The 72089-nt window shown below is 44.1% G+C and overlaps 2 protein-coding genes, 3 long non-coding RNA genes and 1 pseudogene across 15 annotated transcripts; 3 read left to right on the top strand and 3 right to left on the bottom strand.

Moving 5' to 3' along the window:
- Nucleotides 1-17754: 17754 nt before the first annotated feature.
- On the bottom strand, nucleotides 17755-26830 carry klf15 (Kruppel like factor 15). 6 transcript variants are annotated; one of them, XM_030359685.1, is made up of 4 exons: nucleotides 26589-26805; nucleotides 25821-25937; nucleotides 24242-25708; nucleotides 17755-19521 (listed from the first exon to the last, which is right to left on the bottom strand). In XM_030359685.1, the coding sequence occupies exons 3-4, from the start codon at nucleotides 25483-25485 to the stop codon at nucleotides 19353-19355; spliced, it is 1413 nt and encodes a 470-aa protein (XP_030215545.1). In that variant the 5' UTR covers nucleotides 25486-25708; nucleotides 25821-25937; nucleotides 26589-26805; the 3' UTR covers nucleotides 17755-19352. The 6 variants fall into 6 exon arrangements, with proteins under 6 accessions (XP_030215545.1, XP_030215760.1, XP_030215456.1 ...); XM_030359900.1 differs by having other exon boundaries at nucleotides 24242-25580; XM_030359596.1 differs by having other exon boundaries at nucleotides 25821-25904.
- A 2472-nt stretch (nucleotides 26831-29302) lies between these two features.
- LOC115547163 (uncharacterized) lies at nucleotides 29303-30240 on the bottom strand. The gene is made up of 2 exons (XR_003977333.1): nucleotides 30148-30240; nucleotides 29303-29677 (listed from the first exon to the last, which is right to left on the bottom strand). It is a non-coding gene; the product is annotated as an uncharacterized LOC115547163 (long non-coding RNA).
- Nucleotides 30241-31544: 1304 nt separating this feature from the next.
- On the bottom strand, nucleotides 31545-59402 carry LOC115547254 (kinesin-like protein KIF25; annotated as a pseudogene).
- On the top strand, nucleotides 36107-36557 carry LOC115542632 (uncharacterized). The gene is made up of 2 exons (XR_003976585.1): nucleotides 36107-36232; nucleotides 36309-36557. It is a non-coding gene; the product is annotated as an uncharacterized LOC115542632 (long non-coding RNA).
- LOC115542624 (uncharacterized) lies at nucleotides 42115-42752 on the top strand. The gene is made up of 2 exons (XR_003976582.1): nucleotides 42115-42249; nucleotides 42326-42752. It is a non-coding gene; the product is annotated as an uncharacterized LOC115542624 (long non-coding RNA).
- Nucleotides 59403-62027: 2625 nt separating the features above from the next.
- LOC115542575 (DNA damage-regulated autophagy modulator protein 2) lies at nucleotides 62028-70923 on the top strand. 6 transcript variants are annotated; one of them, XM_030354879.1, is made up of 9 exons: nucleotides 62031-62265; nucleotides 62382-62417; nucleotides 62859-63061; nucleotides 63191-63258; nucleotides 63381-63523; nucleotides 69569-69746; nucleotides 70084-70166; nucleotides 70266-70358; nucleotides 70576-70923. In XM_030354879.1, the coding sequence occupies exons 3-9, from the start codon at nucleotides 62931-62933 to the stop codon at nucleotides 70690-70692; spliced, it is 813 nt and encodes a 270-aa protein (XP_030210739.1). In that variant the 5' UTR covers nucleotides 62031-62265; nucleotides 62382-62417; nucleotides 62859-62930; the 3' UTR covers nucleotides 70693-70923. The 6 variants fall into 6 exon arrangements, with proteins under 6 accessions (XP_030210748.1, XP_030210739.1, XP_030210766.1 ...); XM_030354906.1 differs by having other exon boundaries at nucleotides 62031-62183; nucleotides 62892-63061; nucleotides 70576-70770; XM_030354869.1 differs by having other exon boundaries at nucleotides 62031-62183; nucleotides 70576-70770.
- The last annotated feature ends 1166 nt before the right edge of the window (nucleotides 70924-72089 follow it).

The raw sequence follows: 72089 nt of genomic DNA, 5'->3' as shown, positions 1-72089 counted from the left end.
TTTTTTTAAGATAAATGAAGCCACAAGACAAAAGGTGATGCCATTTAAAATGCATCATGCTCTGAATCATTCACTAAGATCCTTTCTACAATATCCAAGAGAATGGTCAGAGTAACAAACAATTAAAAGAACAACAAGAACATTATTTCACAACTATTTGCATGGGCTGTAAGCCTAACATTGTTTGAGGTAAATGTGGATGTTAATGGATGTTTCAGAATGTTGGTCATGGTGTTTAAGATTAAGCCTATTAAGATTGAGGGACTTAATTTATAGATCAGGTCAATCCTCCTCGCGGGCTCCGCAGCTTGGCCGCGGGCAGCCCGGCTCCGCAGCCCGGCTGCGGGCTATGGAAACGCCAATGTAACCGAACACACTTTACCGCAACGAACAGTAGCGCACCGCTCGGTGGAAACGAGGCACGACTGAGTGGGTTTGTTGGTTCTCGTAGCCTAGACTTGAGGGGATAACCCCTCCCTCCAGGCTGCTCCACAGCCAGAGCTCCTGCTTGTTAATTCATTGCGCAGCCATAGGCTATGAACAGACGTAGGCGGGATCCAGAACCAGAGCCCTTAGCTAGTCACATCCACTCAGAGGAGGACTTTCCTCCTCTCTCCCATTGCACCCCATGTTATTCACCGGCCACCAACACCTTCGGGAAAATTAATGGGAGGCTGAGGGAGGAACGTCCTCCCTCAAGTAATTTTCAATAGGCGATGGGGGGGGGGCTAATATCACTTTACCGAGGGAAACGAACATTACATATACAAAGGCATTAATGTAGTCATATTTAAGGGCATTAATTCATTAGTAGTCTGGACAATGTACATTTTTTATTCTCAACAATGTTAAGGAGGATCTTCCTCCCTCTCCTCACTGGAGAAGCCTCCACTGCCACAGGATGGTTTCAACCTCCCAGAGGATTTCACCCTGCCCACCAGCGTAGCGGCCAGAGGACACATCGACGTTTGACTCTCCACTTTCATTTCATGACGTATAGACCTACGCTATATGTTTAATATAAAGAGCTGTGCTTCAGTTGGGATAATATAAGGCCAAGAGACATTATAATGCTGTTTAAAGCAGCCAGGCTTTGCTGCATCGTTCGGGAACACACTCGGACACACACACACGTTTAATGGTGTACAGATGTGTTTGGGCCCCTTGGCATTGCAAAAAGAACACACTGATGAGTGTGTGTGTGGGCACCTGACGTATAGCTCAGAAAGAAATAATGCAGACACAAAATGGAAGTGAATTCATCATGTTCTTTGACTGTTTTAACATTCCACAGACAAATTAGAGGGGGTGGAGATCTGATTTCAGGTAATAACAGAGGACTATTTAGGAAGGAGAACTTCATCAGAGACTCAACTGAGAAGCCCTGAAGGCTGGGTATGTTTGAAGTGTGTGATGGAAAATCTACATGTTGTTACGTTTTTCTTTATGAACTTAGGTTTTGTTTACTATTCCATGTATGTTCTTGCCATCCTGCTCTCCTTCAGGGTTGTAAACCTTTTTGGTTGGTGATGTCATTTGTTCTCACTATCTGTTCCCGTGTCATCTTCTGTTGGTTTTGGCCTGTTCCTTGACCCCCCTGGGGACGACGGGAAACAAAGGGTTACTTGGCACAGCCGCGACCCCATATTTATGTCATCCTGAGGAACTTCAATCAATAGATCACCATCTGGTTAACAAAGGCTTTTGGTTTATTGGGGGGCAACTGCCCTCAAGAACTCAATCTAAGTGCATAAGAACTCCTGACTTTAGCCACTCAGTGGACTTCGCCTTGCGAACCTTTAGAGAATAAAGTGAGACGCAGGGTGAATTCCCATCTGAAGCCTCTGATTATTGTATTGTATGCCTGTTTTGTTGTTCATGCATGTTGCGATGTATCTATGTTTGTACTTTTATTCCAAATATATATGAGACGCAATTGCCTGCAAGTATTGTGTGCTTTTTGCATCTAAATATCTCATCTGTCTTAGACGCAAAATCTGATAGAGAATTTGCTCCTACAAGTGTTTTAACTGGTGGATCTGGTGTGAGGTGCTGAATGTCTGGGGAACACTTAGAAGAAGAGATAGAAGTGGGGATGACAGATTTGTTCTTTTTTATAATCTTTTGCTGTCTTTAAAAACTAGAGCTTTGGATACCTGAAGACAGTCAGCAGTTGGCACAGACCGACCAACTCACGCTCCATTACTACAAACAAACCTGTTGCTTCATATCTCTGTTATTAGGAGATCTCCTCTGAATATGTTGGAGACGGTCGATGTTTCCCTCTCTGTGCAGAAATGTGGCAAATAATGCATCTTTTAAATGAATAAATATCCCGTTGTGTGCCACCAATCCTCTTCCCAGTGGACTCTAGACACCTGAGCAACAGGAAGCCCTGGTCCTCAGGGAGAACTTCCTCCAGAACCAGAACTCAAACACCAGGAGGTCCAAGAGGAGATCCCATTGCCCACTCCCAGAGGAAGAAGGTCTGGACGGATCTGTCAGCAGCCAGCGCCAAGCATAGCAAAAATAAGGGTTTGAGAAAACCCATAACATTTGCTTAGCAGCCTCAGTTTGATACATTCTTTGTTTTGTTTTGTACTTTTGTTTCGTACAAACAGTTCATCTCCCTGTACACGTGTTTCAATCACACACACACACACACACACACACACACACACACACACACACACACACACACACACACACACACACACACACACACACACACACACACACACACACACACACACAGAGACACAACTCCCTACAGTGAAGGGTGATGGACTGGGTTAACAGGTGCCCTATTTTCTCCCGATTCCCATAGACGGATCAGAATCACTCTGCTCCGACGGTAACCTTGGGGTTCCTCCTAACAGGCATGACTGCATGACCGCACCGTGATCTAACTAACTTTGTCATGGTTACTTACAAACCTACCTGGGAGCCACCAAACCAGCCCAATAGACTCCAGAAACAGATGAAACATGCACACATCATGTAACAGAAAGGGACCCAGTATACGTTGGTTTCTTCTGCTTCAAACAAACTGATAAACCATATGCACGGCTCTGTGGATGGCCAGACTGACATATAGTAAACTTCATTTACAGTTCAGCCAAATACTGTACACCATTCTTTAACCCTTATGTCTATTCCTGCGGTTCTTATACATTGTTGTTTGTAGTTTTATATAGTTGAACCATTTCTATTTGTGCTGCATGTTGTGGTTATGTTGCTTGTTATGTTTATTCTATTCTTTCTGGCTTGAGCTGCGCAACTGTAAAAAAATATTTCCTCCTAGATCCATAAAGTAAGTTCAGAAAGATAACATGCAGGCAACTCATGACAAGCGGATTATATCCACGTTTATCTCATGTGGTTTGAACAAGGCCGCTCACATAAGCATTACCCCCCAGGGTTCACACATAGGCACACACAAAGACCTACTCTACTCACTAGGGTACATCATGGTGCTGTACCCCAGTCCAGAATCCTGATCATGTAGTGTGTGTGTGTATATGTGTTCCAGTGAGGGACATTTCGTGTGTGATATATTTCTATTTTGCACATGTCCTTACTTGTTGAGTAATGTTTGATGTTTTTATATGTGTTGTATCAACTTGTACCTAGGGACTGCAGATGTAAATTAGCCTAGGCTCTGGTGCGATGCCTGAAATTGTTACATTTAAGTTGTTGTTTTTTTAATAAAATTGAAATATAATTGAATTGAAAAGACCAGCTCCAGACAAAAGCCTTCACCTTATCACCCACCATGTGTACACCCAGGTCCTGTGTTGCGTGGTGCCTAGCTGAAGAGTCACACAGAAGGTGAGACTCTTCAGTCTCACCTTCTCTGTGGTTCAAAGTAAAGACTTTGAACCACGGTTCAAAGACTGTCAATGTGAAATAGCCTCCATGTGTTTACCCACGGACGTTCTGAGTGCCGGAATGTGTGGCCTCTTTCTGGGATCTCTGGCCGGGAGCTCTGGTCCCAGTTAGCTCAGCTGGGGAGGAGGAGGGCCGTGGTGGATAAGCAGCCCCCTTGAATCAGTGTTACATGGGTTGTGCTCAGTGAGGAGCCAGACAACGCCTGGAGAGAAAATACAGTTCAGCACAAGAAATTAGCCATCAGGGGGAATACTCATAATGAATGCAAACACAAGGATTTACAATTTTATTTTGGGATTTAATTATAAATTACTAATATATATATATGACCGAGGAAGTGAATGTTAACATTGATGGCTGTGCCATTACTGAACGTCCAACCATTAAAAATCTTGGGGTTATTTTTGAACCTCAACTAACAATCGATTCACACATCAAAGCTACCACCAAGATTGCATTTTACCATTTCAGCAACATAGAAAAAATTAGATCATTCTTGTTATTGCGTGATGCCGAGACACTTATTCACTCATTTTGATTACTGCAATGCCTTTTTTTCTGTCTTCCGAAATGCTTTATCAGAGGCCTTCAGCTTTTGCAGAATGCTGCAGCCAGGATTCTGACAAAAAGTAAAAGAAATTATCATATAACGCCTGTACCGATATCCTTACATTGGCTTCAAATAGTGGCCAGGGCTGACTTTAAGGGTGCACTCACACAAGGCCATCTGGCCGTGGCCGTTTTCACACCTAACCGTGCTCAAATCTGCCAGTGTGAGTGTGGCCAGTCTGGCCAGGCCAGGCCAACTTGGCCACTTGGGAGAGGTGTGCTGCTACGGGCCGCCACGGTACAGATGCTAATGAGCCGACACGCGCACTTGCACGGCTACGCAACCTGAGCTGGATGACGTATAGTCCATGCGACGACCACGGACATAATAAAGGCGACGGGCCTTCTTTCCCATTAAACGGTAAACATGGCGTCAAGCGGTTCAACTGTTGGTTCACGTTGGTCCCATTGAGAAGTCGAGTGTCTGTTAGCCATTTGTTGTCCATTGTTGTTAAAACTCTGACTGGCGGCAGACTTTATTATGGTCCATTTAATTGCAGTCGTTTTGGGAGTGGAAGTTAGGTTTAGGATTATCGCGTGATCTCGTGATCTCGCGTGAATACGGCTGGCTCGCAACGCACGTTGCGCTGCCGTAACGCCCCGGTGGAAATGCAAGCAGGGCAGAGTCGCAGCAGTTCCGTGCCGCAGCTGTAACGTTGCCGTAACGCGTCCGGTGGAATCCCCGGGTAAGACTCTCATCTTAACTTATAAGTCACTTAATGGATTGGTACTTTTGTACCTGTCTGAGCCTCTCCACTTATATTCACCTGCACGCCCCCTTCGCTCTCCTGACACTGGTCTTTTGGTCATCCCATCCACCAAAAAATCAGTTGGTAAGAGAGCATTAGCCTCCCGTGCCCCATATTTATGGATTATACCATGGTCTGGGGGAATGCTCGATTCTGATTGGCTGCAGGGTGTGCATTATCTCCTGATGTACGGACACCTGCTAAGTAGTTCCAGTCAAATTGTCTGTTCACCGTGCTCCATTAATGCGCTAGCTGGCGTATCGTATCAGCCTGTCTCAAAAATTAGTAACCATAGCAACGGGAACGCAGTCAAAGCCGACGGACTAGAATACCTCCCGTATCCAAGTCGTAGCTAAGGTCCGTCCTAATTACTGGAGTAGTGAACAACGATCTGTTGCATAAGAATCTTTCGGGAGGGTAATGGTTGCTCCAGGAATTAGTCAAACCCTCAGGCATTACCAGGGAAACAAAGTTATGGCTTGTGAAAAACTTTATATTTGGATTGTAAATCCAAATATAAAGTGGACGACGCCTCCGCGTCGTCCATTAACACCGGGATTCCACCGGACGCGTACGCGCCGCGGAACGGCTGCGTCCTTTGACCTGCGTCCATTCCTACCGGGCGCGTAACGGCATTGTAGCGCTGCCTTGCGAGCCAGCCGTATTCACGCGAGATCACGAGATCACGCGATAATCCTAAACCTAATGTACTCACCTTCCGCTCCCAAAACTATTGCAATTAAATGCCACGCTTTGTCCTTTCTGACATTTTCCTTATAAAAAGGATGATTTGGTACATAAATGACTTCATGTTGCTGAATTTCGACAATGAGTCTCTCGTCGTCCATGTTGCCGACCCTCTGAGACCCTTTGATTGATTGACTGCTGACCTGGTGCCACCGGTCATGACGTCATAATGTTGATGTGAAGTTACATGAGCTGAGTTTTGTGTTTTATTTTGAAAATTGACCGGATGCTCTATGGCTTTTACTTTTCACTTCCTGCCCGGCTCGACCTGCTCTTTCGAAATTGACGCGGTTTAGCAGCGGCTCGCGGCAAAAATAGAATTGGACGGAAAGACAGCGCCGCGCCGCGGCACGCCGCTCCTGGGACGCTGCTGAAACGTACCGCGGCGCAACCGGTGGAAATGGTCTCATTGATCATAGTGGAAGCGATCAGCAGCTGTGACCGCGGCGCAGCCGTCCCGCGGCGCGTACGCCTCCGGTGGAATCGAGCCTTAATGGTGCGGCCACACCAACCGCGTTACTGGCGTTGGACAACGCGAGTAACGCGCCTAACCTGACGCTTGACCAGTGTGTGGTGGTTCAACGCTTCCAACGCGTCAACGCGCCAACGCAGCTAATTGAGTCCATGTCCATGCAAGTGAACGGAGCGTTCCCTCTTCGTCATAACTATCAAACCAAACATCCTTCACATTCACTGAGCGAACATTATGAAAGTGAAATGCACATTTCTCGCTAAAAATGTTTCCATAAACGCATTTAATGGCATAACTATGTAACTATTTCCACCCAGAATAAAGAAAAATGTCGGCCGTGGCTGCGCTGGAGTCCGAGGTAGGAAACCCAAACGCCGCCGTGTTTGGGTGATAGAGTTTAGATCAGGTTAGATTAAATAATCTCGGATATAAATAACAATAATCGGGTTAAATAACTTCACATGGTGTGTCTGGTGTGTTTCCAGCATTCGCAGTGTTGATCAGCAGAGAAGCAGTCCGCCAAGACGTTGAGGTTGCTTAGCAACCAGAGACTCTGTCCATGCAAGTGAACGGAGCGTTCCCTCTTCGTCATAACTATCAAACCAAACATCCTTCACATTCACCGAGCGAACATTATGAAAGTAAAATGCACATTTCTCGCTAGAAATGTTTCCATAAACGCATTTAATGGCGTAACTATGTTACTATTTCCACCCAGAAAAAAGAAAGATGTCGGCCGTATGCTTCTGTGCAAGCTCACTACTCTCTGCCAGTGACGTCGGGTCAAGCTCCACGCTGATTGGCTACCGCGGCTAAGCGTCACGCGTTGGAGCGTTGAAAGTTCAATTTTCTGAACTCCGGGCGTTGGTGCGTTGGGCGCGTTACTGCGTTTACGTGCGTAATTACGTGCAACTGCCGCGCCTAACGCCCCCAACGCAACGCTTCAACGCTTCAACGCGTGTACCGCGCCTAAACCAATGGTTCCCTATGCAAAAATGCCGATTTTCAACGCCCCTAACGCGAGCAACGCGGTTGGTGTGGCCGTACCGTAATGGTGCGGCCACACCAACCGCGTTACTCGCGTTGGACAACGCGAGTAACGCGCCTAACCTGACGCTTGACCAGTGTGTGGTGGTTCAACGCTTCCAACGCGTCAACGCGCCAACGCAGCTAGATGAGTCCATGTCCATGCAAGTGAACGGAGCGTTCCCTCTTCGTCATAACTATCAAACCAAACATCCTTCACATTCACTGAGCGAACATTATGAAAGTAAAATGCACATTTCTCACTAAAAATGTTTCCATAAACGCATTTAATGGCGTAACTATGTTACTATTTCCACCCAGAATAAAGAAAAATGTCGGCCGTGGCTGCGCTGGAGTCCGATGTAGGAAACCCAAACGCCGCCGTGTTTGGGTGATAGAGTTTAGATCGGGTTAGATTAAATAATCTCGGATATAAATAACAATAATCGGGTTAAATAACTTCACATGGTGTGTCTGGTGTGTTTCCAGCATTCGCAGTGTTGATCAGCAGAGAAGCAGTCCGCCAAGACGTTGAGGTTGCTTAGCAACCAGAGACTCTGTCCATGCAAGTGAACGGAGCGTTCCCTCTTCGTCATAGCTATCAAACCAAACATCCTTCACATTCACCGAGCGAACATTATGAAAGTAAAATGCACATTTCTCGCTAGAAATGTTTCCATAAACGCATTTAATGGCGTAACTATGTTACTATTTCCACCCAGAAAAAAGAAAGATGTCGGCCGTATGCTTCTGTGCAAGCTCACTACTCTCTGCCAGTGACGTCGGGTCAAGCTCCACGCTGATTGGCTACCGCGGCTTAGCGTCACGCGTTGGAGCGTTGAAAGTTCAATTTTCTGAACTCCGGGCGTTGGTGCGTTGGGCGCGTTACTGCGTTTACGTGCGTAATTACGTGCAACTGCCGCGCCTAACGCCCCCAACGCAACGCTTCAACGCTTCAACGCGTGTACCGCGCCTAAACCAATGGTTCCCTATGCAAAAATGCCGATTTTCAACGCCCCTAACGCGAGCAACGCGGTTGGTGTGGCCGTACCATAAGTAATGGAGAACAGAGGTGTCAAAAGTATTCACATTCATTACTCAAGTACAAGTATAGATACTAGCGTTTAAAAATGCTTCTGTAGAAGTTGAAGCATCAACTCAAGCTTTTTACTTGAGTAAAAGTATAAAAGTACTGGTTTCAAAACTACTTAAAGTATTAAAGTAAAAGTAATGCAAGGGGGAAAAATGCCATTAAGGACAAGAGCTTAGGCCGTGCCACAGGGGCCTATAGAATTACAATCAGCTTTTTTGCCAAGTATGCTCACACATACAAGGAATTTGGTCTCTGCATTTATCCCATCCGTGAATTAGTGACACACACACAGCACACCTCTATAGCACACTGCCCCACTTCCCCCCAAAAAACATTTTTCTAAAGGCCATCGAATGACTATAATGCTAATGTTGAAAAGATTGGGATGCACCTGTTTCAGACACATTTATGCCCATTGAAAATGAACGCATATTAGTACAATGCAAATACATTAAAGAATCATATATGTGTACTACTGAGCATTAGCATGTTTTTAAAGGAGCGGAAGATATGATGACTAGTTCCCTGTAAGTATTGGAATGGTGCAAAAAGTCAAACTTCAGAGGCATGTTATCAAAAGCCTTTATTGGAAATGTAAATGTATGTAGGCTATCCAAGCTTAGCTGCAGGAATTTAAGATGTAACGAGTAAGAACTGAGTTGTTTTTGCATCCAACCATTTCAAAAAATTCTTCCAGGTACGGCCAGGGATGTACGGGTGCACTCACACTAGGCCATCTGGCCGTGGCCGTTTTCACACCTAACCGTGCTCAAATCTACCAGTGTGAGTGTGGCCAGTCTGGCCAGGCCAGGCCAATTTGGCCACTTGGGAGAGGTGTGCTGCTACGGTACAGGCTAGGGATGGGCACGAGTGGTAAATTCCAAACTCGAGTGATCGAAGGAATTCCTCGAGGATCAATCGAGTACTCTTTAAATCAAATCTATTTTTAGAATGCAACGCATCTGCAGCAGGAATAGGCCTGATGATGAACGTCAATATTACCAACCAAACATGTAATGCTTATTCTCCATCAAAACAGTCAGAGTTATCAGAGTATTCATTATTTATTTTTGTTATTTACCGTTCAAAACACATTTTCCTTACAAAAATAAATATGCGTCTCACAATTTAAATCACGTCGAACAAGGCCTGTAACAGTTTAAAAAAAACGAAACAAGTAGCCTAACCATTGCAAATAATTTAAAGCTGCAAATAAAACGGCATCAAATGGACTATGGAAATACTCAGCGTTGTGATCTTCTCTACACGCCCGGGATTACAGCTGCGTCTTGCGGAGGTGAAAATAGCCGACACACTTTCACTTTCACCGTTGCTGCGGGTCTGCTTTCCCGAACTCACCGTTGTTTCAGGAGCATATGTTGCCGCATAGTACTTTCTGGTAGCTCGATTTCGCTTGGCATATTTTACACTTCACCTTATGATCTCCTATTTCTTTAGAGTATTTCAATTCTTCGCTGCGGTTTGCTTTAACCGCCATCTCTTAACTTTTTTAATTCTGGCGTGCCTGCGCACGGAACGCGCCATGGAAATGGATGCATTTCATTTTCTTTGTGCCCACGTCATGCGTTAGTGGCGCCGACAGAAAATTGATACATTTGCTTCAGAAAACTTTGTTTATGTGTGTATATGCAAACTCGAGTTTGCCTGTCCACCAACCGAGTTCATTTGTAACGAGGAGTACTCGAGTAATCGATTCCTCACGCCCATCCCTAGTACAGGCCACTACGTAGATGCTAATGAGCCGACACGCATGACGTATAGTCCATGCGACGACCACGGACATAATAAAGGCGACGAGCCTTCATTCCCATTAAACGGTAAACATCTCGTCAAGCGGTTCAACTGTTGGTGTGTTCTCTGTGTTGTTGTCCATTGTTGTTAAAACTCTGACTGGCGGCAGATTTTATTATGGTACATGCAGCGGACGCTTGGTGATGACTCGTTATGACGTGATGACGTATGTACAAGAGCCTACCGTGGCCAGGCCACAGTTGCGACGGCCAACGGCCACGGCCAGATTGCCATTTGCCTAGTGTGAGTGCAGGCCAGAGAACAATGGTTTTTGTTTTTTTTATTGGTCCTTAAGGTGCAAAGTAAACAATGTACAAAGTAATTATGGTGCGAAGTCAAACCGGAGAAGTGATGCAGGAACTGATTTTATTAGAGGAACAATCACACCCCTTGCCGTCTCCGTTGTGTCGACCAACAGGTCCATGGCGTCGACGGATAGTTAAAAAATATTAGACGCGCAAGTAAGCTACGGAGAGGGTCTCCGAAAGGCTCTCCGGCTATGGAGAGGGCTCTCCGTGTCTACGTACAGCACTTTAACATGCACACGCATTTCAAAAGGCACCATCCAGGTGCTACTATCATCGTTACTATCAGAACGAGCTGTGCAAACCCAGCTCACAACACTATTTCAACAACCCCTGCCTGGGAATTCAGAAATGCAAATGCCATAACAAAGTTTATTGGTGTTTTCATTGCTGCTTATCTATGGGTGGAGAAACAAGCATTTTTTTTACATTACCCCCTTAACTATTAACCGTCACGTACCGTGACTTAAAAACCGAGGTACGTACCGAACCGTGACTTTTGTGTACCGTTACACCCCTAATATATATATATATACACACAACAAGTCTCACAAATGACGTTCTGATGCATACACACATATTTATTAATTGACAAAATCAACAAATAGACTTTTGTTTGTGAATGGGTTTGTTTACAGTGCAAGAGTGGGCAAGTCACGCCCCTTCCTGTAGAGCCCATGGAGAGAAAGTAATTATCTTCTGGTCCCAGTCTTTATATGCCCCGGATTACACATATGTTGTTTGTGGATTTAAATGATAATTTTTCATGTCAAGAGTTTGACCGTTTATTATGCAATTGTTCAGTTAAAGGCTGTAGAGAAAACACAATTCTTCGTTTGCAACCACGTGATCAAAATGTGGCGGCCATCTTGGTAGGAAAACACAAGCGATCAATATTGGTTTAAGCAGCGGGCTGGACGGATCACTGCATCCAAGCTTAAGGCGGCTTGTCGAACCAAACTTCACAAGCCGTCTTCATCTCTTATTAATTTGATTTGCTACCCGGAAGCAAATAAATGTTCCAATGCAGCAACATCTTGGGGTCTGAATAATGAAGCACAAGCCAGGGCTTGTTCTGCCGAAGAAATTAATAAAACGCATGAAGAATTCTCGGTCTCTGAATGCGGTTTGTTCGTCTACCCTCAAAAGCCCTTTCTTGGAGCCTCCCCAGATGGCATAGTCTACTGTTAGTGCTGCGGTTCAGGGGTCTGCGAAATCAAGTCCCCTTATAGTTTTCGAGACATTGACCCTGAAGCCGCAGCAGGAGTCAAAGATTTCTGCCTGTTGAAAAACTGAACTATCATCAGACTTGACCGGAATCATGCCTACTATTTCCTAGTCCAAGCCCAGATATTAATATGCAGAGGTGTCAAGTAACAAAGTACAAATACTTCGTTACCTTACTTAAGTAGAAATTTTGGGTATCTATAATTTACTGGAGTAATTATTTTTCAGCCTACTTTTTACTTCTACTTCTTACATTTCCACGCACTTATCTGTACTTTCTACTCCTCACTTTTTAAAAATGGCCTCGTTACTCCTATTTAATTTCGGCTTGTTTTTATTCTGCCGGCGTTCAAAAAAATACAAACAAAAAAACCTATCCAGATTATTCGCGCCATCGGATAGAGTGAATTTGATTGGTTGGATGAGAATAGAAACATATACCATTCTGACACCCTATTGGTTTATACGCGATCCATGGCACCTGCGCATGACCAGAGCCCGTACATTCTCTGACATGACATAAATCGCGGCACATTCCAGCTACGAAATAGCAGACGTAGATGAGCGAAATGTCCCAACCAAGCACCAGTGAGGAGATTGGTATCCAAGAAGACCAGCCAACCCTTCTACATCACTGGCCGTACCTGTAAGAATTTTTTGAAATGGTTTTATAGTCATTAGATGGCTTTTAGAAAAATGTTTTTTTGGGGGAAGTGGGGCAATGTGCTATAGAGGTGTGCTGTGTGTGTGTGTCACTAATTCACGGATGGGATAAATGCAGAGACCAAATTCCTTGTATGTGTGGGCATACTTGGCAAAAAAGCTGATTGTAATTCTATAGGCCCCTGTGGCACGGCCTAAGCTTTTGTCCTTAATGGCATTTCTTCCCCCTTGCATTACTTTTACTTTAATACTTTAAGTAGTTTTGAAACCAGTACTTTTATACTTTTACTTAAGTAAAAAGCTTGAGTTGATACTTCAACTTCTACAGAAGTATCTTTAAACGCTAGTATCTATACTTCTACTTGAGTAATGAATGTGAATACTTTTGACACCTCTGTTAATATGTGGCCTGGATTACTGCGACTTTGTGGTCTGGACCACAAAGGGAATATACATTGAAAGGATCCTGCCTGACGCTCAGTTTTGGGCATCGACAATTCAGAGTGCTGAGGCATTTTTTAAAGTGGGAGTATTCCCAGAACTTGCTGCACATTGGTATTCCCGACCTACAGTTGCTGAAGTGATTACCACAACTACGAGTGTTGGCGAGATTTATTTGTGCCTTGTCGCCCCGGAAGATGTTCGAAATCCAAGTGCGGCGTCGCTCCTCGGTCAACTCATGCGTCCGCTCACCTTGAGTTGTGATCACTTTTGGAATCCTAAAAAATTCCCATTCTCCCGTGTGAAATTATTAACACAACCGTGCACAGCACAACTGGTAGGCATTATTAGCCAAACTAAAGAATATAATAGCGAAACAATTGAGGTAAGATACCCGCTTTGCGATTTAATGACCTCCACTCTAATGTGACTGAAACGAGTGGGCCGCAATGTTGTGATTGCTTTCCTACCAAGATGGCCGACTTCCGGTTTGGTTACGAGTTTTAATTAGCTGCGATTGCAGCTAATTAAAATTCAGTTGCAAACGGAGAATGAGAAATACTTCATGTCTCATATTTGCCGTCACGCTCCCTGCGACTAGCGTGGACAAGACCGACAATCTCCCCATCGGCATTACTGAAACTCTCCACATGCCCCAACTTATAATGGTTTTCACCTCTTTTGATGCTTTTATCCTCCCCTTGGAAAAAAACTTACATTATCCAACTTCTTCACGAACAGGTTTATTTTCTTTGCATGAAAAATTATCATTTAAATCCACAAACAACATATGTGTAATCCGGGGCAGAAAGACTGGGACCAGAAAAGAATTACTTTCTCTTCATTGAAACCCATTCATATTTTTCGATCTCATAGGTCCCATGGGCTCTACCGGAAAGGGCGTGACTTTGCCACTATGCAGCAAGACCGTGAATTGCATTATTTGATGACCAGAATAAGTAGCAATGCAATCAATTGTGTAAGAGCCTTTAAAATCGATTTAGCGTTGAAAATGACCAACGTGGTACAAATACAAGAAAATAAATCTCTTTACGAGCGCAGCCATTTTTGTTATCGAGTCGTACGGACAGCCTCACTGAACTCGCTATACTCTAACAATTCCAAGTGGGACCGACCAAAAGGGGGCGTTCTATGCCGGCAGGGATGCATTTCTCAAATTACACTGGGACCCACCGCGTGCCAACAATGGAGCTATAAAGATCGCAGCATACTCTTTGCACGGGATGTGTTTCTTTCTGGAGAAGTGAAGAGGGCGTCCTACTGAACGGAGGTGGGTATCCTACATTAGGTTAAATGAAATGACTTAGTTAAATTAAATTCCCCCCAAAGTATTGCATTAACATTTCTGAATTTATGTTATGGCGACCATTAAAGTACATTGAAGGACATTTGCGGCATGAAATACTTTGGGGGGAATTCACTTGAACTAAGTTGGCACTAGTGTTGGCTCATTCGTTCGCGAACTGGTTCGAATGACCGAGTCTTTAGGACGAATGAACTGAACCGGTTCGTCTATCTCGTTCATTCGGTCGTCTCGTTCACCATTCGATTCACCGGAAACTCGACTGAACGAACTAACGAGTTTCCGGTAGCACTAACTCCACTGAGTCTGACTGACTCAACTGAGAACTGTGCAATGGCGTGCATTCCATGATAGGATTCCCCGTTACCGGAAACTAGGCTGAATTGCGAACGACTCCTCCACGTTCAGTCGAGTTTCCGGTGAATCGATTCACCGGAAACTCGACTTAACTGGGAGGAGTCGTTCACGAATCGTATGTTCGTTCAGCCTGGTTTCCGGTAGCGGTAAATCGCATCATGGAATGGATCCCATTGCACGGTTCTCAGCTAGGGTGACCAGGCGTCCGGCTTTAGGCCGGACCGTCCGGATTTTCAATGCCCTGTCCGGCGTCCGGCGCAGCATCAAGCCGGATGCGTATTTGTCCTCCTTTTTGAGGCATAGGCTTGAAGAGCGGAGTTTTTTTCATCTTTGCTGGGCTGCAGCACAATATCCAATCATAGACTGTAAAAAATGCATCCAACGCAGTAACATATCTGGTCTAACAAATGACGGCTAAGAGCGGTGTCAGGTGACCTGCTTATCATTGGTTAAAAAAGTAAACAAGGGTCCATGTGCTGCTACGTCATATGACATTGACAGAAAGTTAGCATCTTGCCAAAACGCAAGACCTCGGCTGAATCCGAATACTCATACTTGACTGCTATAGTATGCATTTTGTAGTACGCCACAAATATAGCGCGTCCGAATACTCAGTACGCATTGTGTAGCACGGAAAACGTTTCCGAATGCGTACTACCGCCACAGTAAACAACGGAGTTCACTACGCTATCCCACAATGCAACCGGAGTCTGGTAACGAACGAAGAAGAGATGGATGACCCGACACCACCAGAAAGACGTCGTAGAAAGTGGCGAAAAAAAGAGTCATTAAAAAGAGTAAAAAAGTAAAGTAAGTAATTAAGTAAAAAGAGACATTTTTAATTTAATAGCAACGATGACAAGACGGAAAACAGGTATCTTATCAAGGTAATTTTGCCGGCATCTGAGGGGAGATACGTCATCTCCAAACATCCGGTGGAGTTTCGGCGGTGTTCGGAAGCGTTCGGAGGTGTTCTACGCATAGCTGTAGACCGTACTACACAGTCAAGTGTGGTACGGTCAAGTAGTAGACACTGAACAGAAATAGTATGTACTAAGTATTCGGATTTGTTTAATTCTGAATGGACAAAAGAGCATGAATTTATATCGAAAAGTTTTAAAAAGCTTTATTTTTTATTATGTTGTTACCTGTTAATTGTTTTTCACATTTAAGTCCCCACATGTTATGCTTTGTGGCACTCTTCACTTTAAAAGATTAATCTCAGTGGTCACTTTTTGAACACCACAATGTATTGAATAACTACAAATACTGTGAACAAACACTTTTTGACTTTTCATTAATATTTTTTCCTATTCAGCTACAAAAAGATCATCTTTAAACCACTCAAAATTGTACTATAAATGAGAGTATACCAGAGTCCTATGTACAACATAGTGATTTATTAATATGCCGCATAATGTCCTCCTTTTTGGTGTTATTGAAATGGTCACCCTATTCTCAGCCGAGTCAGTCAGACTCAGTGAAGTTAGTGCTACCGGAAACTCGACTGAACGAACGAACGAACGAACGATTCGCGAACGACTCCTCGTGGGGAACTGAATCCCGGGAACTGGGTCACGGAAACGTATCATTGAATCCACCATTAGTTGGCACGCGGTGGGGACCCAGTGTAATTTGAGAAATGCATCCCTGCCGGCGATTTTCATTGGATTAGGAAATTATGGGCGGAACTATTTTGTCCCGCCCACGGACGCTCTGGCATCTACGGATATGAATACTTTTGCTACACATTTACCACCTAGACGCGTTGCAAAACTACCTGCAAAAAAACCCACAGCTGAGACTTGCAGGAGCAGATTCGAGCAGTTGTAAAATGGATTTGTGTTCGCTCATTAAAATGCTGAATTAACATAGCGTTCTTTATTATTTTATTTGGAGGAAATTTTTCACAGATGTGCAACTTCTGATGCATTGGTTCAAATTTGGGTTACGAATGCACGCCTTTTGGGCATGTTCTCAGATTATGAAACACGGGTGTGTGAATGTGTTTTGCACCAACTGCGCTGCAATAATTGTAGCAAAAGGATTTGTACACCTGTAACACAGATATGCGTACTCGTAGACCCTATTTTGTGTTTACAATGGTATAAAAAATATTTACGACTGCATATGTACTGTTACACATTTGTGACTTTGAGTACACTGAGTACACATGCAAAATAAACATATCCAACTTCAAATTTACTGTGACTTTAGTGTACGCATTCAAATTCTGCAGTTACAGGTGCTAAAGACTTTTGCTACAATAATACCTTCGTTGCGTTCCTCCGTGAAATGCTGCAAGCAAGCTGGGAGATTTCCAACCTTGCAACTCGTGCAGGCGGTGTACGAGGCATCAGGAACCATTATTGCTGTGTTACCTGGTAAGACAGAGCTGTGAATGACGTCACATAGATGACCTCGTCCGGTATGTGAACACCAAGATCCCATTAGCAGCACCAGCTCCAGCTCCAACACCCAATTTCACAGATAGAAATAGGGCATTACTGTGTGTAACTGATTTAATGAGACTCAAATAAGACAGATGCTTAAACGGTATATTACTACAACCTTGAATAATGTTGATCCGTGGGACACAGCCATCTTGGATCTTCAGCCGTCTTGGGACTTGCGAGATTCTTCCGACTTAACGAGTCGGAAATCCGACCTCAGGGGTGTTCCAGTTTAATTGTCAGACTAAATGTCAGACTGGTGTCAGACCCTGATGTATCAGATGGACAGATCAGCCTACCATTCTACCCAGTTGACTGTACCAACTGGTATGATTACCCATCCATCATCTCTATGGACCCTCCCATGTGTGATGTCACTACGTCTGGGGGCAGGGCAGAATTTGAGATGGCTTGGATGGCTCATTACACTAACATCTGCTAAAATAGGGTCCCTTTGATATTGAGATGGCTGACTCCATAGCACACATAACACAAGTGCAATGGGATTCACCTGAAGGCAATGATGTTACATTATGCAACTACATTCAGAAATATTCCACTATTGACAAACTTTTCTTTATACAATTTAATTCAAAACATTTTCAGCATGTTCACTTTATTCTCAACTTTTATTTGTAAATATAGCTTGAGTAGAACAAAGAAAAAATATATAATATATTCTTATGCAGTGAAATATGTAAATGTGCACATTTAGGGATTTACACAAGCAATGTTCACAACACTGATGAATATCAGAACAGTCTTCTGTGTTTGCCATGAATGTGGCTACTGAAGAGCGCATATATATGCTGTACATTCATAGGATGCGATAAAACACCTGTGTTCAACAGGCATTGAAAATACAAAAATTGAATGAGAAGGAATGACGTACAATATCATCTGGTTCATTCATGAATAATGCATGGGCGGCATTTTCACACACTTATAGTTCACTACATGCCATTGTTACATAAGCATACATTTCAAGAGCAAAGGATCAAAAACAACTCTGTTATGGCCAAGTTGTGTATTTTGCAACTCCATTTCCCAGCAGGCCATTCTTCGTGTTGTTCAGCACCATGGCGTGTCATATCTGAGCACCTCAACCCAAGAGGTGATGGCAAAGGTGGGTCTGACTATTGTTGTATCAAATTAGCATAGTTGAGGCAGAATCTGTATCAATTCACAAAGGCAGTGATTAAATGCATAATTAATTACAAACACACACACTACATTTTCTTGAAATGCATTGTTTGTTTGACATTGGCTGTATTATAAAACCTTAATTATTAAAAAATCGATATTACAGTCATCTTGATCAAAAATATAGAACTGAAGAAACAGATTTTTTTCAACTGTTGAGCTCTTCACTGAGGGCTTTGTATTACAGTAAGGCCACAGATGCGATAAGAAGAAAGATTAACAAGTACATATCTCATATCTCAATAAACACTAGAATATAAAAACATTTTACAGTTAGCACTGATCAACAGATGGTCTGCTCGACCATCATTGACATGTGCTTATCTAACTGTAGTTTTACATAGTTTTGCATTTGCTTACGTTGCTCAATATTACAGTTCAGTCACATATCGAGCAATGAAATGCACCTTTAACACGTGGTGACTTTGACTTGGGAACCCCCCCTTATAGCGCCCTTTCCTTGCTATGTGTTCAGTAGTGTACATTGGTAACCTGATGTGGCCATCACTGGAACCGAGCCAGAGAACCATCAGAGATCTACCAGAGATCCTTCACAGATCCATCAGAGGTCGGTCAGAGGGCATCACACACCCAACCTGTGACATTGCATAAACTGGAGGAATGTCGGAGAGACATTGGCAGCTTCCCAAATGGTAGAAAAGGCATTTTCGTTTTTTATTTTTGTTTCTTTTCTGTCCAGCTAAAAACAAGGAAACACTGACACACTAGGTACATTAGCAAAGCATAACATACTTCAAACAACGTTAAATTGAGCTTATCTTATGGGCTTGTGTCGATAATGGGAGACTTGGACAACAAACAAATGTTAAAGCACTAGGTGTGACAACCGCCCCCTGGGGAGCTCTGCTGAGGAGCAGAGAGGAACTCTTGGTTGCTTTGTCTTTGTACAATAAATTAGAATGTTGCAAGCTCTCGCTCTTCCTCAGAAAACAACAAGATATAACTAGCAAAACAAAAGCTCAGCTAGCCGTGCGCTGAGTCCTGCTGCGCCGCGGAAAGCTGTGTACTTTGATGTGTTTGGACAGGTGGTCGCTGCGGGCAAACTTCTTCTCGCACACGGTGCACTGGTAGGGCTTGACCCCCGAATGTGAACGGCGGTGCCGCGACAGCTCGTCCGACCGGGAGAACCTGCGACGAGGACAGAAGGGAGCAGAGGTCAGTCCCCAGTGAGTGGAGGGAGATGTGTACAGGAAGAGTCACACTATCATAGGAGGCAACTGACTCATACGAGGTGTGGTTGTGAACATTGTGGTCTGCTATATCCACAGGAAAAACTGGACCATTGACATGGACTTGGGATTCTCTGATTCGGAAGAAGTAAGCCAATGGTGACACATTTTCTCGGGCCGAGTTGAAGTTGCAGAACACTTATTTTTCAAAGACAGGTCTGAAGCAGTACTTTCCTTAGCTGAGTGTGACAGACCCCCTTTAGAGGAATAATACTCAGAACACATTGTAAAAAGCAAGTAGCCCATTGGGTGACGTCATCTTATGTATTGGTGTGTGGTATTTTCCACTGCTGCAAGATTTGTGTAGAAAATGGATGTAGAAAAGTGTAGAAAAAGTGGATATGTATCAACATTTAGAAAGACACAGCCAAGTCCAGACATGCTGTCAGCTTCAAACATCCAGAATGCTTTGAAGCTGACAGCACTTTGGCCTAGCAGCTGAAAAGAGAAAGGGGGTAGCAAAATCACACAATAACACACTGAATGAGATTGGGTAAAAGCCTGGACAGCAAGAGACAGAAGTGCTGAAACTCTGAACCAAGAATGCACCCTGGACTGATGTAAACACCGGTGTGAACTGTTTAGCATGATACAGAGGTGTTTCAGTCTCAATTGTTCCTTTTAGAGCTAGTTGCACAATGGATATTTCATAACTCAAGGCTTTCATGAAGCGATGGTTTCCTGCTCATGAGGAAACCATATGAGTTGTGGTCTATTTCTTGATGAATGAAGGCAACGTTTTTGTCAAGGAGGGTTTTAGACCAGCAAGAGACACAGAGCACCTTCTTATGCACAAATCCTTCTGATATTTGGTATAGATTACTGCTGGCTCCCCCTCACAACACAAACCATTTAAAATGTCCCACCTAGGTCAAGAGAGTGTGTCAGATGTAATAGGGTCTGGTCCTCCCAGGATGTATAGATATCTTGATGCAAAAACATGACTACCTCCAGCTGATGAGGATAACATGAAAGCCAGAACAACCCTTAGAGTGTTGAAACTCCAGGGCTCCTTCCCGGTAAACAGATTCTGTGAAGGGCCGGTTCTGAGTCAGCTCTGCAGCCCAGATGTGTCTGGCTGACTGCAGCATGACGCATGATTCCTCAAAGAGGTTTTTAACCCGTCACTTTTCAAGGGCACGCAGCTATCTGTTACAGAGGATACAACCTGAGAGCCACCCTAAACTGCTGCCGAGGAAGATGGATGTTCAACTTTTAAAATAAAGATGACTTGCCAAATACTTATATCTGGTAAATAATGATTTCAAGGCATGCTCCAACCGCAATAACCAGTGGAATCAGAGCAAAACCTCAACGATAATTTCAATATGGAGTACAGATTTATTGATGCTGTCGTTGTATTCATTTAGTTAATGAATAAAGTTGGGCTGAAACTAAATGTCTATAATTGACGTCATTTATTGAGTTTATGAAAATGTATGGTTAATTAGAATGCCCTTCTAAAGTCACCAGAGTTATAAAAACATTCTGAAGTTATAGGCAGCAAACCTCTGGTGTTAGTTCTTGATAAATGACCTAAACAATTAATAAACAATTTACTACAATCGATTCATTCACTTTGTGAATCCTAAGCTCCACCTGTACTACAAGGTAAACACAAAGTAATGCTCATGTAGAGGTCGACTCGTCTGTGTAGTATCAGGCCAGCATGCCCCCAGCTGTGGGCTTGTTACTTTTTTCAATGAGAGTGAAGTGTTTTCCTCATGCCTCTTGCGGCGCGCCTCGCATTATGCAAGAAGCAAAACTGATCTCGGCCTTAGCCTGCAATGTTCCGGAAGATTTCCTGTACAGGGATCTATATTCTATAAATTCTACACCGGCCATTTGCCTGCTCAAGACGCAGTAACATTTCCGGATCAATGCGGGTATGCTGTGTTGAAATGAGAGCCGTCACATTTCTAGTAGAGGCACTTAACACTTTCACGTAGTCAACCAATCACAAGACTCCCCTGAGGATATAGAGTAAATCGGCGACTACTGTTACTGTTATGCACCAATACTTTTAGGGTGATTCATTAGTAGTATCCATACAGCGCAATTTGTTTGTAAGCAAATTCCTTTTCGCAATATTTGGAAACGGGTCAGGTTCCAAAATACTTATCTCCTCTCAGTGTGCATTAGCGCCGACTGCTGGACGGTCTCTAGGCCTGTAGTCCAGCATCGCTGTGCCAGGTGTGAAGGGGCGCACGACATACATGTTCCTGAATGTAGTGTGAAACCAATTGCTCTCCCTTGGGTCTCCGGATGTTAACACTGAATTTTCAGACATTGAATTTGGCAGCTGAATTTGGCATGTTGAATTTGGGGACGTTTACATTATATTTACGTTTAATTTATAACGTTGAACATTTGATTTTGATTTTTTAACATTTAATTTTTTAACAGTTAAATTCAGAGGCAAAAAATCCAGACACGTTATGTCAATGCAAAATCCGATGGCACAGATTTACTCTCATAGAAATCGTGATGAACGGGGTATTTCTGATTAAAAACTCAACTTCACTATCGCACCAACGTGAACCGCTTGCCGTCATGTTTATTGTTTAAAGGGAAAAAAGGGTCGCATCTATACCGTCGTCTGAGCACACCTCTCTGAAGTGTGCTCAGGCCACGGAATTGAACTGTACTTGAGTACGATTGGCGTGCTCACACTAGCCAAACGATCTAGACTTTAGCGGCGCAGAGGTGTCAAACGGAATTAGGCTAGGTACAGATGGCCTAGTGTGAGTGCGCCCTTAGACACAGGGAAGAGATTATGGGGAGACGGGATGGAATGTGTGGGCTCACATGGATGATAATCAAGGTTGAGGTGGAGGTGGTGCCACTTGGTTGGGGGCTGCTTGATACGCCTCAGATGATGGCCTCGCTCTTTATTGGGTCTGGCCCATCTAGAAATGTTTTTCCATCCCAACTCTTCTTTATTGTTGTAAAAAATCTCTCTCTCTCCCCCCTCTCTCTCTCCGTCTGACGTTCTTGCCCACAGTCATGGTTACTATTCAACCCATTTCTTCTTTTGTTGCAGCGCCTTCCCTCACCAGAGGCTCTGAGCCGCAAACAATCCACAGGCAACAGCTTCTGCACTCCAGTAAGAAGGAGAAACTCACTCACACACATACTTCTTTCCTTTCACAACCTCCTACATCGGTTAAACCCCTGCCTTGTCTTCCAAAATTAACATTGTAATCTGGCGCAGGCAGGAACTTTCTGGTTGGAGGAAGCCATACGCACCACGTGTTGAATACTATTCGGACAAACACTATTATTAAAAAGTATTCAATACCTACTCACTGATGCTGCTGTCGTATGTAAGTGAGGTTTGTCTGTCTGTCTGTCTGTCTGTTTGTGTGTGCACACACACACAAACCCTAATGCGTCAACACACACGACACGTCGAAGGTACCTGTGTCTTTCTCCTAATGTTTTAGCCAAAGAGCCAGTTCTACCACAAACACACAGACTTTCAAATACGGTTGAGCGTGTATTTGATTGTGATTTATTTAATTGCGAGCACCCAACACACACGTCTCCATACGTGCATGTTTTGATTTACATATATATACGTATGTTATATTACATTTTGCAATGCACACACACACACACACACACACACACACACACACACACACACACACACACACACACACACACACACACACACACACACACACACACACACACACACACACACACACACAGCTGTCAGGTCCCAACTGCAGGTGTCCCGTGCTGTGGACATATGTCTGCCAGGTTTACTTTACAATAGGAAGGGGAATGTCACCCTATTGCTATTTCTGCCAATCACTGCATCTCCTGACGCATAGTGTGAAAGCGCAAGCCCAACACTTTTATTTCCATGCCAAGCCTGGCAGTCAGGGAACAAGGCTCCATGACGGCACAGCAGGGAGAAGACACAGAGAGAAGGACGTCGTCAGGTTCACCTGCCTCTTCCCTCAGAGACTTTGCTCTGGCTTTATTTAACATCAAAGGTTGTTCCTCTTCAGCTCCTGCTTTCTCAGTGATTAACTCTCTCTGGCCCACGATAATAAAAAGATCTGTCAGTGTTACTTCCTTCCCCTGAAGGTGTGTTTACAGGGAGAGTTTCTGTCAGTAACCCTGTGACAGAACCTATTCACAGGCTCAGATGTGAGGGCTCCGGATTCCCGCTAAGAACCCTCTACTCCCCCAAAGCCGGTGCTAATGAATGACTGCAGATGAATGACTGCAATGGTCAGTTCAGATATGGGTGTTCATGGATGCATTGAGCTGTAGGAGACAATGGGCCGCATGTGGAGCGTCTCATCCACATGTAATTACTGAGATGGAGGTTAGGCCCCGTTACAATAATAGAGCAGCAATTAAGCAGATGCAATGCTTAACCTCGCTAATGAGTAGACCTTTAACGGCCGTTATATAACCGGCTATTATTATCCCTCTGATGAAGGGTTTAACCTACGAAGATAAAAAAGCCAGGAGCACAACATGCAGTGGTATGTGCCCTCACGTAATGCTATTTACAGAGATTGATGTAGGAGCTGACATCAATATCATTGCATTTGTTGGTTCACAAGCACCATCACCATCACCATCACGGGACTCACCTCCATCCGCAGCCCGGCCAGCTACAGGCGAAGGGCTTCTCCCCCGTGTGTCGCCTCAGGTGGGCCTTGAGGTGGCTGCTCTTGGTGTACATCTTGGTGCATCCAGGAAAATGACATTTGTGCATTTTAATGAGGTCTGCCACCGGGTTCTTCTGGAACTTCTGAGCCCCGATCAGGAGTCCTGCCCCCAGGTCGGCCGCCCCGTCGCCGGCGCACAGGGGCTTGGCCGCTATGGGAACCGGGGCGATGCGCACAAACTTTGAGGAGGCGTTGAGGCTGGGCGAGGGGAAGAGCTGGGGCACCAGGGCGAACGTCTGGCCCTGGATGTGGACCAGGAGCTGAGCGATGCTGACGTCTGAGGCTGGAGAGGGCTGAGGGAGCTTGCTGGCTGGGGCAAGGGGGGCGGTCCCTGGCTCCTGTTTGATTCGGAGGGGCTGGATCCTGAGGACGACCGGTGCCCCATCACCAGCACTGCTCTTTGTGAACACAGCCTCGTCGGGAAGCATGGTCTTGGGCCCCGTGTCGGGTCCTACACTTGATTCCTGTTTGAGGTTGGCGACTGCTGCGGTTTTGGTTTCCATTTTAGGGATGGAGGCGTTGGCTATGGATGCAGAGGTGGTGACAGCTGGAACCATTTGGTCCAAAGTATGGACCTCTGATTTCAGTGTGGGCCCCGGCAGGGAGGCCTTCTTGCAAAGGTCCCGACCAACACTGACACAAAGCACCTCATCCAGCCCGAACACCACAGTGCCCTCCTCCTGGTTCTCCATGTTCACCACCTCCATGTTCTCCTCCAGGAATTCCTCGATCTCCTCCAGCGTAGGCTGGAAAGACCCCCCCAGCGGCTCCTCCATCTCCACACTGGACCAAATGGGGAAGTCCAAACTCTCCTCCTTCAAAAGCTCTCGCTTGGAGGACACTCCCTTGCGAGAGTTCCAGAGAAGAGGAGACATGGGCAGGGGGACCGCGGCCCCGCTGGAGCCCCCCAGAGAGGCCTGGGACAGCAGGTAATCCAGAATGCTGTCCTGGCTCTCGGTGCTTGAGTTGCTGCCATAGCTAGAGCTCAGCACCTGGGAGTCCGGGCTGGAGCACGATCGCGGGCTGGACGAATCGCTGCGGTCGTCTTCAGAGAAGGGCGAGGGCATCACCTGGTAGGAGCCTGAGTCAGTCACCATGTCGGACAGGCCATAGGCAACTGGAGAGCCACCGTGAGGCTCCACCTTTCCAGGGAAGTTATCTACCATCCCTGGCAACTGAGGGGGAAATAAAGATATTCCTTCTCTTCTTTTGATGTCCGTGTTTCTTCAATAGTTTGAGAGAGTGATCCAAATATAAGTTCCTGGACGAAAGAAAGAAACAAGGGGGCTGGTCACTTCAGTGGTTTAGTGAAACCAGTCCTGCTACTCCAACACCTCCCCTCCACCACAGAGAAGGATCGCCAAGGCTGCTCCAATACCTCTAGCAAGTCTAAATAAGCATTAACACAAATACGGTCGTTTTAGAATACAGTAATGGCTGATGCCAGTGGATAGATATGCATTAAGATTATGATCTAAACATTCACAAAGACAACTCTTACCCAGGCCAGCGTTTAATTTCCTTGGCGGAGCTTGGTTCCAGTGATTGGAGGAGCGGCGCCCCTTGCATGGGCCCCTCGGCCAACCTGACCGATAGTAACCGAGTGAGACTGTCAACACTGTGAGAGGGGTGCAATGCGTGGGCCACGATGCTCAGAGGCGACACACAGGCATCCATCACCTGCTACCGTTAACCCCAAACTTTAACACACACTGGATCTCATCATGGACTTCCGTTTTGCACAAGAAGACCCACAAAGAGAGCCACAGCCATGGCTCAGGCAGCATACGTTTATTTTCTATCGTCTAAATACGATCGGCTATGGCAGGCCTCACGTTATTATTCTTCCTCAGTGCTCCGGCTGCTTGCAATGCAGCTGGTTATTATTATTGTAATAAACCAGCCTCGGCACGCGCTGAACACATGTAATAGACAATAACATGGACCGCAGAGTGAGGCAAATAGTGAAATCGAAATAACGCCACGAATTAAAATCGTAAACCCCTTTTTAGACGGATTACTATTAATGTGTATCACATGTTCTATCAGCAGCTCCGTATGTTGAATGTATTTCAAGTGTGGATTCTGCATAATTGGGGGAAGATTATCCACGGCCACGAGGGCGCGCGTGAGCGGCTGCGGGTCTCAGGACGTCAACATGTTTTCGTCCTGCAGCGCTGCTGCAGCATATGGTAAGAGGCGCACGGCTCGCAGCAATTCCGCTACAACAAAACAGCGTCAAACAAGAAAGATAGTAAAAAAATCTCACCTTGCACAATTTCAAGAAGAATGTAATCCGCAATGCAACGCCCCGTGAACCGGGTATTCCTTCGCGTCCGGACGCGGAGGTAGCCTACAGAACAGGCGCGGTTCGCCCTTGAGTTTACAGCTCGTGCAACAGCCGTCCTACTGACTACATTCGGGGCGGTGGAGTTGTACTATAGTCAGCGTCACATGACATCCAGTGCGTACAGGGTCAGCGGAGTGGAAGTAAATGGCTGGCGCTGAAGGCTCGTCCCTGCTCTGAAGCGCTATTGGGCGGCGCACCTCAGAGGGCGGGTCATGTGTACGTCATTCAGGATTGCCTGGGTCAACATGTGGCGCCGGGCTGTTCGCTGCAGCCAGGGAGCAGAGAGCCAACTGTTCCCCTCTCATCCTCACTCATCCCCTCTGTCAAACTTCTGGAGGAGGCTGGCCCAATCCCTGCTTGGCCAACTCATGGTGTTGACGAGTTTAGCTATAAAGTGAACTATTACACCTTTCCTGTTCGGCTCTCAGACCGTAGTCGGGGAGCACAGGGGAGACGTTCCCTCCAGGGCCGATGTCCTTTCGGGGGTAACACCCTTCACTATAACCGGCAGTGGGTCTGTTTATAGGTCGGAAGACACGGGCACGGATTCTTGGCGTTTGGTATTTAACAGTACACGTATACCAGTGACGGCTGGTGGTGATTTTGGGTGGGTGGGCTAACGAATGCATTACATTTATCAATAATTCTACTTCACAGGGCTCCAGACGCCATGAGGTCACCTTTATATCTCTGTTCATAACTTTCATATAATGAACAAGAATAACAACAAGAATAAACAAGAATAAGGTGTAGCCTAGAGAAATGCGTGTCTTTATTTGAAGCACAATTATAAATAAAAATATGGTGTTTAAAGTGCTTCACTGAGCTGAAATTGAACATTTCGAACTAAAACATTAGCAAAATAAAACTTTTTTGTGCTTAAAGTATTAAACAATTAAAATGTTGACCGGTCTCCCTTTGCGCAAAATGCGGCTGTAGACGATCACACACTCTTTGGTAGACACGTCTGTGTCGCCGTCGATCATGAAGGACATCTATGTGGTGTTTCCGACGTCCGCAGCTGTCTTTTGCTTTAAGGTGTCGCCTATTATCGCAATGAATTGTGCACATGCCATCTCATTGCTATACGTCAGGTTGACGTTAAATCAATTTTTCTTCATGAGAATAATTTCGGATTTAAATTTGGTGAATGGCAACTCCTCTTTGGCAATGTTGTATGCAACATTAAATTTGATCATTTCCGATTCCTTAGAGAACCTTATTGTTACTGCCTGTCGCGGAAATGCAGCTGGGAGAGGGGCCACTTTCTCTACACACTTGTCACGTCATGTTCGGTTATTTAGACATATGCTTTTTTAATGTTTCGACCCGCTTACAAATGCACTATTACCGGCCATATTCTGATCGCACTCAGTAAAAGCAGTGCGTTCCGTAATGCACTGCGTAATAATAAAATGTTAGGCCTATATAAATGAGTCGGCATTTAATTAATTAGTGTGATGTAGGCCTATATCGTTTGGATGATGTGTCCCCAATCTCTTCACTTCCATTTTTTCCTCCAAAGTCATTAAAGAAAACCGATTACAAATTAAATGATCCATTTCGTTCATTTTCATGCTAACGCCCACCATACTGCACTTGCGCTACTGTGCTCTGATTGGTCGAAGGTCACTGTACTGTAGCTACTGTGCTAGCTGGTCCAAGGTCAGCCTTTGGGCTAAACAAATTTAGCCCAAATGGGAAGCATATGAAGGGGGCGTGTCAGGGCACCTGTCAATCAAACGTCAATGGAAGCTTATGCTACTGTGCTTGGGCTAAATGAAATTAGCCAAATGGGGGCGTGTCACGACTCGAGTCCGGTCTCAAGAGAGTCTAGCTGCAGACATCCACCCACACGCTCCAGACATCCAACCACACGCACTTCCGCTGCAGACAGAAACATCCACCCACACGCCGGAAATCGGATAATAAAAAATAAAAATCGGAAAATAAAATAAAAATCGGGCGTTACGTAATGTGTTTACATAAATGAACGGGCGTTAAGTAATGTGTTTACATAAATTAACGAAATAAATTAAGTTATGAAATCGGATAAACGCTTCCGGTTTTGGACAGAAGACCTGACACTCGCTGTTGACTTTAAGCTGGAGTTTATGGCTCTTCTCTTTCTGTAAATACACACACCTTATTCAGAATTCCCTCTGTGTTATACTGCAATCATCTCAATTTAATATTTGATAGGACACAAACTGATACTCGTATTGTAAAGCTGAAGGGCATCAGAGATTGAGGCTAATAATTATTTTAAATAGGCCACTATGTATGAGTGGACAGGAATAGTAAGAACAATTCCCCTTTAGCTTCACCTTTTCTGACATATTTATATTAGGTCTAGCTATGTTACATTCTGTTGTCTTAATATCATAAGGTTCGACTGCATTCCAACATAATTTATCATATGTTATTAGCACTTTTGCATTCCTAAATTCTTACTCTGAACCATCATTAATTTAATGTCTGGCTCTAATTGTCTATAATATTGTCTTACCTTGTGCTGCTGGACCACCTTATTTGCCCATATTTAAATACGACAAACTCAAGTCTGTGTTTTAACTTAGCTCTGTGTGTTACCAAAGTGAATAAGTAAAGTCATACAAAAAATCAATACATTGTAAACGTTATAACACTTTATTAAGAATACTCAACAGATAACTGAACTCAGAACCTCAACACACACACACACACACACACACACACACACAGCAATGTCACTGGCTGTCCACCCAGCGACCAAGAAACATGGCGTTGACCCGAAAATCCTCCTCAGCTGCCATGTTAAGGAAGACCTCCATGTCTTCCTGAAAATCAAATGTGAAGAGCAGGGGACACTTTTCTTCTTCATCAGTTGAAGAACGTATCCTTTCCAGGAGCTCCTTTTTTTCTTTTGCGTCCATATTCGGAAATGCGGGCTCGACCACCTTCCCCCTGAGCAAACCTGCATTCTGACGCAGCCAGGAAACTCCAGCCACAATGTTGTCAAGTGGCCCCTGTTTAATGGAAAATGAAATGCCACCAAGTTGGAATCATTTTATATTCAATTATATTATTTTTGCAACCAGTTAGTTACTTAAACTAAGACTTGGAACTGTAAGGTTCTACACCCCGGACTGCAGACAAGCCCATCCAGATAATAACACATCAAATTAGACAACAACGGCACTGTGGTGGGAAACATAACTGGAGGGGGTAAGTCTGTCTACAGAGAGGAGGTCCTGAAACTGTTGAACACTGAGTGAGTTGAACACCAGAATAATTTTGTCCTCTTTAAATACTTAAAATAATGAAAGACCATCACACCTAGGAGGATGGCACATTCTTTACAAAAGATTATTGTCATGACTGAATGGTGGAAGATTCAGGGAAATTAAAGATTGTTGTAGGAGTAAATGAACAAAAAAAGAACAAACAAATGCAACTTAACATTAACAGCATTAAAAATATATAAATAAAAACGTACCTCATGAATGTCATCTCGCCTTCTCTTCTTCAGTTTAAAAACTGGTGGCACCTCACCCCGAAGAAGAGCCTTAGGTGTGTCAGTCCAGTGGGCAAAGAGTTTGCCATGGCTCAAATATTAAGAATTAAAGGAAGAAAGAGAAATTAATACACTTCAAATACAATAGAGACACTCATGTGTAATCATTTCTTAGTCAAACAAAGGTGAACATAATTTGGCCTTACCTTCCAAGGTCAAGATTTTCAATCAGCATGATACAATCAGCATGGTGGCTGTCTTGACTGTGATGGGGTTTTGGTTGGATGTATGGACGGCAGCTGAGGTGGAGGGACTGTCTTGCGTGTTTGTGCAGGACTTCAGGTGTAGATCCATAACCTACTTCCTAATGATCGTTTTGCCACAAAGGGGGCAATGATAATGTCCCCCATCCCTGCAGCTGAGGTTGCACCTGCATATCTTTTTGTCTAAGATCAATGCAGGCAAAAGATAGAGGTAAATAAGTCAGTGACTTATAAAAGTAAGCAGACAAACATTCATAAATATTGTCTACAGACATATACATATACATTCTTATATTCTTTCTACACACATACATATATCAACTTTAATTGTAATGGAATGTTTTATGTGGGATTCCAGGTGGCATTGAAGCTTCGTGTTTACGGTTGGTTTAAAAGTTGGGCATAGGGGGCAGTGGAAAAGTGTGCAGCAAGTTGTGCAGCGTTTGACTTCTGGCTTTGAATCCCTAAAAAACGAGTGATGCATCTACAAAAGACATTGATTGAAAAAATTAAGATCACAGACGATAAATTCTCACAGCACAGCAAACTATTTAAAGGCTGGTAATTCAGTAGTGGTTGTAGTCTAGACGTAAAAGGCTGAAATAGAAAAACTTAACATTTATTAGGGGTGTGCAGCAATTATTGTCCCTTCAGAGCATCAACTTTAACTATTATTGGCATATAAGTAATGATGAGATATATATCTACCTCATACTGTACTTTACATCTGTTTCTCTCTGTCATTATATGTTTTATGAACTGTCTGAGCCCCAGCACCCTATTGACTGGAAGACATTGAACATTTAGAATCTGAGACAGGATAGTAGGCTATTACATTTTATTATATTACACAACATTAATTCATTAACTTGTATCCGTTTTATTACATTTTTCATCTCTGTTGGTGACAGGTATAGGCAGACTGACAGGTCACGTGGTGTTGGGGCTACGTCAGTCAGGACCGAATATCATATATTTGATAAGTTCTCTTAGCCGAAATTTACATGACGACTCTGAAATTGTAGAAGAAACACTAATCCATGTGGGAATTAGGCCTATTTTTTCCCCATAGACTGAGCCATTTGAAGTTTGAAATTCATGTGGTCCTGCATCTGTCTAAGCGGTTGCGTTTCGGTTTGCGAAATGCGAACAGATTTTGCGACATCGGTTTGCAACATCTCTCTGAAAAGTATTTTGTGGGGCCAATAAGAAAGCAGCAGGGGGCGACGTCACAGACATCTCCTCACCGACACACTCGCTGCCGGCGAGGTCCACCAGCTGGAGGCGGGTCCGAAAGAGGCCCTGGGCTCTGCCCGGCCGGGGGGAGGGGCATTGGGAGTGGCCGGGGGAGGAGAAGGAGGATGAAGGGGAGGCGGTGGCAGCAGAGTGGTCGGCAGAGGCGTGGCGGGGGGCTACATTGGCCCGGCGACAGCGCGGGCTCCAGAAGTCAGTCCTCGGGCAGCGCTGCAGCTCTTGCTTGGCGCTCTTCAGACGGCGGGCTGCAGAGAGGAGACAACACAACAAAAACAACAACAACAATAAGGATCCATTTAGCTAATTTCTTCAGACGGTGGGCTGCGGAGTGGAGAGACAACACAACAACAACAATAATGATCCGTTGAACTAATCCCAGGGGGAGGAGCTTATTAGACATGTTTAAATGAATCCACATTACATTTGAATTAACTAGTTATGTAAAGATATAAGTACATTTCATAAATATCAGAAATATTTTTTCTTATTTTTTGGAACATACAGTATATTCATGAATGAAAAATGGACTGATATGCAGTCAAGTCATTCACGGAGCATTATTAGGAACCTCACTCAGGAATCGACTCGTCACGTCTTAGCGTGTCAATGAACAGACAATCACTTGTTATTAATATCTGTCCCATATCTGTTAACTTTCTAACTTGACTTCGGACAGATCATGGGAGGATAATACAAGCATCCCGATCCTGAGGCGGTGAGTGTGAACAGTCAGTGAGTGTGCGGCCCCCACCCACCCAAGGCCAGGGCGTGGGGGCTGTTGGAGGAGGCGGTGAGCGTGACCACCAGGTGGGAGCGGGAGGAGTTGGCGTGCACCAGGGTGGGGCAGCGAGCCCTCAGCTTCACCACTGCCCAGACCAGCTGCATGACCTCGGGGGCGCTCTTCACACACCAGCACACACACGCACACACATGCAAAATACTTTTGGCATTAAAGGTTCCTAGAATTTCTGCATTTGCTAGCAAGTCAAACCCAGTTTAGTTTATAAGATTAACAACCAGCTTTTGTGGAAATAAAATCGAAAAATAAGAAAAATCTGGTTACCCTTTCAACATCAATAAAAAATGATTTCTTCACTATAGTCTAATCTTAGAACTGTAGGATATAAGAAAAGTTGCATAAGATCGGACCAGAAGCCCCGCAGGATTCAGCCCGTCGATGACATTAAACTCACAAAGTTCCATGTAGTGTAAACTAAAGGACCTAAAGAAGCCCTGCGGCCAGTTGATCTCCACACTGAACTACCCCTCCCTTGCTCTACCCACTCAAAAGTGAGGGAGGGGACCTCGCTGGGGCCCGACGCGGTGGTGATGACGTCCCGGCGCTGGCCCGGGGCTCCGCCCTCCCCGTCGCGGGACAGGAGGTCAAACACCTTGTTGTTGTAGACCTCCACCACGGTCACCTCCACCAAGTGGCTCTCGGACGGCTTCCCTGAGATCAGCCTGAAGCAACAGAGACACACACACATTAATCCTGAACAATAGATATAAAAAAAGTTTAACCCAAATGTACAATATACCGTATTTTCCGCACTATAAGGCGCGCCGGAGTATAAGCCGCAGCAGCTAAATTGAATGATATGTACATAGATAAGCCGCACTGGACTATAAGCCACACTTTTTTAAGTGTTTTAATATTTAATTACCATATGCAAGGTTTCGTGCACAGAGGGGATTGTCGGGAAAGAGATGGCTGCTTGAGGAAGCTCCCATTTATCAACATTTCAACAAACAAGTTGCATATTTGCAAAACGTATTCAAGTGTTACCATTTAGTTACCAAATAGTAGCTACAGAACATATACTGTGCTGTGTAAACGGTACTGTATCACATAGCGTATCAGACACACAAACTTTTCAACTTTCAAACTTAAACGGTGCGCTCCCAGCGCACATACCGGCAGTGATCTACACAGCAGTGGTTTTCAATCAGTGGTCCTTGAGGGAGTGCATAGGGGTTCCCCAGCAAAATTAGTTACCGTAATAGCGTCACAAACATTTAACCACTTAACATTGGCTATTTTGGAAAAATCTTGAAAAAGTGTGAACATCTTTGAACATTTATCTACATTATAGCCTGCATTAGTACCATAACAAAAAACAAAGCTTACAGCGCTTGACGAGGCAATATCAATGGCTAAATTAAATGTGTTTTTTTTAAAAGTGCAAAACAAATTGCCTGTAACACGACAAGCCTAAAGTTGCAGCAACGAGGTTGCTTAAAATATACGGTAATCAGCCTACCAGAAAAGTCATTAATCCTCGTCTTCATCTTTTAGGCTAAGGTGCAGTACACGGCTGTAACCAGAAAATTCAAGTCATTAATCCTCATCTCCGTCTTCTTCCTGCGTACTAAAACCACCAAAGTCCTCATCTTCAGTGTTGGAAACGAACAGGCTAAGGGTGGCTTCGTCAGCCACTCTCCTCTCACCTTCGTTTTCGCTGTCAAAACCAACAAACTCCTCTTCGTCACTGTCGGAATCCAACAGCCTCTGAGTGGCCTCAGCTGTGGCGGCGTCCTCCTCTTCATCACGCAGTAGTCCAGCCTTTCGGAACCCGTTAATGATCGTGGATGTTTTGACACTCCTCCACGCCATCAGGACCCACTCGCAAACTTGAGTGAAAGTTGCTTTTCGCATGCGACCAGTTTTGGTGAATGATTTATCGCCGCTAGTCATCCACGCCTCCCACTGAACGCATAGTGCCACTTTGAACGCACGATTGACGCTGATGTCGAGTGGCTGCAGATCCTTCGTTGTGCCCCCAGGAATCACAGCTGGAATCGAGTTTGTGCTCTTGATGGCTGCTTTCACATTATCCGTTATATGGGCCCTCATGCTGTCCAAAACGAGCAAAGCTTTTTCCTCCAGGGCGCTTGACGTAGCACTCATTCAGCCACTCCTTCATCACGCTTTCCATCATCCACCCTTTCTTGTTGACTTTAAAGGAGATGCCGTTCAGGATCTTTTCTTTGGCTTTGTAATCCGCTTAAAAATCACCAGTGGCGGAAGCTTTAATCCAGATGCTGTGCAGCCAAGAACACAAGTGAAATTCGTTCTCTCGTGGCCAGTGGTTCTCAAAGTGATGGACGATTCACCTTTCTTGTTAACAGTCCTGGTGAGAGGCAGGTCAAACGTCAAAGGCACTTCATCCATATTTATGATCTGGTCCGGTCCGATGTAATATTCCTCTATCTTTCTTTGTGTGAATTCGCCGAAGTTTGTTATTTTTTCCTTGTAGTCGGGAGGGAGTTGCTGACACACAGTCGTCCGCGCCCTGATGGACAGTCCCTTTCGTCTCATAAATCTGAAACACCAGGATGGTCCACCTCTGAAATTTTCAATTTTCATTTCGGTGGCGACTGTTTTAGCTTTCAGTCGGATCTGCACGGTGGAAACACCTCGGCCGTCTGCTCTCTGTGTGTTCACCCAATCTTCATGAAAGTCTTCAAGTTCGGGCCATCTGCTTTTATTACCTCTGAAAGCTTTTTTTGACTTCTTGCATTGAGACAGTTCTTCCCGCTGGCGTTTCCAACGTCTCACCATTGACTCATTGATGCCAAGGCCACGTGCAGCAGCTCTATTTCCTTCTTTTACAGCCAGATTGACTGCCTTTAACTTAAAAGCTGCATCATATGCATTTCTACGTTTGTTTTCCATAATGAGGGTTTGTGAATGAAAACTTCCGTTGCACAAACTGTTTCGCTTTCGTAATATTTGTCTTGCTCTCGTTCTCGTTCTGTCTTTCGTAGCCTACCACCTCGGTTCCACTTTTACTTTTGCGCGCTACCTGAGGCTTTTCCGGCCTCCAGCGTTTCCTGCTGGAGCCCGCCATAGATTTAGGAGGTCCCCTAGTGGCCGTTAGCTGTAAAAATCCATAGATTAGCCGCACCGTTATATAAACCGCAGACTCAAAAAATGGGGGAAAAGGCAGTAGGGCCGAGCTCTCTGAGTGGCCAACGACGTGAATCGCGACGTAAGTCGCATTGGTCGCGACGTAGGTCGCATTGGTCGCTGTGTTGGTCGCTCATCTGGCTGCTTTCAGTCGCTGTGGTCACTGGCTGGCTCCCTCAACCCGGTATCACGCGATTGCGTGCTCATGCGCACGAACGTTAATCTATTGAAGCGTGTTCCAGAGTACGATAGTCCGACTTTTTGCGTGCTACACAGAACGAAATGTAAACCAATGCTTTCTGAATGGGAGTGTTGTCAGACAATGAACGTGCTCCACAAAACGGCACGAGAGAGAGAGAAAGAGAGAGAGGGAGGGACAGAGAGAGAGAGAGAGAGCGAGAGAGAGGCTTCAGAAAGGGTGTGCGCAGATAGTACAGTGCACCCTAGTTATGTTTATGCCAAAACAACAAATGCTATATGTATATATATATATATTGCCTAATTATATACATTGCCTATGTGGTGAACCTCAGTAGGGGTTGTGAATGCAACCCCATCTAAGCTCCTCCTCCTGCACCCAGGTGCAGATAAAAGGGCCAAGATGGCTAAAGTCAGCCTCTGTTGGTTGCCTCCTAGGGTGGTGAGTAGGGTCCCCGCTTTCTAATAGTTGTGAGTTCCCATTTGAACTTTTATTAATTAGTGTCTCTTGTTTTTAGGATCCCCTGCTGCTGTTTTGTATGGTTTTAGTTGTTCCGGTTAGCTGTTTTGTTTTGTTTTGGTTCCGTTTGCTATTTTGTTTTGGTTGCTTTGGTTAAGTTTGCTTTTGTGTTATTTTCCCTTTTCTGTTTCATTGTTTGACCTTTGGTTTGCTGGGTTACTTAACCCCTGTTTTGCAGTTTGGTTTGGTGAGGTTTTGCTCTTGTTTTCTTTATTTAGTTATTGTAATAAAAGAAACGGTTAATATAGTTATTGTCTCTGCCTCTTTAGTTCTTGAACCTGTGTCCTTATTATTTCTGTAATATCATAGTTTAACTTTCTTTGTTCTATATTTCCTGGGGTGTAATTCCCCAGGTGGCGTTGTCGGTCCCTCTTTAGTTATTTCCCCCTCCCCTCGTTAATATTGACTGTTGCACTGAGCCCCGCCACATATGGCGTTGTCGGCAGGATTACTTTCAGGCAGAGACTTGTAGTTTTCATTATTTTTCCACAACCCAATTGATTTGTACGTAGTTTGTTAAGGTTTATTATTTCTACAAAACAGCAGCAGGTACCGGGCAGTTCCTGGCACGGACAGTTTCCTCATGGAGGAGGAGGTCGCCCAATTAAGGGACTTGGTCACTCAGCTGCAAGCGGAGAATCAACACATGCGTCAAGAGCGAGAGGCTCACCTGCCTTGGCCCAACACCTCCTCAGCAATTCCCTCAGCTCCTGGACTCTCTTCAGCTCCTACAGTAACTGAGAGACTGATTCATTTCCCCAGAGACCGGAAATGCCCACTCTTTCGGGGCAGGACAGGACTAATCATTGGGGAGTGGATTGAAGAGGTCCACGCCTGCGTACGAGCTCGTCACCTGTCTCCAGCGGACCAAGCGCTCTTCATCTATGATCACCTGGAGGGAGAAGCAAGAGAAGAAATTAAATATCGGTCCCCAGAAGAAAGGGCAGATCCAGATAAGGTTCTACTTGTATTAAAAGAACTCTTTGGGTGTACAAAATCATATGTGTCCCTGCAGGAAGACTTCTTTTCCAAGAAGCAACAAGATGATGAAACGTTACAAGAGTTCTCGCATGCATTAATGTGTTTGATGGAGAAGGTGGTACAAAAATCCCCTCATGGTTCACTAAATATGGAGGTGTTGTTGAGAGATCAATTTGTTGAACATGTGTTTGATTGTTCCCTTCGCAGAGAACTAAAGCAGTTTGTCCGGGGCCACCCTACCGCCACCTTGATAGAGGTCCGTGCTGAGGCTATTAGATGGGAACAAGAAGGGATGCCTGGGGGTGCAAGGGGCAGAAGCTATTCGGTTCCAAGTGCATTTGGTTACAAGCAAACTGTACAAGGTAATCAGTCTAAGCACCAGGGGGTAGGTAACTCGTCCTTCAGTTCTGAGTTGAGTGAACTGAAGGAAATCCTCCGTAACCAGCAAGAGCAACTGATCCACCTCACGAAGGGCCTTACAGCCCTTAAGGAAGGCCCTAGAACTCAGTCAGGGCATGGTAAGAGAACTGTGATCTGTATGAGATGTCAAAAACCAGGTCACTTTGCTAGGGAGTGTAGAGAGGATTATGCAACTATACAGCCCCAGCAAGCTCCTGCTGCCACAAAACCCATGTCCCGCCCCAGAAATCAGGGAAACTTCCACCCCCTGAACCATTGAGCCAAAGTTCAGGTGGGGGATCATCTGGCTCCAATGTTGCTGCTAGTCATGAAAGATTGGTTTCTGCATGTCCAAATATTGCTGTACTTATGGGAGGGGTGCAGGTTCCTTGCTTAGTGGACACTGGATCAATGGTGTCAACGATAACCGAGAGTTTCTTTTTGCAGCATTTTGAGCCCTGGGGCCTAGAAAAACTCCAGTCTTGTAATTGGCTCAGATTAAGTGCTGCAAATGGGTTAGCAATTCCATATGTGGGTTATCTAGAATTAGACGTACAGCTTTGTGGAAAAACTGTTAAAAGACGGGGGGTGTTGGTTGTCAGAAACACTCCACATAGTGTAGCCTTAGTCCCTGGTGTACTGGGAATGAACATCATCAAAGAATGTTACGGGGAGTTGTTTGTGCAACATGGGCCTGCCCTCTTTGACTTGCCTTCTGTGTTACAGGCCCCCACACCATTCAGCAGGCTCTTCAGCAGTGTCATTGGGTCCAAACGAAAGCCCCTCCTGAACGTTCAGGTTGTGTAAGGGTAAAAAGGGGAAGGGTTTGCAGAGTCCCAGGGGGTACTATGAAAATGGTGGCAGCCACAGGTCCCCAACATTTGGCCGATCAGATTTTGTTTGAGCCCAGCAGCAGTGGCTTGCCTGCAGGGCTATTAGCTTCTCCTGCCCTGGTTCACATGGTTAAAGGTACTGTATACATTCCCATTGTCAATGTGGGGACCCAGTGTGTTGTACTATACCCCAATACCATTCTAGGTAATGTTAGTGAAGCTCACTTTGCCAACTCGCCTGATAACCTTGTGGAGGAGGGGGTAGAAGTTACAGTCTCTTCACAGACTACCAGTTCAGTGCAGGATAAGGTCGCTGCAGTTGATTTAACAGCACTCACTCAGGACGAGCAGTGTCAAGTTAGGCTGCTACTGCAGAAATACAGTGGTATCTTTTCAGCCTATGAGGGAGATTTAGGTTGTACTAACCTAATTTCTCACGATATTCCACTACTAGATGACGTGCCAGTGCGCCAGCGATATCGGCGTATCCCACCTTCAGAGTATGAGTCGGCAAAAGCCCACATTCGCCAACTTCTGGATGCACAGGTCATCAGAGAAAGTAGCAGCCCCTTTGCCTCTCCCATTGTGCTGGTGAAAAAGAAAGACGGCAGCCTTCGGTTGTGTGTGGACTACCGGCTTTTGAACAGCAAGACTCGCAAGGATGCGTTCCCCTTGCCCCGTATTGAAGAATCCCTTGATGCATTATCAGGGGCCCACTGGTTCTCCACATTGGACCTGGCTGCTGGGTACCATCAAGTACCTGTCACAGAGAGGGACAAGGCAAAGACGGCATTCTGTACCCCTTTTGGGTTGTTCGAGTGGAACCGGATGCCTTTTGGTTTGTGCAACGCCCCAAGCACTTTCCAAAGATTGATGGAGAGGATCTTTGGGGACCAACATGGTCAGTCATTGTTGTTGTATTTGGATGATGTTGTTGTTTTTTCTGCCACTGTGACAGAACATATTCAACGCATGGATGCCGTGTTGGGCCGCCTACAGCAAGAAGGACTGAAAGCCAAGTTGGAGAAGTGCTTCTTCTTCAGACGAGAGGTGAACTACCTAGGTCACATCATTTCTAGAGAAGGTGTAGCCACTGATCCTGGCAAAATCGAGGCTGTTGCAGGGTGGCCAAGACCTAACCATGTGTCAGAGCTGCGCTCTTTTCTAGGATTTGCCAGCTACTACAGACGTTTTGTGGAGGGGTTTGCAAAGCTGGCAGCCCCTTTACATCGCCTAGTAGCTCAACTCACTGGCACCAAAGCCAGGAAATCATTAGGTAGAAGCCTTCATGCTGCATGGACAGAAGAGTGTGAGCAGAGCTTCGAGGGGCTGAAGAAAAGGTTGGTGTCAACTCCAGTCCTGGCCTATGCTAACTTTTCATCACCCTTCATCCTTGAGGTTGATGCCAGCTACAACGGACTGGGTGCTGTACTGTCCCAAGAACAGCAGGGAAAGGTCAGACCTATTGCCTACGCAAGCCGTGGTCTTAAGCCAACAGAACGCAACATGACAAACTACAGCTCCATGAAATTGGAATTTCTCGCCCTTAAATGGGCTATGACTGAAAAATTCCGGGACTATCTATTGAGACAGAAGTGTGTGGTGTATACAGACAATAATCCCCTCAGCCACCTGTCCACAGCCAAGCTGGGTGCTACCGAGCACCGTTGGGCTGCACAGTTGGCGTCCTTTGACTTTTCCATCAAATACAGGCCCGGTAAAAGCAACAAGAATGCAGATGCACTTTCCAGGCAACATCCACCAAGCATTCAAGCATCGGAGTATGTAGCTTCAGGCACATCAGTCCCGGAATTGCTACAACAGGTTGTTGTGGAGAATCGAGTGACCCAGGCTTCTGTTTCAGCTTTCCCTTGCTACTCCCCCCCTGACTTGCTTGGCTTACAGGAAGCTGATCCAGTAATCCGAGAGTTCCTGACGTTTTGGACCAGAAAGAGGGCCCCGGATGCAGCTGAGCGACGGCAGGCCTCCAAAGAAGTCCTGGTGCTGATCAAACAGTGGGACCGGCTGGTGGAGCAAGGAGGGGTGCTCTATCGCCGTGTCACCATCCCTAGAGGAGATGAAGTGCTCCAGTTAGTACTCCCTACATCGCTCAAGACACAGGTACTTCAACAGTTGCACAATGAACATGGGCACCAAGGTGTTGAGCGAACAACAGAGCTGGTCCGTCTGCGGTGCTATTGGCCGGGGATGCACCACGACATCAAGCAATGGTGTCGGGAATGTGAACGCTGCCAGGTATCCAAACACACTCAACCTACTGCCTGTGCTTATATGGGTCACTTGCTAGCTTCACGTCCAAATCAGATCCTGGCCATCGATTTCACCATCCTGGAGCCTTCGAAGAATGGGGCAGAGAACATCCTGGTCATGACCGATGTCTTTTCGAAGTATACACGAGCCATCCCAACCCATGACCAGCGAGCATCCACAGTGGCCAGAGTATTGGTTAATGAGTGGTTCTGCAGGTTCGGTGTGCCTGGTCGCCTCCACTCTGACCAGGGCAGGAACTTTGAAAGGAACCTCATCCAGCAGCTCTGCCAGATGTACGGCATTGAGAAGAGCCGCACCACACCCTACCATCCAGCTGGAAATGGCCAATGTGAGAGGTTCAACCGCACCTTACACAACCTTCTCCGCACTCTGCCCATCACCAAAAAGAGAGACTGGTCCAGCTACCTGCCCCAAGTGACCTTTGCATACAATACAACAGCACATCAGTCGACTGGTGAGTCTCCGTTTTTCCTGATGTTTGGCCAAGACCCACAATTACCTGTTGATTTTCTGTTGGGTAGAGTACAGGAACCTGTACCTGGCCACCCCCATGATTGGATCGTGAAACACCAGACACGGCTACGTCATGCTTTTGAGAGTACAACCAGGCATCTGGAAGCTGCAGCTGCCCGGCGGAAGGAACTCTATGACAGGCATGTTCGTGATATCCCACTGCAAGAAGGTCAGCTGGTCTTCCTCAAAGACACCAGTGTAAGGGGCCGTCACAAAATTCAAGACATCTGGAGCTCAACAGTGTATAAAGTACTGAAGGCCCCTGGCATGGGAGGGTCTGTGTATACTGTGGCTCCGGTGCATAACCCCCAGCAGGTAAAGCATGTTCATCGTTCTCTCATAAAAGGCAAAGTGGATTGTGCTGTGGATTGTCCCCCCAGTGAACCCCCTGAACAGATGGGATCCATCTCAGCAGATGAGTCATCGTTTGATAGCGACTGGGCTGTAGTGACCTCTGAACCCATGGCTGTCCCAAGAAACCACCTACCAGCGCGGCCTGTCATCAGCACCCTCTCACCAAACCAAACTCGTGCTGTTGCTACATCTCAGCCAAGCGAAGGCCCAGCGTATTCAACAACTAGCACTGAAATTCCAAGCACCAGTGAGGCCTCCCTGAGAAGAACTACCCGTCCAACCGCAGGAAGACACCCAAACCTTCACCATCTTCCTCAGGTTGCTGGGAGTAGTGCTATTGGGGCTGCTAACTCTCTGATGCCCGTGCTTGGTGGCTGTGTGGTGTTTAGGCCATGGCAGTAAATGTAAATCGTCGGGCCGACGATTAAAAACCCAGGGGGTAGATTGTGGTGAACCTCAGTAGGGGTTGTGAATGCAACCCCATCTAAGCTCCTCCTCCTGCACCCAGGTGCAGATAAAAGGGCCAAGATGGCTAAAGTCAGCCTCTGTTGGTTGCCTCCTAGGGTGGTGAGTAGGGTCCCCGCTTTCTAATAGTTGTGAGTTCCCATTTGAACTTTTATTAATTAGTGTCTCTTGTTTTTAGGATCCCCTGCTGCTGTTTTGTATGGTTTTAGTTGTTCTGGTTAGCTGTTTTGTTTTGGTTCCGTTTGCTATTTTGTTTTGGTTGCATTGGTTAAGTTTGCTTTTGTGTTATTTTCCCTTTTCTGTTTCATTGTTTGACCTTTGGTTTGCTGGGTTACTTAACCCCTGTTTTGCAGTTTGGTTTGGTGAGGTTTTGCTCTTGTTTTCTTTATTTAGTTATTGTAACAAAAGAAACGGTTAATATAGTTATTGTCTCTGCCTCTTTTAGTTCTTGAACCTGTGTCCTTATTATTTCTGTAATATCATAGTTTAACTTTCTTTGTTCTATATTTCCTGGGGTGTAATTCCCCAGGTGGCGTTGTCGGTCCCTCTTTAGTTATTTCCCCCTCCCCTCGTTAATATTGACTGTTGCACTGAGCCCCGCCACATCTATATATATGTATAGGCTATATATATATATAATTAGGCTATAATTATATTATTTAGCGTGTAATGAGACAATCTATAGCCAAATTGTCGAAGATGCCCGAGAATCTCCGGGGATATCAGCATGGGAAATCGGCGAATCAGACCCATGAACCTATAAAGAAAGATGTCATCTCAAGCGGGAGAGAACGTTTGCGGTGCTGGTTTGTGTCACGTAAGTACAGTGCCGTGTTCCAATACCCGTACTGTCCGTACTTACTAGCCAAAATTTGAGTATGCAGTATACTTCAAGGACCCGGATGCCGTACTCAGAACGGGCTAATCGTGAAGTGTGGACAGAGAATGTGGTGTGGATCGAAGGACACTCCCCGTACTCAACGGCAGCCATCTTAGCTACGTTGCGAAAGAGGCGGAGCCAGGCTGAGCCAAAGTCGGCGCATTTCCTACATAGTCTGCATTAATAGAGTCATTTTGTAGTTTTTATAGTTTTTATAGCTGCTCGGCGTAAAGAGTTCACCGTTCAAAGCGGGATGTTTATTGCGGGGGAGGAGCCACGGCGGCAAACGTGATCGTAATTTCCGGTTAGTGCACCACGGAGTACTCGATTTGGAACAGCACTCACATCTGAAAAATTAACGTAGTAGACATTGCGGATAGTATACTTCCTTTAAGTATACACATGGAAGTACGGGTATGGTCTCACGAAAATACGTAACACTGTCACGTTATTTAATCTATTGAAACGTGATCAGGGACACGTTGGCCTATTTTCTAAATGTTGTATTTCAATTGGAAGTAGGCTATTTGTCGTGTCACTAAGCATGACTTCCAAACTAAGGTTCTCCCTAATGTCCCTTATGGAGCTCCGTACAGATCATTCATTGTTGAAAATTGTCTGTGATAACTAACAAATGACAGCTTTTGGCCACCCGTTTCTACTTAAAATTATCTGTGATAACTAACAATACGACAGCTTTTGGCCACCCGTTTCTACTTTCACCTTTGATACTGAGAAATTGTGACAATACACGGATATATTAAATGCAGGTGCGCTGCTCTGTAGGCAAACCGCAAAGGAAAAAAGGGTAGCTGCTTCATCTGTTCTTTTTAGAATTGTATGTCTTGATGTTTATTTTATCTAGCCATCTATTCTCTTGTTTTTGGCTATGTGAATGAACGTCCGCGTCGATGCCTCGATCGCAAGTCCAGTGTCGCGAGCGGACGTTGCCATGACATCTAGAAATCTGTCCCTTTTAAGGATTACGAGCGTCTCATGACGTCAGAGCCCATGCGGGATTTGTTTACCTTCAGCACGTTTTGATTTCCTGTTTCTCTCTCACTAAATAAACGAGTCACACAACTGTGTGCTCAACGTGCGAAATTGTATCTCTCACTTATGGCAATTTCCACAGGGTTATCATTAATATTGATGTGTAGGGGTTGTTTATAACTCGTGAATAATATTGTTTAGACCACGGTCTGGGGGAATACTCTGATTCTGATTGGCTGCAGTGCGTGCATTAACTCCTGATATAGCCCTACAGACACCTGCTAAGTAGTTCCAGTCAGTGTTTCGATTCTCTGCCCGAGCCCGAGCCCGACGCGGGCTGGGTCGCGCCGATATTTCCCACCACTATACTCCGGCCGGGCCTTTGATCGAGCGTTTTTTTTTTTTTTTTTTACCATTGGTTTATTGGCCTAATCTGAGGAGAAATCTATGCCATAAACAGAAATATTATAGGCCTTTATTACACGGGTCTTCTCAATGCCGTGGAACGCTCCGTTCATGGGTAATAGTCCGGTGACTTGTCTATCCCAGCGTCTTCCGTTGCTAAGCGACGTCACCGTCTTTGCGGACAAATTATTTCTCTGCTGATCAACACTACGAATGGCCAAAAGACTTGTATCCCCCCCCCCTTAAATAAATACTATGGCAGAATTATTATTATTATTATTATTCTCATTCAACTTGAACATGTGTTTTTACAGTAGAGTGGTGGAGGGATGACGTATGTTGGCCAACCCGGAAGTGAGCGTCGCCCTGGATTCCCTCGACAAAAAGCCAACGGGTTTTGCCATTGGATTTTGGATTTTAGCTGAAACATTTGCATCTTTGATGCACCTCCTCAAAAACTGAAAATAAATAAATGTATAAAAATAACCGTGCTCCAAAGAACGAAATGTAAACCAATGCATTCTGAATGGGAGTGTTTCTCTGATTTTTCCATGCTACACAGAACGAAATGTAAACCCATGCAAATAAAGACTTCATGGTCATAATAATTTAAATATCATTAATATCCTGAGTGTGTAGGGTGTAGAGATGCGCGGATGGGCTATTATTTCATCCGCAACCGCATCACAAAACGCTTGATCCGCCCGCCATCCATCCGCAACAAATTTTTTGACCAGTTTTCAAAACCGCACCCGCCCGCCATCCGCCTGTTGTTTTTAGGTATATGCGCTGCTGACGCGAGGCTAGAAAGTTCTTGCCTGTTCTTGAAAGGAGACTGATCCAATGCCGCAAAGATATTTAAAGGATAAAGTCCCTAGTATGAAAGCCTATTGGCTATGTTGTAGCCTATCCCCAGAATATTATCAGTGAAGTGACGTCTGTCTCCGATCGATGCACAGAGAGAAACTTTAAAATAGCCAAGCACATCGGCAAACCTGACCTTACCATAGGCTAGTAGGCCTACACTTTTTTTTATCATTGTAATAAAACGCAATTTGGTACACCATTTTAATATGGTAATATAGCCTACTGTGTTGTTTTTTTTGCAAAATGAAAGATAGCCTTTTAAGGAAACGCCGACTCGAGCCTATTAATTCCGAAGTTTCACCGCATTGAAGGCTATATAGGCTACTGTAACAAGCCCAACACTAGCCGCCTGCCTTGCAAATCAAAGTTTTCCGACTATTTTTCTTACCTTCTTTCTTAGGTGTTGATGTTACTGAGCTAGAAGTTTAACTTGTTCTGCACATCTCGCGCTGCCAATGCCTGTTGTCACTTCCGAGTCAAATCACTCCATCATCTCTTTGAAATTCCATATTCCACGATTGGTAGGCTACAATGGCTGTTTTAAAATATAACTTATAGGAAACAAAATAACCCAGGCAGTTTCATCTACGAGACGTTAAAGCTTCTTCCAATACTGACAGCTGTCTCATAACTTGCAGGTTTGTGGAGACGCGACATGGGACGGATCTTCACTTAATTTAAACTTTTTTGCTTCCGTGTGTGTGTGTGTGTGTGTGTGTGTGTGTGTGTGTGTGTGTGTGTGTGTGTGTGTGTGTGTGTGTGTGTGTGTGTGTGTGTGTGTGTGTGTGTGTGTGTGTGTGTGTGTGTGTGTGTGTGTGTGTGTGTGTGTGTGTGTGTGTGTGTGATAGAGACAGAGAGGCCAATTTACTGCCTGATGAGAATTGGATTATTTCAAAATGTGCTTGGAAGTAGGTAACGACATTTAACAATGTGTATATATTTTTTTATTTCGTTGGTTAAACCGCCAACCGCCCGAATTTAATTAAAATATTATTTTTTGTCACGTCACCCGCCCGATCCGCGGTTTAACCGCGGAGTCCGCGGTTGCAACCGCCAACCGCGCATCTCTAGTAGGGTGGTATTCAATTTCTTGATCAACGGGGCTGCATCCAGTCACTTGACCGTTATGGTTGCTATGGTGGTTGCTATCGACCGCCCCCTCTAATCCTTACATGGCTCTAAAAACCACGCGGCAAAGGAGCTGCCGTCCATTGTGTTGTTTTTGTCGTAAACTAGGGTCCGATGATTAGAAAATAGGCAGATATTCCAAGGTATCCTTAAAAGGCAGCTTGGATGTTTTTATTTTCTGCAGTTTAGACTTCTATAACCTATTTTGGAAAGCAAAACACCAAGCTCATTGATTTAACGAGGCAGGGTCATTTGAAACAATTTATCAAATAAATATTTGTGAGATGTCATTACTTCTCCTGAGTTTGCTTCCTATTTATGTCGAGTATACACCCCTACTGTCCACAAGCATCCCTCCCCCCTCCCCATATGGATTTGGAGAACTGTTGCCACGTCCCAGTGGTGGAGGTATCATATATATGAAAGAGGGCATTCAATTATAGTATAATGATCAATTAGGAGGCCGAAGCCCTAAAGGAAGTGATGCAATAAGTGACTGAGGGTCAACATATGAGACCCCCTTTTATCAAAGGGGGTCTCAAAGGATGCATACGCTTCAACATGTGGCTCCAGCCCTACAGGAAATGACTCAGCAAGTGCTCCATCTCGTTGCACCTGCACCCAGCGGCTCGCTTGCAAGATTTTGGCCTGAAGTTCTTCCCAGACCTACACCCTAGCCATCCAACATGCATATCTGAGAATCAGGCCTCTCTTTAATAAGGACAAAAAGTTATGAGAGAAATACACATGAACTTTTTGTTATCTCATAAGCGGCGTGGTGCCGGCTCCTTTTGATCTTTTGACCCCAGACTTCAAAAACATGGCCACAGGCCAGCTGTGTCTACACACCTTAAGCCACAAATGCCAGGGATACTTCAATGTTTACACACATTTCCCGGGGCCCTGAGAACGACATATCCGAGATTTGGAGTTCTAGCCCTTAGAGAAAAAAAGTTTTCCCAAATGGACTGTCATTTGGACAAAGCCCCTCAGAACTGTTGCCTGCAAGACCTAATGGTTCAGAATGTGGTGGAAAAACAGTTTTTGAGATAGGAAGGTCCTACCGCCCTGAAATTTGAATACCTTATTCTAGGGCCTTATTCTAGGGCCCGCACCGAAACTTGGCCCGGTCGGACACCGAGGGCAGGAAGGGGAGGCCCTTCCTGCCTGAAACTTGGCCCAGTCGGACCCCGAGTGCAGGAAGGTGGGGCCTGGACTTTCATAATCTTCGCTTGGTGAATGTGAAGGATGTTTGGTCGGATGTTATGATGAAGAATCATAATGTGAATGGGAATATTCTATAAATGTCTTGATATCATCTTTCGTCTCAACACTTCTGCTGCAGCCGCTTAAAGTCTCGCTCCGAGAACTTTAAAATATGAATCAATCCATTAGAAGTATGAAAATATCTTCCCGGTGGGGTAACGGAGCAAACAAGGTGTGCTTTGACATCTACGTTTCGAGGCGATTGCAACAGTGCCACACATGATCATATTTGGTTATATATGACGGTGTAAATTACGTTAAAAATTAAAGATATAGTGTTTTCCACAGAAATTGAGCCGCGGTCGCCAGTGGGTTAGGCAGAGTACACTCCACTGCACCACTGAGGCGATGACAATTCACAATGATCAATCATCAATAAAGAGAATATACATGACATTAAAATGTACCCCTTTTGGATGTTTCATTTGATAAAAACGACAGTGTTACCCCCTATGTTTTATTCAATACATTTCGACAGTGTTACCCCTTATGGATTTTTCATGATGACAGATAAAAAACGACAGTGTTACCCTTTACGTTTCATTTGATAAAAACGACAGTGTTACCCCTTATATTTTATTTCACAGGGACAATTTTTTCTTTTTTTTTCATATGTTTTTTTTTGATGATGACCAATAAAAATCGAAAGTGGTACCCCTGTCGACATTTTTGCAGGGATCCGAACCTGAGCTGTTTAGAGTATTAACCTCTAAACTTATCAATGCACCATCAGGACACCGATTAAAAGTCAACACAATACTGGGTCTGTGGTTATATATGACATATAGAAAAAAAAATTGAATCTATTATATAGACATGATAGCATTACGTTTCAAATTAAAGATATTGTGTTTTCCACAGAAATTGAGCCGCGGTCGCCAGTGGGTTAGGCAGACTACAATTAACAATGATCAATCATCAATAAAGAGAATATACATGACTATAAAATGTATGTGTGTTTTTCTATTATTTCCCTTATGTTTTTTTTCATGACGACCAATAAAATACGACAGTGTTACCCCTTATGGTATTTTCATGACGACTGATAAAAAACAACAGTGTTACCCCTTATATTTTATTTGACAAAGACAACAGTGTTACCCCTTATGTTTTTCTTCATGACGACCAATCAAAAACAACAGTGTTACCCCTTATGTTTTTTTTCATGGCGACCAAAGAAAAATGACAGTGTCAGCCCTCATGTTTCATTTGATAAAAACGACAGTGTTACCCCTTATGTTTTTTTCATGACGACCGATAAAAAACAACAGTGTTATCCCTTACGTTTCATTTGATAAAAACGACAGTGTTACCCCTCATGTTTCATTTAATTAAAACGACAGTGTAACCCCTTGTTTTTTTTTTCATGACGACCAAAGAAAAAAAACAGTGTTACCCCATTTGATCAATATCGACAGGTTTATCCCTTATGTTTATTTCATGATGGACGATAAAAAACCACAGTGTTACCCCTTATATTTTATTTGACAAAGACAACAGTGTTACCCCTTATGTTTTTTTTCATGACGACCAATAAAAAACAGCAGTGTTACCCCTTATGTTTTTTTTCATGAGGACCAATAATAAACGACAGTGTTACCCCTTGTGGGTTTTTTAATGACGACCAAAGAAAAACAACAGTGTTACCCCCAATGTTTTTTTTCATGACGACCAATAAAAAACGACTTACATTTTATTTGACAAAGGCAACAGTGTTACCCCTTATGTTGTTTTTCATGAAGACCAATAAAAAACAACAGTGTTACCCCTTACGTTTTTTTTCATGACGACCAATAAAAAACAACAGTGTTACCCCTTATGTTTTTAAAAAACAACACGACCAATAAAAAACAACAGTTATGTTTTTTTTCAACCCTTATGTTTTTTTTCATGACGACCAAAGAAAAAAAACAGTGTTACCCCCTATGTTTTATTTGATCAATATCGACAGGTTTATCCCTTATGTTTATTTCATGACGGCCGATAAAAAACCACAGTGTTACCCCTTATATTTTATTTGACAAAGACAACAGTGTTACCCCTTATGTTTTTTTTCATGACGACCAATAAAAAACAACAGTGTTACCCCTTATGATTTTTTTCATGAAGACCAATAATAAACGACAGTGTTACCCCTTGTGGTTTTTTTAATGACGACCAAAGAAAAACAACAGTGTTACCCCCAATGTTTTTTTTCATGACGACCAATAAAAAACGACTTATATTTTATTTGACAAAGGCAACAGTGTTACGCCTTATGTTGTTTTTCATGAAGACCAATAAAAAACAACAGTGTTACCCCTTACGTTTTTTTTCATGACGACCAATAAAAAACAACAGTGTTACCCCTTATGTTTTTTTTCATGACGACCAATAAAAAACAACAGTTATGTTTTTTTTCAACCCTTATGTCTTATGACGACCAAAGAAAAACAACAGTGTTACCCCCTATGTTTTATTTGATAAATATCGACAGTGTTACCCATTATGTTTATTTCATGACGGCCGATAAAAACGACAGAGTTACCCCTCATGTTTTTTCCATGTTGACCAATAAAAAACGGCAGTGGTACCCCTGTTGACGTTTTTGCGGGGATCCGAACCTGGGCCCCGTTTCCCGAAAGCATCTTTAGCCTAAGTGGATCGCAGAGTGGGTCGTAAGAGCATCGTACAGTTTTCACACCGTTTCCCGTAAGCATCTTTGGTAACGAACGTCTTAAAAACGCTCACGAGTCACGAGTAGCTAACGAGTGCTCCAGGGTACTCGTAGGACGCTAAGAGCCTCGTTAGCCTACTATAGCCTCAGTGGCGTAGCCAGCGGACATTCCTAGTATTGGATGCGTTTTATTATAACACATTGGTAATGGTGTATCACGTGCGTCTGAGCCTAATGTGGGCCATTATGTTCTTAGTTTGAGAGAGACAGTCCAGGAAATGTTTGAGCAGGCAGGGCACTTAAAATGTGTGAGAGAAGGTGGGGGGGATTTGTGCAGACTGACATAGGCTACTCATAAAACGTAGCATAAAATAATGTAAAAAAAAAAAAAATTATAAAAAAAAATATTATATTTTTTTATAAAAAACAAGCAAAGGAGCAGGCAAAAGGCTGGTATATGGTGGGGATTGGTCACGTTGACGGGAATGTTTAGTGACATGTGGGAGGGTGGAGGGGGTTAAAAAAAAGTCTCAATCACTCTTCGACGTGCATGAAAACCAGCCGCGTAGTTATGAGGGAGGCCGTCCTCACACCGATCTTCCTCGTCGTCATCGTCCTCAATGTCCTCCGGTTCAACCAAAGCTACCCCAGCCTTAGCTGCAATGTTGTGCAACATAGCTGTCACACATATCACAGCGCATGACTTGGCCGGCGAAAACTGGAGCCCTCCGCTGGACTTGTGAAGGCATCTAAAGCGCAACTTCCACCTCCCGATCGTGCGCTCAGGATTTGGACTGCTATATATGTCGGCCTAGGCTTAATCAATTGTGTTTTAATATCTTTAGCATTCATATTATTGCAATCTATTCTTTTCGTAGGCTACTCTGCGGTTGGCCTTGATGGGGAGATATTTTAACCCTTTTTAACCCCATTTTCCTCCGACATTCCTGCGTCTCCCCCTGCGTCATAGCCCGTTTCAGCACCATGTCAGTGGACAGGTACAATCCTAAGATCGTCTTGAGTGCAGCGAATGCGCGTTCACGTTAAGAGGAGTTTCGGGAAACGCTCCAAAGAAATTATCGATGGTTCGAAAGCTCCCTCTTTCGAACCATCTTACGAGCGAAGATCCATCGATATCGGGAAACGGGGCCCTGAGCTGTTTAGAGTGTTAACCTCCGAAATTATCAATGCACCAGACACCGGATAAGGTCAACACAATGGTTATACTTTATAATTCGCATGAAGTAGCGATAAGAGTCTTCCAACAGACGACATCAACCGGACTTGAACCCCGGTCTCCAGGGGGTAAGCTCACAGCTCTCTCCACTTCCCACTGAGATTTGCAATTTAAATTTGTCTGTGGTTATGTATGACATGATAGCGTTACGTTTAAAATGAAGGATATTGTGTTTTCCACAGAAATTGAGCCGCGGTCTCCAGTGGGTTAGGCATAATTTCCACATTGTTTACTTGCTAACGTTTGTGAATATCATTGGCTAGTTGGCAGAACTCTTTTTACATACCAGTAGAGTGTTTATCAGAGCGGAGCCCTGAATGTGACGTCACCCGCAGGGGCGATTCTAGGTAGTGTGGGGGCCCTAGGCAGAGGATTGTTGGGGGGGGGGGGGTGTGTGGAACGATTGTTGACGACGGGACGGGACGGGACGGGACGGGGGGAGCGATTGTTGACGGGGGGGGGGGGGTGTATGGAGCGATTGTTGACGGGGGGGGGGGGGGGTTGGGGAGCGATTTTTTATTTTTTTTTGGGCTCTAGGGGGCCCCCCCCGGGGCCCCCAAACTATTGCGGGGCCCCAGGCAGTTGCCTGGTATGTCTAATGGGATGCGGCGCCTCTGGTCACCTGTCATCTCGTCTCTGTAAACAATGGATGTTGCGCAGCATTTATTATGACGTCATTATATAGACTCTCTCTCAGCACCCCCCCCTGGGACTGACTTCCCGCGTCCCTGGTGTTACCCCCTATATTTGATTCGATACATTTCGACAGTGTTGTATATTTAAGCAATAGATCACGCCAGGCTGTGGTATGTGCTCATTATACCACTGTTAAGGGGCGTTGTCCGGCCCCGACACGCAGCGGAGGGCCGGCGACCCCCTTCACAGTGGTATAATGAGCACAAGCCTATTGCTTTTATACAACGGTTACTGTTATGGCGAAACGAAAGTCATAGACACACTACATTTAAAAAGGAACCAAGAAAGTCAAAGTAGCCGTTTTATTAAAGACTACCAAAAAGTAGTCCCTCCTGGCTGCCTTCAAAATGCACGACGGTCGCTATGCAACACACTTTAGCGTCCCTCCGAGAGAACGGTTGTAACGGTTTCCACTTCAAGGCGCGGAGTGATACTTTCACAAAATGATCGGGCGTCATAGCAGTTATGTATATGCTCATTATACAACAGTTAGGAACCAATCAGATCTCTGGATTTAGGCCCCCGTTGTATAATACACTATAACTTTCTTCATAGGATATTTTAATAGTCTTTGACATTTAACAGATCAATAGGCTATACAATATAATCAATATAAATTTGTACACATCACTGTATTACTTAAATATAGATGGATAGACCAATAAGCCTATATATTATTGTATGTACGTTTTTATTATACTGACGCAAGTGTATTTATTCTGTTCAATGAGATGTTAACTGATAACATATAGGCTTTTTGTTATGGTAGCAGCCATGGTGACAATGGCTGGCTGCCACAGGTTGCTCATTCAGCCATACCTCTGGTTGGTTGCGACCTATTTGCCGCCAAAAGGGTCGCGACGCTTTTATGGTCGCGACCTAGTCGGTCAGCCTGCCAGAGCCAGCTGCCAGCCGCAGCCAGCAGCCAGCGGCAGACAGCGGCCAGCCATGGCTGGCCTGTCGTCGCAGCCAGCCAGCCGATATCAGCCAGGCGTCGCAGCCCGTCATTACGTCGTATAATTATCATACCATCGTACTAAATCATACAAAAATGTTCAAATGAAAGAGGCCGATTGCGTCAGTAAGTTTGAGCAGAAATGTATCTGACCCCGGAGAGAATCGAACAACCACCTTCTTGATTACTAACCAGGCGTCACTACCGCTTGTACCACTGTGACAAATTCTTCCACATCATGCACTTATATTAACCTATATCACTCTATAACGAAGAACTGTGCATAACATACCTTATTAGGCTTAATGACATTTAACAAAACAAAAAGGCTATGTATAATATATAAAATACATTATTTGAATACGCCCCAAATTACGCATAACATGCATAACGTGCATAACATACGTTATTAGGCTTTCTGTCATTTAACAAAACAAATAGGCTATATAATATCTAAAATAATAATAATAATAAATGAAATGTATATAGCGCTTAATATGGTACTCTAAGACGCTTTACATATTGCCCTATCAAAACTATGTAAGACAGACTAGGAATAAAAGAAAAACAGAGGTTAAACATGAAGAATAAGGTGGGAGTTAGGTGGGGAAGGCTAGTGTGAAAAGGTATGTTTTGAGGGCAGATTTGAAAGAAGTGAGGGTTGGAGAGACTTTGATGTGGGAGGGGAGTGAATTCCAAAGGGTGGGGGTAGCAACTGAGAAGGCCCGATCACCCCAAGTCCGTCGCTCAGTCCGTGGAACTTGTAGCAGGTTGGCAGAATTGGACCTGAGGAATCGGGAAGGGGCGTGGTGATGGAGGAGGTCGGCAAGGTAGGAGGGGGCTAGGCTGTAGGCTTGTAGGTGATGAGTACGATTTTGTAGTTGATTCTGTGTTTAATTGGAAGCCAATGGAGTTCACGGAGGACAGGTGTGATGTGTTCTCTGGAGCGGGTACCAGTGAGGAGGCGTGCAGCTGAGTTCTGGACATATTGAAGTTTTTTGAGGACTTTGTTGGTGGTGCCGTAGAGAAGACCATTGCAGTAGTCAAGCCTGGATGAAATGAAAGCGTGGATGAGTGTCGCAGCAGCGGTAGTTGACAGGTTGGGGCGGAGGCGGGCGATGTTTCGGAGGTGGAAAAAGGCAGTTTTGGTAATATGGTTAACATGGGGGAGGAAGGAGAGAGTGGGGTCCAGGATAACTCCAAGGTTACGGATTTTGGTGGAGGGGTTGATGGTGGAGCCGTCAATGTTAAGATACAAAATACATTATTTGAATCCGCCCCAAATTAGAACTAATATATTATATTGACACTGATAGACCAACGATTATCATTTTAAACTTTAGGCCCACTTCAATATAAAAATAATATTTGCAATAAAGAGCTGTAGGAAGCTTTCGCCAAAGAGCATGGCTTTCTAGTACTTCAACTGTCGCAAAAAAAACGTTAAGTTACCTTAACATGCAAATTAACTGATAAACGACCACCCATAGCTTTTGAGCGACCAAGCTAGCCAGCGACCACAGCGACTGGAAGCAGCCAGACGAGCGACCTACGTCGCGACCAATGCGACCTACGTCGCGACCAATGCGACCTACGACGCGACCAATGCGACCTACGTCGCAACGCACGTCTTTGGCCACTCAGAGAGCTCGGCCTTCCTCGAAAAAGGCGCGGCTTATCGTCCGAAAATTGCGGTATATTAAAAACGGATTAAATATATATTTTCAAATGATAAAATGTCCTCATGCTCATCTTCAAAACCGTTTATCCGGGGTCAGGTCACAGGAGCAGCTTCTCTAGCATAATATAATGTATTTTTTAATAATAAGATCACCAAAGATATGGTATTGTCTGTCCAATAGTGATGCAAAAAGGAGGCGTACATATGATGGGAATGTGTTGTAGGAAACAAGCTGGAGCTGGAGAGCTGAGGCCTGAGTGTCTCACCTGAAGAGCTCCGCAGCAGCTTGGGGGATGATGCCCTGCTGGTCCCCGGGGGAGGAGACACACTGGGGGGCCCCTGGCTGAGGGGACCTGGGGGGCCCCTGGGAGCCCATCATGGTGTGGGTTTTTCCATTATACACACATTATACCTGCAGGACGACTATTGATTAAATAAGGACCTGAATCTATCACACATACACCCGCACGCGAGCAGGCACACACATACCCCCACACACACATACAAACGCACATGAGCAGGCGCACACACAGATGCACACACACAGACACACACATATGGAAACACGCCTCACCCATCCAGTAGGGATGTGAGGAGAGGCTCCTCAAACACTACGTTCTGGGAGTCCTCCGGTCCATGCACTCTGTCCAGAGAGAACAAGATGTATCCAGAAACATGAATATATATACAGAAATGTAAAGACAACAGGCAGTTCCATTTTGTGCTTTACCTCTCAAATTCAAACACCTTGTTGATGACTGGACTGCAGTTCACCAACGCGGTGTCCTTGATAAATGTCAAATGAAAAAATAATTAGCTGAAGAATATTACATGAGACTGGACAATGAAATTGCAAAATGAAACAATCTGAAAATCTGTTCATCTGCTTTGAAACTCACCTCGCTGACATGAATGACCTCCTCTGAAGAGATCACCCTGAGAGAAATAGAAAACGTGAGGATGAAAAAAGCTTTTGTTGTCCTCAGTTGGCCAATAACATGCTTGTTTTGCTTTGAGGGGAGACCTCACCCTGATGGGGATGAGCAGGACTGGACCTGGTCCAATGGAAGCACAGGACACAAGATTGCGTCAAATTACCAAGACGCGTCCAATACGTGACTTCTGTTTCACCCAACAAGTGAAGTATATGGGCCATGTCTGCCGCATGGATAAGTCGGCATTGCAAAAACAGGTGCTCTTCGATCGCAGAGCGTCCAAGACAGTTTGGAATAAGACAGAAAGGACTCTGGGGATAGACGCCCAACAGATTAGGAGGACGATGATGAATAAAAGCAAACTTCAGTGAGTGCTAGACAGAGTGCTAGCATGAGCACCCCAAGGCCATTAAATGCGCCAAGAGGGAAATGTGATGATGACAGGACGCACCCTACAGTGAACCCTGATGTTCCCCCTCAGCTCCTGGAGGTTGAAGAACAGACAGTTAGACACACACACACGGAAAAGACTCAAGACTCCCTTGTGCATAGCCAACCCCCTTACCTCACAACCTCCCTCTTACGCACTTATTGTATGTTGTACGTCCTGGCACTTAATGAACACACTTACTATGTTTCGTACTTGGTTACAGTACTCGTGTAGGATGGGAAACCAGGAGCTCCTGAGTGCATCAGCACTTCCGTCCACTGAGTCTGTGAGGTTAGGGTTACTCACTCTGCAGGTCATCTCCATGGCAACCGTTCAGTGCCCTGGCCCCGTCCAGCTTCTCCAGGATCTGCTTGCTATTGCCCTCCAGCTCGGCCACGCCGTTAGCATACACTGCAAAGATCTCACTCAAGACCTGCTTCAAATTCTGCATGGAGTACACACGGAGATAAGATATAGGCCTGCAGTGGCTGTATGTTCATCTGATTTATACGGAGGCCTTATAAATGGGAGCATGGACGCAGGGGCTCCGAACCGGTTCAAGGAACGAAAACGAAAACCGAAAACGAACGGAATTTTACGAGGAACGGAAACGGAAACGAAAACCAAATGGTCTTCAACTGTTCCGGAACAGAAACGTTATTCTGAAATCCCCAAAACCGGTTAATAACGTCAATATTCGAATACTCATTCCAGAAAAACACACCATCAAAAACAACATTAACATTCCCTATATACTCCCTGGAACCGATTTTGACAGTATCTGCATATTTTGTTGAAGATTTAATAGCTTTTGAACGTTAATTAGTAGGCCTAAGTAAGTTGGAGTTACTTAGATTTCCAATCGAAGCGAACAGCTGTTGTTCCGTACCAAATCAGCTGTCCTCTGCCATCTCAGCCCTTGCGGGAGCTTTTCAATTCATTCTGGAACGTGCATCTTTTCAGGGAATTTGTACAATAAATCCATAACAAATACCGAATATTGATTGTCTTATGTGTCCATATTATATCCATTATATTGACCGGGTATTCGCAAGACGCTCACGCTCTGCAGCAGGCCAGTCACAGTTGAGTGGCGCGGCGCTGTACAGCAAACGTAAACAAACAACTAAGCTAAGGTTAGCATTTCACTAAGAATTTATTTTCCTCCCGAGATCCCGCTAATGTTGTTATAAAGTAAAGGGAAACAAGATATCAAATTTTCCTCCACCTCTCTCGCTTCTCTGCTTGGTGTCGCTTATAGTTTGCCTCCCTCGCTCTGGTAACGTCACGTACGTGAAACAACGAAGCTCAGAATACTGATTTACGCTTTGAATACTAATTTTACCAACGAGTATTTGAATATTCGAATGATTCAGGCCAGCCCTTATAACAATGCGGGACAACGTCCCAATTTGCGGGACGTGGACCAAGTAAAGGAAATGCGGGACTGTCCCGCACAAAGCGACACATCTGGTGACCCTTTTATCTACCACAAAAATAGACTAGGCCCAATAACACTGCCGGAACGTTAAGAATGAACGCTATTTTACGTTCCGAACCGGTTCAGGAAATTATGTTGGTGGCGGAACGCAAGAACGAAAACGTTAAATATACCAGTTCCGTTCGGAGCGGAACGATTGAAAAATAATTTATTTTTGAAGCCTGTCGCGCACAACCACATTGACAGAGGATGAGTCTTGCCCCATCTTGATTTTAGATGGACAGGTGGAATAACAGCATTTATTACAGTTAATTGTGTACCTGGACTTCAGCAAGGAGCTTCCCCAGAGCCAACTGGGTGATGCTCTGGGCTTCCCTCTGGTGATGAAGTAGTGTTTTGGCCTTGGCCAAGAGAGAGAGAGAGAGAGAGAGAGAGAGAGAGAGAGAGAGAGAGAGAGAGAGAGAGAGAGAGAGAGAGAGAGAGAGAGAGAGAGATTGTAAGGTTTCGATGGGAAAATTTGATGTTGCCATAGTGCCCTCCCTCTTTAGACTGTTGATTCTTACTAGACATCACTACCTTATAATTCACGGATGATTGTACCCAACAAAAAAATATGATTGCACATTAAGTTTGGGACTCTAAACTAAATTAAAGAATAAAGATGTACTGAAAGTAGCCTATGTACTTCCATCTATCATATATTTCTCACAGAAAACTCATTCACACATGACAATTGTAGGATTGGATGGAATAGACCAGGCTTATAATATGATGCAACCATATAGAATGACATTACATTAGAATATTCATATACTAGAATAGAATAGGCCTTATAATCGAAAAGGTATATCATCGAATAGGATAGAATACTTTTTGATCTTACCTCAGCAAGCCTCAAATGAAGAATTGCCTTTTCTGTCTCGAGCTCCAGAATACGCTCCTCTTTACTCTGACAAAAACAAGGTGACATTAGCTTCTCACCTCTTTAGGTTATGAACTGATAGAGGAAGAGGGTTGAATTGCTATGGAATGTTAGTCAATGAAAGCTACAAAAAAATGGAATAGATTAGGTCTATAATGTTAATAAGTAATTCATTTACACGTTCAAATCTAATAAGGCCTACTTACCCTTAGTTTGTGCTCTAGAAGATGAACTTGATGTGCAAAGATTTGGTCTTGGTTAATAAAGAGTGACATTTGGACGAAAAATTAAACAATACAAGAGAAACAACTTCAATGGCCTGCCTCGGTTTTCTCCTGTGTCGATCCGGCACCACTGTCCTCTGTCAGCGAGGCTTATGGGATTAGGACGCTCATCAAGGTTTACCTTCTTCTTTACCTCTTCATACAGTATCTCTTTATTGATACAATAATAATGTTATGCAAGCCTGATTATAATGTGTGTTTGCGTTTATCTTTATTATCAATGTTACACATTTAGGAATGTGAACCACAGCGCTATTAAACTGCCGCGAATCACGGCATCCAAACCAACTCTGCAGAAACCAGAAGAAAAAGTGTAGTTGAGGAAGATAAATAAAAATACAGCCACCAAACTCCAGCATCTCTCTTAGTGGGCCTAGTCCCAGGGAGGGGTCATCAGTGGGCCTCACCCCGTCCAGGGCAGGGTCATCAGTGGGCCTCCCACCCAGGGCGGGGTCTTCAGGGGAGAACCGCTGGATCATTTCACCATCAGAAAGTCCACAACTCTCGTGCAGAGACACACGGCACAACACTTTTCTCCATTGTTAAACATTTGAAATGGCTTGTCATGAGCTATTTCTAATTTCAATAAAAAAAAACACGATTGGGGAATCGGCTCAGTAGTTTGTTAATACTGCAATATAGTTTTTCTCCGCTTGGGAGCAACAATGGGCAACATGTTCATCCACATAGCGATGAGGAACACACGAAGAAGGGAGGATGAGACTTCCGTGTAGACCAGCACCGGAATGACGACAGAGGTCTGCAGGACGTCAGACCTCAACCTTAACAAATTATACCTCAATACCAGATCCACAGTGTCGTGACAAAATGACAAAATCAAAGGACAAAAAAAGAGAGAAAATGAGTGTTGCCACTGAAGTAAGACATTACCTGTACTCTGCACCACTTACGGTCCGTTATTATATTGTGCAGAACAGGATCTTGTTACCATGACCCGAGTAGGGTCAACTTTACTGACTCTTTAGTTTGTGAACACTGTTGAATGAGTGTCGAGGTGTCCCTGAGCTAGATAGCTCCCCCTAACTGCTCCCGACGATCTGGCTGTCGCATTGCAAGGACACGCCGTTGGTGTGTGAATGTTTGTATGATTAGGTGTTACGGGACGGCAGCAAAAACAATTCTCAAGTGACAAGATGTAGCGCAGGCAGAGGCACTGAGAGTCGTCTGTGGGGCCTTCCATTCCACCCCAATTACAGCCTTACTTGTGGAAATGGGGGAGACCCCATTGGGTATCAGAAGGTCTATGCTGGCAATGCAGTATATCTGTAAATTAAGGGGACATCAAGGGCAGAATGTGGGGGAGCTGTCTTTGGAAGATGCATGGGAGTGGGTAGGAGCAAGAGTGAAAGGGAATGTTTCATTTTAAAGTCAATGAGGAAATGGGAAGGATGGAGTTTGGGGAGGAGGGGTTGGCCCCTGTGGTGCACTGGCCAACTATACCACGATGGATTCTACCAGTGCCAGAGATAGATATAAGTTTGTTAGCTCATGAGAGAACTGCAACATTTGGGGGCATTGTAAAGGAAAGGCTAAATAACAAATGGGGACAGTACATACAAATATACACTGATGGGGCTCAAGACCCAAGGACTGGGAAGTCTGGGTTTGCTTTTTGCATCCCAGATTTGGATGTTGTCAAATATAGGCGACTGTCTGAGGGGGTTTCAGTTTACAACACAGAGCTCCTTGCAATAGTCTGGGCTATGCAGTGGGTGGAGGAGGTCAGGCCAGGGCCAGTTGTGATATGCTCTGACTCTGCTTCAGTGCTGATGACATTGAGGGAGGGAGGGCTTGGAGCCAGGTTGTACCTCATGGTGGAGCTTCTTACCCTGATGTACAGGATTGAGCAGGCGGGAGAGTCAGTGGGGTTCATGTGGATCCCAACTCATGTGGGGATAGAGGGGAATGAGCTAGCAGAAAAAAGGGCTTTAAGAAGGGAAGATGTGGATGTTAAAGTGAGGCTGGGGTGTAGGTCAATCATCAAAAAGAACATCATGGCTGTGTGACAGGAAGAGTGGGATAAGGAAAAGAAGGGGAGGCATTACTACAGCTTGCAGAATAGAGTCACAAAGAGCTAGTGTTTTTTGGGAAAGGAAAGGAGGCATACAGTCATGATGACCAGACTGCGGCTGGGGCATTGCGGACTCGCATGGGACTTACAAAAACTTGGGAAACATAAAAATGGACTATGTGGAGTGTGTAAAAAACAGCAAACAGTAAAACATATCCTGATGGAATGTACTGGACTCACTCGACAGAGGGAACATCTGTATGCAGCAGTGGAAAGCCTGGGCACAACACCGGTTACACTAAAGACTAGAGCCTTCTAAATCCCGTTGAGAATCAGCCTGTGACTATAAAAACTGTCCTGGATTGAACGGCCACTGGATTATTCCTACGGAAATAGGATGGACTGATTGCGTTTGAAATATATATTCAATATATATATATTATATATATATATATATATATATATATATATATATATATATATATATATATATATATATATATATATATATATATATATATATATATATATACAATATATATATATATATATATATATATATATATATATATATATATATATATATATATATATATATATTGTGTTTGTTTTACACTTCTGATTTGTTCCTCTTTTCAGCTTCTTCTTCCTCTTCTTTTAATTTCCGGCAGTCTGTATGCCTTTGCGGCACATTGCTGCCACCCACAGGACAAAAAATAAATACACACACAAACAACCAAAAAAAAAAAAAAAATATATATATATATATATATATATATATATATATATATATATATATATATATATATATATATATATATATATATATTGTGTTTGTTTTACACTTCTGATTTGTTCCTCTTTTCAGCTTCTTCTTCCTCTTCTTTTAATTTCCAGCAGTCTGTATGCCTTTGCGGCACATTACATTATATATATATATATATAATATATATATATATATATATATATATATATATATATATATAATATATATATATTTTGGTTGTTTGTGTGTGTATTTATTTTTTGTCCTGTGGGTGGCAGCAATGTGCCGCAAAGGCATACAGACTGCCAGAAATTAAAAGAAGAGGAAGAAGAAGCTGAAAAGAGGAACAAATCAGAAGTGTAAAACAAACACAAAAGACATAAGGTGGATGTGAGGACATTAGAGGGTTGCCAGGGCATGAAGTTTTGTTCACTATTCTGACCAGATGGCAGGACTCTGCGGGTAAGGTATAAATTAATTAGGGCTGTACTGCGTTACTTAGAACCGTATGTTCGATGAAACCAAAGAGAAAAGTTTTTTTGAGGTAAGCGGAGGTTAATGAGGTTTGTTCATTAAGTCTGATCTAACAGAGCGTCTCGTGAGGCTTTAGGGAAGAGAAACCAACACGAGCTTTGTTTCCTTCTTTTTCTATCCTCTTAGCGACTCAACACGATATATACCTCACTGGCTTACTGGGTACGTACATTTATTTTTAGAGATATTAGTCTCTGTCCACCTTGATACATCTCTCAGATCAGACGGGCTTTGCTCTCTCCTCTGCACCAGACCAAGTGGATGGTTTAATTATCATGTGATCAAAATCACTAGTCGATTATTTCAGGTTGTATCGTCTTTGACTAGCACAGAACGACCAAGCCCCATATCGTTGAGTTGAACGCGATAACTTTGTTTACTTCCTTCCTCATTGTTTCCAATTGTATCTCTATGTAAACCAGAAAGCCATTATATTATTATGTTGGGTCAAAATGTGGCTAATACTAATGTAACTATTGCGTGACTCTACCTTTTACCCCCTGTATTGACATAATATGCGTTCGTATATCTATGTTTGTGTATGAATGTGTACATTCATGCCTTTCAAATGCATGTATATACGACTTTACTCCAACCCTGAAGGTGCTGAAATTTCATTAGCCCGACTGCTTTAAGTTGAACCCCGATCAAGGTGTCCTGTGACTCCAGACGGCCATGTGGTGGATCCAGCAGGGCCTCAGCGTCCTGCCCGTTGCTCTGGTAACATGGACCGCAGCCACCTTCATCTTTGCATATATCACAGCTGTGACCTTGAGACATGTGGATCCTCTCGTGCCCTACATTAGGTCAGTGTGTGTGTGTGTGTGTGTGTGTGTGTGTGTGTGTGTGTGTGTGTGTGTGTGTGTGTGTGTGTGTGTGTGTGTGTGTGTGTGTGTGTGTGTGTGTGAGAGTGACATCTTTCTTGTGTATGACAGTGACACTGGAACGGTCGCTCCTGAAAGGTGCTTGTTTGGACTGATGCTGGATGTGTCTGCATTCCTAGGTAATGACTAGCACTGCTACTTCCATTATCTGTCAACAAAAAAGTGCATTAAATGTACTGAACTTAATTGTGTCATGCAGTTCTCAAGAGGAAGTGACATTTTTTTATTTCTGTGACTGCAGGCTTGGCGAACACGTACGTCCGCTACAAGCAGGTGCAGGCTCTCCTGGGCCCGGAGGAGAGGTCCCTCCACAAACTGAACAAGCTGGGCCTGGTCCTGGGCTCCATCAGCTCCTCTGGCATGTGTGTTGTTGCAAACTTTCAGGTAACTGCTAGTTGTGCGTATAACATGGCTGCAAACTGGTGAAAATCAGCACGCAGTGCCATTAAAATCGAACTAGTTGTTGTATTGTTCTATAGATGCTCGTGTTTCGGACCCATTTGATGCAGTTATTATAAGGATAAAAAAAATCTTTTGTTAGCAATGTTTTTTTTTCATACTCCTGAGCCTCCTCCTCAAAACCCTGCATTTGAGTGATATCCACAATTCATTATTTGTGAAGGAGACATTAAAATTGAGACTAGGCTATTTTACCCATGGCATATGAAGTCGGCCGACTGTAGGGTATGACGGTGGCATGGATTAAAGTTCTCCGTCGCTACGACGGATTTCCGTCATTTGGAGTTCACAGAGGCCACTTCACATCTCCGATAACGTCGGGACACATTTACAAACAGGCGTCATTTGGATAAACTAATCGCATATTAAGGATCTAAATAGGTACTTACGCGTGTATTATGTCGTCATACGTCAACGACGGTAAAATTGTCAAATTATATAGTGAGTATTTAAAAGGTCTACCGTTAAAATTGACTGAAAACACAAGCATTTTAATGTACATCCCGATTATATATTAAATATATATTAAATATATTATATACAAATGTATATATATACACACCATTTTCGCGCCACATCTTACGTCTCTTTGTTGTGTTAGTGTTGAGTGTCAGAGCGAAAGTTAAGCTAGTATGAACTCCCTTATAATGATTGACGGCTCTGATGTATCGGATATTGATAAAACACAAAAAAATAAATTGAGATGGGCATGGCTGACGGAAACGGGGAACGATGGCAAGCCTTTTTTAGAGAGTAAAATATGAGACAAGCTTTGCAAAAAAAAAATCTTAGTCTAATTGAAAAGACAACAAAAAAATTGCAATAGATGCAAAAGAACAGCTGTTTAAAATCCACCTCCTGTAAAACATTTAAACGTGATGGCTGCATTTGGTGCTGACGTCTTATACATTTGTATTTCTTAAGCAGGTGTCAATTGACCTAACCTGGAACATGTTTCACACACTGCACGTGACTTGGCTGTAGCGCGAATACAATTTCAGTCAGAAGATTTTTTTTCACTTTAATCCCTGCGGTGGTATACCACAAGAGTGGTTGGGAGTGGGGTCCTCATCCATACCACAAGAAAATTATCTGTATTTGCACATTAGTATATTAATGAGTTGCCCCCTGGTCCCACAAGTTATACTTATAATTGTGACCGCTCTGGAGGTGTGACCGAGTAAACCATTTTCAATCATCTAATCAAGATTAGACGGCTCTGCCCGAGCAGACTAGCAGAACAACAACACAGTAACTATGGTGACCACTGGTGCATCAACTTGCGGTAATCACTCCTACCCACTGATGGATTTTTAAATCCCGACCGCCAACGAGAGTGAATTGAGAAAGATCAAATACAATCCTCTCAGCTTAAATGTATTTTGGGTGCAATGTGATATTTTGGCCAGCAGATGACAGTACTTTGTCGAACTAGTATGCCCCATTTCCACTGACAGTACCATTTCAACTTGCCTCGAGTCAGCACACCTTTTTTTTGTGTTTCCATCGCCAGCATTTTTAGCCTTAACTCTGTTGAGGTTCCAAGAGAGCTGATCTGGTACTTTTGTGTGATGTAAACAGGCTGCTGGCCACTGATTGGCCAGAGAGTGACTCCGCTTTAACACTACATGCGTCCGTCGTCGGATGACAGTCAATAAGACCCGTCGACGGACGCATGTAGTGTGAATGCACACTGACGCCACTGGACAAGCACGATGTCCGAGCAGCTTATCACAGAAAGCGATATGCAAGATTCTTCTTCTGATGAAAAGAGGGTTTATAGTTTATTGCAGTGTTTATAGCATATCATCACAAGATGAGCAACTTGTCACAGAAAGCGATGTTACATTTTATAGGCGACCCACAACGTAAGATATCGCATTCAAGATAATTAACTACGAGGGCACTAAAGTCATACAGTTTACGATTCTTACATGATGCATGCATGATGTGACCCAAGAAAGCACATCTTTTAATACAAGATTAGCTTGATTATTAAACAAAGGATCAGTGCGCAAGAACACGCCGTGGACCGTGACAGAGGTGGAGACGCTCCTGTGTGTAGCCCTGTCTTTATGTGTTTCGTGGATAAGCATGCGCAATTTCGCACATGCATGCTATGCGACCCACGCAAGTTGAAGTACTATTCTAGATGGAAACACGACATGCCTGGAAGCAAACCAAGTCATGCCACGCTAAGTTGTGGCGAGTTGAGCTGGTACTGTCGGTGGAAAAGCGGCCGAAGTTTCCAACCAAGCGCCTATTGAAGTCAGTCTTACGGCGCGTTTCCATCAGCGGGAGTGCTTCGGCACAGCAAGCCCTTGGCCCAGAAGTGAAGGTGCGGTTTTGCCCAGCTCAGTTACGGCTCATGTTTCCAGCGCCGAGAGTACCCTTATGGTAGGGTGGGGATGTCGATCGCTGCGGCAGCTACGTAAGTGTCGTGACCTCATAGCAGCCTGACACAGTGTAGCCTGCTGATAAATCCAAGGAAAAAGAAGAACGTGACACAATAAACAATGAGCAACAATGTAGGACGTCTAAGAAGGACGGCAAAATAAACAAAGCTTTTGCCGTTGTCCAGAAATACCTTGCGGGCACTGTGTTTATCCCCCTGTTGCACGGAAGTCACTCCAGCCAGGATTTTCCGTTGTCCGGTAATTACCGGTCATTGACGGGAAAGAATTAAGAGGTCCGAAAATTCGAAATGTCTCCGACAATTTGAATTGTGTTTAAATATGCTACAGTGGTCATTTGTTTAGCCAATTCATGTTAAACAATGAGGGTTTTGATTGACCCGATATTTCCCACCACTATCCTCGAGCCGGGCCTTTGATCGAGCGTTTGTGTTCTTTTTAATCATTGCTTTATTGGCCTAATTGGAGGATAAATCTATGCCATAAACAGAAATATTATGGGGCTTTTATTACAAGGTTCTTCTCAATGCCATGGAACGCTCCGTTCACTTGCATGGGTAGTAAGTAGTCTGGTAACTTGCCAACCCAAGCGTCTTTGGTTGCTAAGTGACGTCAACGTCTTTGGCGGACTATTTCACTGCTGATCAACACTACGAATGCTGGTAACAAATACATTGTAAAAAGACACACCATGTGAAGTTATTTTTTCGTTTTGGCAAGTAGCCAAGTAATAGCTGTGTAATAAGCGGGATAATGTATAGAACGTCGCTGCTCCAGGGCGAAGCAGGACCTGTTCGCCCTGTCGGGGCTTACTATACATTATTCCTTACACAGGGGTTGACATTAAGGTTTCAAAAGCACTTGCAATGGGGCCAAGTACAGGTCAGGTTCAACTTGCCCGAATGTGATTTTCACTTGCCCAAATTATAATCAGAATCTTGAACAGGCCTCTTTTTGCCAGGCACGCGGCCTGGTTTTGGGGGGGCTCAAAAAAATCATCCTAGCTCAGACTGAAGCTGAATGTTAGCTTCCACACATGTTGTGTTTAAAAAAAGAACAAACTTCCCTATGTTTACTTATTTATCGAGCGGTCACATCGTGCCATGAAGTGATTTCAGTCCATCGTTGTAACCTCAAAAGCTATCGCCAAGTTATATGTAGACCTGCATGGTTTCATGCAAATTTACTTAACTAAATGTCAGAGGTAGTAGCAAAGATATGTATTTTTTAACTTTCACGTTTCTTGTAGCTCTAACTGAATAATCACAATCGCGTTTCTAGTAGTGTTGTCAGTCACGATACTGGATTTTCTAACTTTGACACTATACCTGGAAAAATATCGATATTCTATGCCATTTTCGATATCAGGGGAAAAGTTTTTTTCAGGAAAGAACATACCCAAAGTAAATAGAGTATATCTCCACAACTGCAAGGGCGATAATGTCATCTTTGTGCCATAAGAAAGATTGTTGTGCAAGTGAAATATTCAATGGGGATGATACTTGGTTAAAGTGAATAAAGCCATGGAACACAGCATAAGTGGAAGATAACATTTCCACCTGAAATAATTATCAGTTGGTCGTTATCATTTGGGAGCGATGTCTCACTATGAGACACAAATAAAGGTAGATATCTTACAATTTTGACACTTGACACCTCTATTTAAATTTCAGGGCAAATATATTCGAATGCACCAAGCCAAACACTCGCAAATAAACATATGGCCACTGCGCTGAAGAATAAGTTTTCTGATTGAAGGCAATTTACCTATTTCCTAAGAAACCTTCTCTTATTCATTGATTGAAAATACCATGTTTAGTTGCAAAATTTGGCCCAGACACTGGGTTATCTGTTTATGGTGGTTTTATTCGACCAGAATCAACTTTGTTGACAAAAATCACAAAGGTAATACTTCATTTTTGGTTGTTAAAAGAAAAGGGGACGTTTCTTCTTAAGTTGTTATTTGCGAGTTTTAGTCACAGAATGATATGGTTTGGACTGTTGGAATAAGTGGAGGCTCAGCTTTCATGTAATATATAGTTTGTGAGGGTCCAATTTCGCTATTGCTGTGCATGTGCACAGTTATGAAACCCAAAACCGTGTTCTTGCATATGACTTTCCTTGGTAATTTGCCTCAATCCATCACTACTCCATTTTCCTTCTACCTTAACCGTTCGCGGAGGCGCTGCACTTGCGATGCTAGCTTTGTTGGCTAACCTTTAGCCAACACCTTCGAATCACGGCCAGAGAACGCACTGCGAGTGACAGAAGGCGGGGCTACATTCGCACTGAAGCGATGCGGGTCTGTCAACTCGCTTTCCGAGAGAAGAGAAGACGGCGCGCTGATCAATTGCAAATACTTATATTTTGTGTTATTTTGCAGCAAAAAAGGTTGTTCTGCAGTTTCTAAAAACATTTGAATAAATAGCCTTTCTATTAACATCCACCCAAAATCCACTTGCCCGTTCGGGCAACCAGAAATCAATCTCAACTTGCCCAAATATGACTTTTGGTTGCCCCGGGCAAGCGGGCAACCGTTAATGTCGAGGCCTGCCTTACATATATATTTGGCAGAGTAGGCCTAAGTAACACATGTGTACAAAGTTACACATGTATTAAAAAGAATGTCGGGTTGAAATCGGCCTCGGGGCCCATAATTACAGTTAATGTGTCGGACCGGGCACGGACAGAACGTGGCCGGGTCGGGCTTGATTTTCGGGGCCCGATCTAAAAACGTTAAAATGAAACCTTCCAGGTCACAGGCACCAATTTTTTCTCGCGGAAACACTGACACAAACGGAGGGGTACTGCGAGATGAGTACGGCTCTTCAGGGCTAGGTCCGGGCCCGCCCACTTTTGGCAGTAGTAAGCATGAACCGTGCATACCAAACCATAACCTTTGCATACCGACCCACACACGGCGGTGGAATCGCGCCATTAGCTGACCAGCACTGAAGAAGAGCGTACTGATCAATGTAAATTAATTTCCACACAGAACCAGACCCTCCTTGTACATTCACTCATGAAACGGCTCCTCCAATGACTCCAAAACTCTGTGACTGCTTGGCTTCTACCTCCAATGTGTATGTCCTTCAATCGGCAAATAAAGGCTCACTATTGCATTCCTATTATCTTATTACACTTAGCAACTCTACACAGTACAGCCAGAATAGTCTACACAATGAGTACAAATTATCAACTCAGTTTAATCTGTGGTGGATTGAAATTAAACAGGTTTAGCGCCCTGTCTAGTTCATGGAGAACAACCGTGGCATGTACTAACGTTTAAACGGCTATGGGATGTGGTGATGTTTTTACATTCGGAAGAGATGAGCGTGTATCAGCCATCATGCTTAATGTTGTACCCAGTCATCCCCGAAGGCCCATTCTGAGCCGGGAAACACCTTGACGTGATGTATTTTGTGAAACAGTGAATTTCATCAAAATTAGTCAAGTTTACCCCTCATATTTTTCTCTGCAAGTATTCATCAACTATTTTTTTGTTCTGAAATGTGCAGAATTGTAATGCTCTAAATGTAAACTGTCTTTGTTTCAGAAAACCACGCTGTTCTTCATGCACATCATGGGGGCTGTGATGACCTTCGGGGTGGGGGCTCTGTACATCTTGAGCCAGACTCTGCTCTCCTACCACATGCAGCCTCACGTGCACAGCAAGACCATCTTCACAGTCCGTCTCAGCGTAGGAGTGTGGTCCATAACCAGTATCATCATCAGTATCCTTTAATTCTGCATTGAACTCAAATTGATCGGCAATGGTTTATGTACCAAGGATTTTGTCAAGAGAGACAAACCAAAGAAACGTTGAGTTGACTCAACGTCAGCCTCTCCAATATTTCCACTTGTATTTGTTTCACTGACAATAGAGTGAGCAGAAAGCCATTGCTTTCATTGATCAGAATGTATTGGCCTCAAGTGTATTGGATCCTCGATAATGCAAGGATAATATTGAATGGTGCAAGTGATGCTGTATTTATTATTGCTTTACGATGTATATCTTTGTTTTGCTAAATCCTGTGAATCCCGTTGTGTTCCTTGACTTTACACTTGCAGTGTTTGTGTCATCTGTTATCATGTACAGCAGTTTGCCTGGAGTTGATGTAGCTCACAAACTACACTGGATCCCAGGGGAGACGGTCAGTCATTCTGCATCAGACATCCTTAAACTGACCCTTTAGTCGCCCTCACTGTAATATGTTCTCTGATTCTGTGCTAATATGACTGATGTCTTTCAGGGCTATACTGCACACATCATCAGCACAATCTCTGAATGGTCCCTTGCTTTTGCCTTCGTCAGCTTCTTTTTAACCTACATCAGAGACTTCCAGGTAAACCCCCAACACCCCTTTTATCAAGATGGTCATGAGTCAGCCATTCTTCATCACCTGCCAAAAAGATTAAAAAAGCAACGATTTGCCTCACAGAATGATTTAAAGGTTGTGTCAATTCCAAGTCATTTATTCATCCGTTATAGAAAATCATAGATGACCTTGTCTTTAAACCTCTTAAGGCAAACAATAAAAACTATCCCTTTTTCCTTTTTAGAAAATAAATTTGCGGGCAGAGACGGATCTACAGAGTTATCATCTGTATGACTCTCTCCAAGAAGCCTCGTCAGCAAACCATTCAGAGGCCTCAGCACTATTAGCAGGAAGTATTTGAGATACTTTTAATTGTAACTTTTCTTGGAATATAAAGCATTATTTGAACATTACAATGCTTACCGCCCCATGGCATTAACCAGATTGCATTGTTTTTATATTGAAATATAGACTTTAGCGTTGTGTTACAAAGTGCATCTACATTTATTTTGATGTTTGCTAAATGTTACTACACAATGGGTGTAAATGTAAAGATGTACTTTGACTATTAAAATCTTGGGAATGACTTTCATATGTTTTGATGGAAGCATTGGGCTGCTGGCCCAGAACTTTGGGGTAAGCTACCCAATTCAATATTATTTTTTTTCAGAAAATATTTCAAAAGGCAGTTTTTTATAACTTAAAGACATATACTGAGATATCTGTATATCCGATTGTTTAATTCCTTTAATTATAAGGATGAATTTGTTTAATTCATCCTTGTGCGTCTAAGGGCAGTTCCCTGGTTTAGCATTTGCTCTCCTTTAGCCACTTTGACTTCGCTTGGCAGAGGGACTTTAGCCTGTTGGGAGGCTACACTAATACACTTAGGTAATTTTCAAAGTTTTCCGATACTTCTGTACTCTTTTCCGCATTGTGATTAGGCAACCTTTGTTGTACCACTGATCCTCCGTGTAGCATACTCAGACGGCCAGGGCGCAATAGAGCTCGTAAGTCGCCATTGCTCATGGGACCTATGAGACCGAAAAAAATGAATGGGAGTCAATGGAGAGAAAGTAATTATTTTCTGATCCCAGTCATTAAAGGCCTTGGATTACACATATGTTTTGTGTGGGTCTAAATATTTAGTCCCAGGAGCGAAGTGCCGCGCCGCGGAGCTATCTTTCCGTCCGGCCTATCTCACAACTTCCTGGTTCGGCGTTCGATTTTGCCTTCACCGGGTAAAGGGACTTCCGGTCGAGTAGTCCATGATATTTGACGATGGCGCAGTCAAAAAACAAAAGCTTCGGTTGTGTACCTCTATGCGCCAATTCAAAACAAAAAAAACTATTTACATTTCCACGACTTCCCGACTAATACCCAATACAACAGTGGGTCAGGGCGATCAGACAGGATGAAGGAGTTAATTTCGTAATTCAGAATGGGGAGTACACTGGTCTGTAGTCGGCATTTCTCAGCAGCTGATTATAAAGACGGGAGTGCTACGCTGAATACTGGAGCTGTTACCAGTCGTTTTGACTGGAACAGCTACACCACAGCCCCGAAGAAAACACCCGTGTATAAACGGGTGTCAGCTTGAAAAGCTGAAGGAGAGGACAAAACACAAACGGACCGGAGAACATGACTACGCGACACGCCCCCCTGTCGGTAAGTAGATGTGTGCTAACTAGCTGTTATGTCTGTTATTTGTGTTCAACACTTGTTGGGCTATTGTATAATTTTGCCAAACATGGCATG

The sequence above is a fragment of the Gadus morhua genome, chromosome 1, assembly GCF_902167405.1.
Source record: "Gadus morhua chromosome 1, gadMor3.0, whole genome shotgun sequence".
In the NCBI taxonomy this organism is placed as follows: domain Eukaryota; kingdom Metazoa; phylum Chordata; class Actinopteri; order Gadiformes; family Gadidae; genus Gadus; species Gadus morhua.
Note: the sequence above shows the minus strand (reverse complement) of the source record. Positions and strands in the feature narration are given on the sequence as shown.

Bases quoted from the DNA above. Each gene is read 5' to 3' on its own strand.
- klf15 (XM_030359512.1), bottom strand. From the start codon at position 25,485: ATGGTAGATAACTTCCCTGGAAAGGTGGAGCCTCACGGTGGCTCTCCA. The intron at 19,522-24,241 runs GTGAGTCCCGTG...TCCTCGTCGCAG, and splicing joins TGGCCGGGCTGCGGATGGAG to GTTCTCCCGGTCGGACGAGC.
- LOC115542575 (XM_030354879.1), top strand. From the start codon at position 62,931: ATGTGGTGGATCCAGCAGGGCCTCAGCGTCCTGCCCGTTGCTCTGGTA. The intron at 70,167-70,265 runs GTCAGTCATTCT...GATGTCTTTCAG, and splicing joins ACTGGATCCCAGGGGAGACG to GGCTATACTGCACACATCAT. The intron at 70,359-70,575 runs GTAAACCCCCAA...TTTCCTTTTTAG, and splicing joins CCTACATCAGAGACTTCCAG to AAAATAAATTTGCGGGCAGA.